Below are 72,089 nucleotides of genomic sequence, written 5' to 3'. Positions count from 1 at the left end.
TTTTAAATATCGAACCATAGGGATTGTGAGTGACTAAATTCAGTTTAAGTCTTGAGTATGAAGGTTTGTTTTATTGAAATAGGGATATGTCGATTTAGTAAAGATAAAATAAACAAAAACTCATAAAAGAACATGCTTTGGATTCTTGCTCAACTAGTCAATTCAAGCACATCATTCTAAGCACATGTTCTCATGAATCTCTCCTTGATGCTATAGCCTAATTACTCACTTATTGATTCCTCACATAAGCAATTCTCTCATACTAAAAGCTAAGCCCAATTCCTTGTGTACTTAGTCATTTATATGAGGTTTTAGATCATGCAATTTCAGGCCAACAAACCCCGACCCTTCCTCTATATCTAGTAGCCAAGATAGAAGGGGCAATCCCACATCAAGTCCCAACAATTCTATAACAAACTTTCGTTATGATTATAGAAAAGCAAAAAGCTAGCATGCATTCAAGCTTAGATTGATATTCAGAAAATATGATTCAAAGAGAGAAGAAGAACATATGGGAAAGAACTTAAGATTATAACTTAAACATGAAAACCAAAGCATAAGAAGAGAGATTCATGCTTGGCTAAGTGTCAGACCCAAGATTTTAAGCTTAGAATAAATTAGTGAAATTCCTTATTAACGAATAAGTTCGATGTATCGTGAAGGGAAACCTGAACAAGAGTTTATTGGATGAAATGAATTTATGAAGGAGAAGGTTCAGGAAAATTTCAAGGATTGTATCAAAACCGATAAGAGTTATAGCACGACTAATATTCGCCTAAGCCTAGGTCAAAGACACTAGTAAATAGCTAATTTACACTTTAGGACGCGATGGAAACTAATTCCAAAAAAAAATCTTCAGAGAAATGTTAGAATTTCTCTTATTCGTCTATAAACAAGTATTTCGATGCGAAACCCTGGAATGTACGGACGTGAAATTCCAATTCTCGGAAGTTTGCCGAAACGGAATCCCTGATAGTTCAGAAACCCTAAAATCTACGGACGATGAAGACTTTTCCTATTCGGAGCTTCAAACGAAGATTCCACACACGAACACCCATTTCTCTTGATGTTTCCAATCTTTCTTCAGAAGGAAGTTTCTGCATCCGAGATCAATATCATAAAGTGCATTTTTAATGCCGGTAAGCATTAAAAACAAGCCTCGAAAACCAAAAATCATACTGATATTTCTTTGAAGAATTAGAAGATTCAGCGGGAAGAATATCATGTCTAAAATACGTTGGAATCAGTAGGAAAAATCGGAATCGCGAAATAATCATTTTTCCGCATTTTCCAAATCCTATAAATAGGTGGAAAATGAAAAAAAAACAAAAAAATTCCCACCTTTGAGAGAAAGAGGCCGAGAGCTTGAGGAGGAGGAGAGGAGAAGAAGATTTTCGCCGTTTCTTGCCCGATCGTTTCGCCGTTCGTTGCTAATCGAAGACATCGAGGTATGGTTACTATCCCTCGCTTCTGATCGTCAGATCTGTCGACTTTTTCTACGTTTTTCTGAGCTCAAAGTTTGGAGCTTTTTGTAAAATAGTCCAAATAGCTTGATTTCTCTATCTAAACATCTTCCCTACGTGCCCAAGAGTAGTTCTGTCGGATTACATTTTTCATTCTGTCGCCGAAATTCCGCCGGAATCAATTTTTACCTCAAATACCCATTTTTGGGGCAAAGTCTCATCCTTTCTGTTTAGAACTCACGACTTAGCTTAGTGTCAGTAGGATTAGTTGTCATAAACGTCGTTAGTGACATTTCCATCCGATTAGTTTTTCAAAATTCGAATTTTTGATTTTCCGAGCTAAAAATATTGACCAAAATACCCCTGTGTTAGTTTTCGACCCGATAATTTTTCTGAGAGTTTCCCTGGCCTAGATATCGCCTAAGAATACCTAGGAATTGATTTAGATCGAAGAAAAAGTTCGAAAACCCTATTTTCCATAGTGGCCGAAACCTATTTGCTTGGGTACCGTGTCCAAAAATAATTTTTGGGTCTCTATGACCTGAGCCATTGCGTAGCTTTTTCAATTGTGGAAATTTTGGCTCCGGTTTCGTGTCATTCCGAGTTCTGTAGCTCGAGTTATGCACGTTTTAGCGGAAAAAAGTGTTTTTGTACAAAACCCGAATCGAGTCAAAACTCATCCATTCGGGGGAAGCCCTTCCATTCGTGCCTAAATGTTGTACTCTGAAGCTTCTCGAGCTTTGTCGAACATTAGTTAGGATTGTTTCGACTGTATCGACTTGTGTTGATTCATTATTGCTTTGTTTGCTCAAAGGTTCAATTGTGGAAACCTTGGGATTGACTGAACAAGCTTGTGAGGGAGACCTACACCGCGAGACTGGAACAACTCGAGGTTAGGGAAACTTACTTACTAGCTATTTGTATTGTAGGCGTCGATAACTTCGACTTGAATATTTCTTGATATTGAAGATTGCATTGAATGTTGTTTATCGCTTTGAACTGGAAAATGATTTCTGGAGGCTTCGGCCGAGTGAACTTATATGAGACGTGTGTCTCCGTTTTCTGAGAGGCTTCGGCCGTTTACTGGTTTCTGTCTTATCGCTTTCTAGTGGACATGACAGGGTTATGTTTTGCAGCACTGCATTAATGTTTCATCGCTCAATAGAGCTTGATGTATTTGTGTTTATGATTAAATTGTGCTGACTATATTCGTGCATTTAATGCGACTTTCGGAGTGTGGATTACACTTAACTTTGTCATGGCAATGACGGGTTTGTATTGGGAATGTTTGATAGGTCGAACCAAGGTTCGAGCCTTTATTGTTTTAGGAATCGAGACCTTCCCGGGGAATTATTGGGTTTATTGGGATCTTTTTACTTATAGAGTTTTGGAACAAAAGAGAAACGAAACTTGACTTCATAAATGAAATTCATAATGCATTAACTAAAGGTAGAACATATTCAAATAGTAATAACAATTTCTTGGAAAAGACTTAGGATTTGAAATGAGTTTGGAAAACGGGAAGTGTCGGCGATCCTAGTGTTTTGACTAGGGCAGTCACTGAGTGTAGATGTCACTCCTGATTTGTTAAGTGTTGGTTCGATCATCAAGAAGATGAGTCGTTGTGACGAGAAATCACTGAATGCGAGCAGCATTCTCTTTAATCGCTGATGAGTTTGTTTGGCCATCGAGATGGTGAGCCATGGTAAGTTGAAAGGTCACTGAGTGCGAGCTGCATTCTTTTGCTCGGTTAGCAGTTTGGTTGGCCATCGAGACGGTGAACCAAAGTGACTAGGAAAGTTACCAAGTGCGACTAGCACTTCCTTGTTTACCTTAGGGTATTGTAGAGACAATGTACTCTAGCTAGACACATGTACCTTGGTGAGGACGATTCGTTGTTTGGCTAACCATATTGCATTCATGTATACATTTCTTGGAAAGTGTGCTGCTTTCCGAAGGACGATCTCAGATCGGACTTCAACGGAGCTAGATGCCCCATTGGAGCTAGCTGCTTCACATAAGCGTGCTGCTTCACAGGAGTGAGATGCTTCATAAAAGCGAGATGCTTTAGCGGAGCGAGATGCTTGGCTCGTCCCATCCATCGAGATGGTGACATTTTATCCGGATCATCTTTTGAACATGACATTGCATTGGCACGCCATGCACCTAACTATGCTTGTTGATGTTATTGTGATTTGTTGTTGATAAACATCGTTATATATATCTTGATGACTTTATGTGGATAAACATGCCTTGTATCAACCTTAGGGTAGGCAATACATGACTTATATGTATATATACAACATATATATATACCCCCTTTATCACATGTTGCTTGTATTATCTATTTTATTCCGTGAGTTGACCCTAGCGCCCTGGCTTTGTTTGTATGTTTGTGTTTGGGCGGTCGGCCTGCTGCCAGGCGTCCGTCAACCGGTTCGTGATGATTCGTTGTGCGGGAAAGACCCGGAGCGAAATGACTATTACTGAAGCTGTCGACGAGGACCCGGACTTCATGCCTGATCGAGGAAGGGTCGATGAAAGTAGTGTGGGATATGGGTGGTTAGAGTCTTTGAGTTGGTTGTTAGAGTCATAGCTCTGATTCGTCATTTATACTTTTGGGACAGGGTAGTCTCCGACACGTTACTTTCGTGTGGTTCTCCGTAGTTGGGAATCCCATGGAGTAGTCGGTTGTAGAGGTCTAGAGGCGGCCATCTGGGGCTGACTATTCCTTTCTGTCACTTGTTTAATATTTCGAACTAATTATGCTTTCTGAAAACTTGTAAACCTTGCCGTCACTGGTGGACACTCGTGATTCTTTTAGTTACAGCAGGACTGTAATAGTATTGTATATTAGTCGCTGTTAATCGCGAATGGGATGAGTCTTTATTTCGACAAGTCTTTTTATTTAAACAAAACGAAAAAAAAATACCTGCTTTTCCGCTTTATTTTATTCTTGAGTTACTAAAGTGACGCCACCGAAATCGGGGTGTTACACTAAGAACCTGAATTACAAGCCTGGAAGCCTTCTCTCACTCTCCTAGATGTTCCTCTACCTCTAAACTTATGTGAAAATGGAATGGGTCTCAAGGATTACAAAAGAAAACCACTAAAAACCTATTTATAGGCAAAAGGGGAGTGTTTACTGCCATCAGGGCGCTCAAGCGCCAGACCAGGGCGCTCAAGCGCCAGCATCAGATGCTGGCAGAAAACACCTACTGTTTAGCTGGCGCTCAGGCGCCCGCCCCGTGCTCGCCCAAAAACCCCTTAAACTTCATTTTAACTCCACTTTAATGCCTTCTTCATGACTCCAAGCCTCTTGACCTTCCCTTTTCTTCAGTTTTCACCTGCATATTTTCATCAAAGCTCAAGGAAAAATATCAAGAAACTCAAAGGGTTTAGCACAAAGGCTCCAAGACAAGTGGAAATTACCTAAGACTCCCAATCTTTCCTAAAATGCAATAAAAGTCCCTAAAAGCTATGAAATTACTAAACTAATGCAAATGCACAAATAAAAGTAAAAATACATGAGAATGCATGAAACACTACATGAGACACACGAAAAGACTCAAAACTAGCAAAGAAATGACCCTAAAATCACTACTAAATCCGGGTCATCAGGAGCTCAGAAGGAAGGCTTTTGATGAAGATCTTTTCATCAATGTTAGGAACCCGGAGGGTCCGATAACCATACATGAGCTGACAACAGAGCTGCTTGAGAAGGATCTTAGTCAAGAATTGGAGAAAAATCTTAAGGAGTTCCTCTGCTTCGTGGAGGAGATTCAGGAGCTATGCAAGCTGGAGCTGAATCTGCTGGAAGAGAAGGAAGCAGTAGAGAAAGATCTGGAGACGATGGAGGAGAGTCTGGAGAGGGATGAGCTGAGCAACAGGCTCTGCAACATAGAGTACATACTCGATCGTCTGGAAAAGGAAAGAGTAGAGCAGCGTCAAGAGTGTAGAAGAATGAGGAAGGATCCTCCATTCTAGAGTAATGCAGATGAATGATGATGTAATATGTAATGTGTAATGTTGAGTTATTATAAATTTTTTTTCCAGATATATGTTGTGTTAAATGCAAGAAGAAAAGCGAGAAAAAAATAAAAACATAACCCAATAAAGAGACTTAAAACATAGAAGCAAATAACTAAAAGTTTATCAAACAAGGAAGAAAATGAGAGAGATCCTAAAACTAAGGTTTGTCAGTGCGACGAAGGAGTTCTTGAATGGCTTCATTCATGGTGAACAAGAGAGTCTCATGAGAATTAAGACCTTGTTCCAAAAGAGCAAGTCTAGAAGATCTTGGCTAAGTAGAACTGGATGGAATATCCTGTAGATTGTCTTGAGCAGAGTGAGGAGCTTGAGTGGAGTGAGAAGCATCACTTGTGAAAGGCACTGGTGCAAGAACTTGACCTCGGAGAGCATCAGTTTCAGCCTGTAGCCTTTCAGCTTCTTTCAGAGCTTCTAACCTTGCATTCTCAAGTCGTTCAGCTTCTAGACGTGCAGCCTCATCTTCTTGTTCTTTCTTCTTTCTAGCTTCCTCAATAGCATCAAGTAACTCAACCCTTAGTTGTTGTTCATGCATAGCCACTCTTCTGTTGAAACGCTGCCTAGCAGCTTCAATCCTCTGATCCCTTTCAGCTGTGAGATGACTCATCAAGATAGGAACTTGAGCAATCATCCAATCACACAGATGATCCCATTCTTCAGCAACAGAGTCAGGGTTCTCATGAAGGTCAGTGTGACCTTGAACGTTGCGAACCATTAATGATGCTTCATAATTAAACACACTGATGCACTCAAGAAGGGAGTTGGGTTTGAGATATGTATAGAGAACAATGGAGAGATTGGTTTCAGAAGAAGTGGGATGATTACTGCTATTTGCTTCAGAAGCACCTTGAGGAGAACCGACATCTAGAGTTTGGATGTTTGAAGTGTTGATCTCAAGGTTAGGCTGAGAGGTCTCAACCTCAGGGTTTGGAGATTTAACCGAGGAATGGTTTGAGACCGAGTTTTCTGGTTGGACATTTTCTGGTTGTGAGGGAAGTGCTGGTTGTACAGGTTGAGATAAAGGAGATGCTGCATTCAGAGGGACCACTGGAATACGATGATCTGGATCAACTAGACGTTTTGGTCTAGGTCCAGGATATTTCCTTGGACTAGGAATGGTCTGATAGTGGTCAGGGATAGCAGACTCTTTCTGTTTCGCAATTTGGTCAAATTGGCGAATGGACTCAGAGTTATTTGAGGGTGAGGAGTCGGCAACATTTGTGGGAAAGGATATAGAGGGACAAGGAACAATATTGTCTGTATCAGTTGTTCTGCGAGCAGGATGATCTGATGCTCTGCGGACAGATTGATCAGAGGTTCTGAGTTCATGGTGAGATTGGTCAGAAATAATGGGTTCAGAGGCTTGTGGATTATATTGAATGGTTATGGGTGAGGTAGGTTCAGAGGGTTTGGGAGTCTGAAGCATATTCCAAAGAGGTGCTTCTTCATCAGAGGGTTGAAAGAATGAAGATCTAGGTTGAAGGTATGAAAAACGGTAGAAAGGGGGGTTTGAATAGCGATTTCAGAATAAAACTTCCACCTTAAGATTTTAACAAATCTTTCGAGACACAAGTAAAGTGCTTAAGATAAGAGATGAGAAATGCACACAAGGGTTTTATCCTGGTTCATTTGATGAATCACTCAAGCTAGTCCAGTCCACCCGTGAAGGTGATTTCTTCCTTCTTAGAATGAAGGCAATTCACTAATCAGAGATTTGTTACAACTGCACTTGAAATCTACAAGTGACTAACAATACACTGAGTTAGCTCACACTAAGATCCACTCTCTTAGTCTTCTCTAGGATCCGATCAACCTTGATCTCCTAAAGGTAAACTAAACAACTGTTTAGGAAATATTGTTTACAAAGAAATTGCTTCTAAAAAGCTTGTAGTAAACACAATAAATTCAATGAAGAAAGAATGCTTAGAAGATTTGAATTTAACTTGCGCGTGTGAGTTTCTTCCAACCGCATCTTTCAGTCTTCAGCCTCTATATATACTCCAAGGATTAGGGTTTGAATGTTGCATGGGAATGCTACCGTTGGAGGGCAGATCTAGGATTTCCAGCTTCTATTGTGGATGAGTATGTTAGGTTAGGTCGTCAGGATAGTACATTTTCTTTTGTACTTTGGATAGTGACTTGACCTTTAACCTTGTAGACTTCTGATCAGAGGAATGCTTCGTGTTAGAACTTGTGAAGCTTGTTGATCAGAGTCAGAGGGAAGCATGGATCCTCTAACCGTTGTACCTTCTGATTCTGAACTCAGAGGAGAAATACTTGGTCTTCAGAGCCATTTTGCATCTGGACTTCAGAGTCTTCACTTTTCAGCTTCTGGATCTTCAAAGTCTTTTACACCATCAGAACTTCTGAGCCTTCAGAGTGTTTGGGTTATCTGAATGTCTGGATCTTCAGAACTTCAAGTGAGCTGAGTCCTTATCAGAGCTTGATTAACTTCAGATCTTCTGAAGCTTTTCTACTGTTCAGATTGAACATAAAGATTGCGAAAGCGTTGCTAGGGTCACTCTTTAAGCAAAGTGCTTCTGATTTGTGTGAGATTATATCAAGGTCAGAGCCTGTTTAGAGCACACTCAGAAAACACATTAGAGTACCATAATTGTTCATACTAAAATGTTAACTTGTAATCATCAAAACCTAGAGTTGTACTACACGATCAAAACTTGATCTTACAATCTCCCCCTTTATGATGATGACAAAACCAAGTATTTTGATGAACAATTCTTAACAATAAACTAAATTCACTCAGAGTTTTCATAATTAGAATTAGACTTATCCTGATGTGAATGGTTTATTTTGCTCATTCTGAATCCAAGTCACAGCTTGATTCTGAGCTTAGCTCCCCCTGAATCTAAGACTTAATGAAAACATTAGTGATATCTAGATTTTGAGCTAAATAATAGAAGAGTTCAGAGTGAAAACGCATGACATAGATGAGATGAAATAATCAGAGCGCTTAAGTATTCAGAGTCACGAGTAGGGTATCAGAGTCAACCAAAATCACTTCAGAATAAGTGAAATGTATTCCTTGTATTTGCCCAGTGATAAATCTATGGTCATAACAGTGGAACTCTTAAATTCTCCAATAGAAAAAAATCACACTAATCAACATATACATCAAAAACTCTGGGTTATACTCCCCCTTTTTGTCATAAGCAAAAAGCTTGGGGTGTGAAAAACTTAGTTTGAAGTACAAGGTACTCCCCCTTAAGGAAGGACTAAGTTCAAAACGATGGAGAAATAATTAATGATGAAAAAGAAATTAGCGAAATGAAAGAGAGGAATTAATGCTTATGTAGAACGTTTACCACCGGCCACGGGAGTAAAGAGAAGCTTCAGTTACCAAGGACTTATCCTCGAGAAATTGCAAGAGCAATAACTTCCGGAGAGAGAAGGATGCTTATATAAAGCTATTATGAACATAGTAAGCTTCACAACAAGATCAATTCCAAATAAAAAATGGCATCATACATCATTGTATTAGAAGAGCTCAGAAAGAAGGCCTTTGATGAAGATATGTTCATGAATGTTAGGCATCCAGATGGTTCAAGAACCATACATGAGCTTACTACAACGCTGCTGGAAAAGGATCTTAGTCCAGAGTTGGAGAAAGATCTGAAGGAGATCCTCTGCTTCGTGGAGGAGATTCAGGAGCTGTGCAAGCTGGAGCTGAATCTGCTGGAAGAAAAAGAAGCAGTGGAGAAGGATCTGGAGACAATGGAAGAGGGTCTAGAGAGGGATGAATTGAGCAAAAGGCTCGGCAACATAGAGTACGCACTCGATCGTCTGGAGAAAGAGAGAGTGGAGCAGCGCCAAGAGTGTAGGAGAATGAGGAAGGATCCTCCATTCTAGAATAATATAGATGTATGAAGATGTAATATGTAATGATTGGTTATATATATATAAAGAAAAAAAATTTCCAGATATATGTTATGTTAAATGCAAGAAGGAACATGAAATAAGTAATCACATGAAAGCAATAACGAGACATAGTATATAGAAGGAAATAGTTAAAAACAAAGAAAACAAATAACTAAAAGTTTATCAATTAAAGAAGAAAACGATAGAGATCCTAAAAACTAAGGTTTGGCAGTGAGATGACTCATCATAATAGGAACTTGAGCGATTATCCAATCACACAGATGATCCCATTCTTCAGCAACAGAGTCAGGGTTCTCATGAAGGTCAGTGTGACCTTGCACATTGCGAACCATGAATGATGCTTCATAATTAAACACACTGATGCACTCAAGAAGGGAGTTGGGTTTGAGATATGTATAGGGAACAATGGAGAGATTGGTTTCAGGAGAAGTGGGGTGATTACTGCTATTTGCTTCAGAAGCACCTTGAGGAGAACCAACATCTAGAGTTTGGACATTTGAAGTGTTGATCTCAAGGTTAGGTTGTGAGGTCTCAACCTCAGGGTTTGGAGATCTAACCGAGGAATGGTTAGAGACCGAGTTTTCTTGTTGAATAAGTTCTGGTTGTGAGGGAAGTGCTGGTTGGACAGGAAGAGATGAAGGAGATGCTGCATTCAGAGGGACTACTGGAATGGGATGATCTGGGTCAACTAGACGTTCTGGTCTAGGTCCAGGATATTTCCTTGGGCTTGGAATAGTCTGGTAGTACTCAGGAATTGTAGACTCTTTCTGTTTCGCAATTTGATCAAATTTGCGAATGGATTCAGAGTTATTTGAGGGTGAGGAATCAACAATATTTATGGGAAAGGATACAAAGGGACAAGGAGTTGTGGTGTCTGTATCATTTGTTCTGCGAACAGGATGATCAGATCTTCTGAGGATAGGGTGATCAAAGGTTCTGGGTTCATGGTGAGATTGGTCATAAACAATGGGTTCAGAAGCTTGTAGGTTGTATTGAATGGTTATAGGTGAGGTTGGTTCAGAGGGTCTAGGAGTCTAAAGCGTATTCCAAAGAGGTGCTTCTTCATGAGAGGGTTGAAAGAATGAAGATCTTGGTGGAGTGGATGGAGAGGTGTTTTGTTCAGCTGGTGGAGACTCTTGAATGGGAGAGAGTGGGGTAGCAGTGCAGTTAAGAAGTGCAGAGATTGGGAGTGCATCAAATGAGCTTAAATCATCATCAATAAATGTAACAGCAGACTTACTTGATGATCTCACTGCAGACCGAGTAACCCTGGCAGGAGCCTCAGTTCCGGTTACCTCAACAGCTGGTTCCACACGAGTTGGCTTCACCACTATTCTCACTTGCTTCTTTGACTTCTTTGGTGGAGGAGCATCATCATCATCACCATCAGATGGAGCATTTGGCTTGGAGGGTTCCTCATGCTTCCTCTTGAGCTTGTCATGCTTCTTCTTCTGATCAATACCATCAGAAGGATCAGACTCTTCAGAGGATTCCTCTATTATTATTCTTCTCTTCTTCTTCTTCTTGGGAGGAGAATCAAATTCTGGAGCTGGTGGAAGGGTTCTGAAGAACTCGTCCACATCTATTTCAAAACCTTGTTCTCTCAAGTCAGCTAGATAGTGCAAGATAGCAACTGGATCATCAGCTTGAGACCACAGAGGGTAATAAATCAGAGGGACTCTTCTCTGTCGAATTTCATCAGAGGTGTCTTCATGAGCAGGTGCAACCTTTGTCTTAATTAATCCCATCTTCTTCATGGATGTGGCAGTGAAGACATCACCAAAGACTGTCGTCAAATCCTCTGTGCAGCCAGCTTTAGTCAGATCCTCTATCAATTTGCTTTCCAGGAAAGGGTCTGAGAGCAATCTTCCAAAAGGAATGTATCTGATGGCAGACTTGTGAGACGCAGTTGTTCTGGATTTCCTGATGCACTCTTTGAGATACGAGAACAGGAAGAAGGGAAGGCAGATCTTCTAGCGGTCCTGAATGAAGAAATGCATCACTTTCTGACAGAAATTGATGTAGTCTGGAGAGCTTCCCTTTGGCCTTTGATTGATACAGTGGAGAAGAATCTTGTGCCAAATCCTCAGCTTAGGATGAAGTTTTACCACTTTGCAATCACTCTTGCCTGGCTTCCAGTTTGTGTAGAGAGCTTTGTTAACACCTTCTTTGGTCTTGGGTTTCACCTTTGATTCCGACAGTTGGAATCTGTAGCATGTACCGATGTTTTCACCTAGAAGATCAAAAGTTGATTTCTCCGTGATGATGATTCTTCTGCCAGCAATGTAGGAGACCACTTGGTTGTCATCACAGTCGGCATGTTTCCAGAATTCCTTTACCAACTTGACGTAGACTGGACCACGAAGTCTGTTGAAGTATTCTTCCCAGCCTTGAGCTTCTACTTCAGGACAAAGATCAAACCCATTTGCTGCAATGTTATCTAGATCAAATCTCCATTCAGCAAGAACCTGGAGTTCATCAGGAGAGTAGACACACATAACGGCACAACCCCTTTGTGCCAGAGGAATCATCTGCCCTGTAGTTTGAGCTTCTGGTTGATTTCTCTGAGTTGTGGAGCCCGATTGACCGGTAATCTGACCCACTACCATGACAGGAAATCTTCTTCCGTCCACAGTTACACCTCTGTTAGATTTCACCATCTCTGAAGCGGTTGAAGGTTTGGGTAAAAGGAGAGAGGATGAATGAAGAGAGAGAGATCGTGGGGATTAAGTTTTTGCAAACCGAAGAGAGAGAAAGTAAAGCAGTAAGTGATGGAGAACGTGTGTGTATAGTGGGTTTTTGAAAATAACCATTGTTGATTAAAAAGCAAAGTAAAATCAACGGTTAAAAATTAAAGACATCATAGCAAAAATTAATACACATATCACACGATGGAGAGAAGCACATCAACACTCATTACGACAGATTGTCAGCACGGGCACAAGGAACAATGTATGATAGCTACTGACACACGTTTACTGTCTCAGCTTCAGACTGAGCACCAATGGGTACTTATCCTCTGATGGAGTTACCTTCTGAACTAGACATCTTTTGATAAAGAAGCATCATAGTCAGAGGTTCTGATCAACTTCATGCTGGACAAAAGTCCATATTCAGATTTTTCAGAATGAAATTAAATTTATCCTCTACTAAGGGCTTTGTAAAAATATCTGCCCATTGATGGTCAGTATCAAAAAACTTCAGAAGAAGTACGCCCTTCTAAACATAATCTCTAATAAAATGATACTTTACCTCAATGTGTTTTGCCCTTGAGTGTAAGATAGGATTCTTACTCATTGAGATTGCAGCAGTATTATCACAATAGATTGGGATGTTGCTCTCAAGGATTTGATAATCCTCCAGCTGATGTTTCATCCAGAGCATCTGAGTGCTGCAAATTGCTATTGAGATATATTCTGCCTCTGCAGTGGATAGTGCAATGACTGATTGCCTCTTGCTTGCCCATGAGACTAGATTACTTCCCAGAAATTGACAATTTCCAGAAGTGCTTTTTCTCTCTGTTCTATCTCCAGCATAATCAGCATCACAGTAACCTGAAAGCTTATACTCTGATGTTTTCTTATACATCAAGCCAAGGTTAGTGGTACCTTTCAGATATCTCAGGATCCTCTTAACAGCAGTTAAGTGGGTTTCCCTCGGATCTGATTGGAAACGAGCACATAGATGAACACTAAACATAATATCTGGCCTAGATGCAGTTAAGTATAGAAGTGATCCTATCATACCACGATAGAGCTTCTGAAAAACTTTACCACTTGCATCTTCTTTCTCCAGAATGCATGTAGGATGCATTGGAGTCTTAGCAATTGTAGATTCGGTCATGTTGAACTTCTTCAGAAGTTCTTTAGTGTACTTGCTCTGATGGATGTAAGTTCCTTCTGGTGTTTGATCAACTTGTATACCCATAAAGTATTTGAGTTCTCCCATCATACTCATTTCAAATTCAGCCTGCACCATCTTAGAAAACTCTTTGCATAGAGATGGATTAGCAGATCCAAATATAATATCATCAACATAAATTTGCACAATTAATATATCATTGTAAGTTTTGCAAAAGAGAGTTGTATCTACTTTACCCCTTACAAACTCATTTTCCAGAAGGAATGAGCTAAGTCTCTCATACCATGCTCTGGGAGCTTGTTTCAGACCATAGAGAGATTTTTTCAATTTGAAAACATGGTCAAGGTTCTTCTCATCTTCAAAACTTGGGGGTTGATGAACATAGACTTCCTCTGAGATGTAACCATTTAGGAAGGCACTCTTAACATCCATCTGATGAAGAATTATGTTGTGATTCACTGAGAATGAGATCAGCAGTCTTATAGCTTCCAGTCTTGCTACCGGAGCAAATGTTTCAGTATAGTCTATTCTTTCCTGCTGACTATAGCCTTGAGCAACTAGCCTTGCCTTGTTTCTGACTACATCTCCTTTCTCATTCAGCTTGTTTCTGAAAACCCATTTGGTTCCAATCACATGAACGCTTCGAGGTTTCTTCACTAGGTTCCAAACATCATTCTTGGAAAATTGATTCAATTCTTCTTCCATAGCCAGAATCCAGTCCTTGTCTTGAAGATCTTCATCAATTGACTTAGGTTCAATTAAGGACACTAACCCTTTCAGACTGAGCAAGGTTTCTTCAGAGGGTCTGAAGGCTGATCTGGTTCTAACTGGTTCATCGTTGTTACCCAGAATCAATTCCTTAGGATGAGATGCAGTGATTCTTCTCTTCTTCTGAGGTTGTGAATCAGAGGGACCAGCTTCTTCTGGTTCATCTTCCTCTGGCTCAGCTTCCTCTGGAGCTTTGCCTTTGTTAGGTACATTTATGCTTAAATCTGCAAACTTCTCAACTAGCTTTGACTGATCAGAGTCAAGCTTATCATCAAATATCACATGAATAGATTCTTCAATAGTTTTAGGATCAGTATTATAAAATCTGAAACCTTTAGATCGATCAAAGTAACCAAGTAATATACATTTAGAAGATTTAGCATCAAACTTATGCAATATATCCTTAGTGTTTAGAACATAGCAGATACAACCAAAAGGATGAAAATAAGAAATGTTGGGTTTTATACTCTTCCACAATTCATAAGGAGTCTTATTCAGAATTGGTCTCACAGAGATTCTGTTCTGAATGTAACATGCTGTGTTTACTGCCTCTGCCCAAAAGTGCTTTGCCATGCCAGTTTCTTGGAGCATGGTTCTAGCCATCTCCTGAAGAATTCTGTTCTTCCTCTCAACAACTCCATTGTGTTGTGGAGTTCTAGGACAAGATAAATCATGTGCAATTCCATAGGAATCAAACAGACTCTCAAACTTGTCATTCTCAAACTCTCCACCATGGTCACTTCTGACACGCACAATCCTACAAGCCTTCTCGTTTTGCACTTGGGCTATGAAGGTAGAGAACACAAAATGAGACTCATCCTTGCGGGATAGAAATTTTACCCATGTCCAACGGCTATAGTTGTCAACGATGACCATCCCATATCTTTTGCCACCTATAGACTCAGTTTTCATTGGTCCAAACAGGTCGATATGTAGAAGTTCCAACGACCTTGAGGTAGAGACAACATTTTTTGCCTTGAAAGAGACTTTTGTGAATTTGCCTTTCTGACATACTTCACAAAGAGCATCTGAAGAGAACTTCCCAGCGGGTAAGCCCCTGACAAGGTTGAGCTTACTCAGCGGAGAAATCTTTCTCATACTGACATGCCCTAACCGTCTATGCCATACCCATTGCTCCTCATTAACAGAAAGAAGGCACTTCACATTCTGAGATTCCAAATCAGATAATCTGATCTTATAAATGTTGTTCTTCCTCTTGCTGTTAAACAAAACAGAGCCATCGATCTGACTTACAGCCCTGGAAGACTTTTGATTGAAAATAACATCATAACCCTTGTCAGCTAATTGACTTATAGACAATAAGTTGTGAGTTAAGCCGTCTACCAATAAAACATTATCAATGCATGTATTACTATCAACACAAATAGTACCAGTACCAACAATTTTACCCTTCTCGTTGCCACCAAAGCCAACTTCGCCTCCAAGCTTAAGTTTTAGCTCTTGGAACATACGCCTTTCTCCCATCATGTGACGCGAGCATCTACTGTCCAGATACCATAATTGGTGTTTCAGTGGAGCGATCAAGGATATCTGCAACATAGATAATCTTATCCTTTGGTACCGACTTTCTGAGTCCTCTCTTGTTAGTTACCTCAGAGGTTCTGATCACCTTGGGTTTCTCAACATGATAATGTAACAGAATTTTTGCATGATATTTAGACATGGAGAAAGTTCCCTTTTTGAGAGGGGGGTTAACAATTTTAACAGGTAATGGTTCAGGCAGTATAGTACCTGATGACCCTAGTTTAGTAGTGTTTTAAGGGTCATTTCTTTGTTTGTTTTAAGTCTTTTTGTTGAGTCTCATGTAGTGTTTCATGCATTCTCATGCATTTTTATCTTTCTTTGAGTCTTTACTTTGTTTTGGTAATTTTATAGTTTTATAGGGTCTTTTCTTGCATTTTAAGTAAGTTTAGGACTTGCATGACTTTCTTATGTTATTTAAGGGTCCTCTTTGCTAATGAGCTCTTTGAGCTTCTGGATATTTTCCTTGGCTTGTTGGTTTTGTTTTCAGATCAGAAACTGAAGGAGAAGGAAGGCCAAGAAGCATGGAATTGAAGGAGGGGTTAAAGAGGCTTGAAGAGGAGTTACAAAGAAGCTAAAAAGTCTTTCCAGCGAGCTTGGAGCGCCTAGGCGCTGGGAATTGGCGCCTAAGCGCTAGTTATATTTTTTGAGCCTTCTGGAATTGGCGCCTAGGCGCTGGGAACCTTCCAGAGAGCATGTTTTCAGCTGGAATTGGCGCTCAGGCGCTCTGAATTGGCGCCTGAGCGCCCAGGCTCGACTGTTTTGCCTATAAATTGGGTTTTAGACATTTCTCTTGGAACCTTTTGTCATTTTATCATATTTTCATAAGTTAGAAGAGAGGGTTTGAGTTATGGAGCTTAAGGAGCTTTCTCTAAGCCCTATGTTTTAGGTTTCATCTTTATATTCTTGTATGGATTTTATAGCCATGCTTGGCTAAATCCCTTTTGCTTTGGGTTCTTTGTAAGACTTATGATGTTTTAATCTTAATTCCTATTTCTATTCATGAATCCTCTGAGTAAACCCTTGAATTCCATATCCATGCTTTATGTTTCAAGTTAGAACATGTGCTGCTTTATGCTTTTCTATAATAGAACGGAAGTTTGTTATAGATTAGGGACTTGTTGTGGGATTACCTCTTCTATACTTGCTACTAGGAATAGAGGAAGGGTTGGGGTTTGTTGGCCTGAATTGCATGCTTAATGCCTTTAGCAAATGTTTAGGTTATCAAGGAATTGTGCCTATCTTTTGGCTTGAGAGGATTGTCTATGCGAGGCATCGATAGATGATTGATTAGGCTAGAACATCAAGGAGAGACTCAGAGTTTTGTGGATAGAATAGGTTGATTAGAACTGAATTATTCAAGCAAGAACCCAAGGCATTTTCACCATTGATTATCACGCACTTATCTTTGTTAGCTTTCTAATTAAGTATCACAACAATCAATCAACCTTTAAAACTGAATTATACTCGCTTTCCTACCATGAACTCGAGACTTAAACTGAATTGCCACATCAATTCCCTGTGGTTCGATAAATTTAAAACCGGGTAGATTCTGTGCACTTGCAGATTGACCAACAGTACCAGAGGGTACAAAAAATTCATACAAGGATTTATCCTTAGGCATAGGAGGCTCATTTCTACTGGGTCTAGAATAACCAATGCCATACATCCCATTTCTGCTTACGCCATAGATCATTGAAGCCATTAAGCTTCTGTCTACGCTTTTAGCCAGGAATTTTTGAAAGGATTTTTCATATTTAGATTCATTCTTACTATCAGAGGCATCACAAGCAACCACTTCTTCTAGCTTAGCAATCTGGTTCTTAAGCACAGAGTTGGAATTCACTAAAACATGATTATTATTTTTCAATTCATAAATAATTTTCTCATGTTCAGAAGAAGTCTTAGAAGCAGTAGAGAAATCCTTTTTCAACTTTTTATGCTTAGTCAATAAAGAGTTCTACTTATCCATAATATCAGACAAAGCATGTTTTAGTTCAGAGGTTGAGAAAGAAGCGAATACCTCATTTTCATCGTCTGAGTTAGGATCTTCTTCTGATGCTGAGTCAGAGTTAGTTGCATCTTTTGACTCTGCTTCTTTGTTTTTGACAATAGCCATGAGTCCTTGAACTTCACCATCAGAGTCAACATCCTCTGACTCTGATTCATCAAAAGTCACCATCAGACTTTTCTTTGTTTTGAAGTGCTTCTTTGGCTTCTTGTCCTTTTTCAGCTTTGGACAGTCACTCTTGTAGTGCCCTGATTCTTTGCATTCGAAACATGTGACTTCCTTGACTGAGGACTTCTTCTGGCCTGATGAGGATTCAAACTTTCCTTTGGCCTTTCCAGAGCCTCCGTACTTGCTCTGCATGTGCTTCCAGATGCGGTTGAGCCTTTTTGAGATCACAGTCAGCTCATCTTCATCAGAATCTTCTGATGCTTCTTCAGATTCTTCTGCTTCAGCTTGGAGAGCTTTTGACTTCTCAGATTTAGACTTCTCAGATTTGGATTTCAAAGCTATAGACTTCTTCCTCAGATCCTGCATCTCTGAGCGCTTCAGTTCATGACATTTCAGTATGCTGATGAGTTCTTCTAAACTCATGCGCTCAACATCTCTTGTAAGCTCTATTGAAGTCACTAAAGGCATCCAGCTTTCAGGAAGACTTGTAATAACCTTTATGACATGATCTTTTGTAGTGTAGCTTTTGTTGAGAGGTCTTATTCCAGCTACAAGCAACTGAAATCTGGAAAACATATCCTCAATGGACTCGTTAGGTTCCAGGATGAAGGATTCACACTTCTGAATCAAGGACAACACCTTTGATTCCTTCACTTTCTTGTTTCCTTCATGGGACATTTTCAGGGATTCAAAGATACCCTTAGCAAACTCACGATTTGTAATCTTCTGGTACTCTTCATAGGAAATAGCACTAAGAAGAATAGCTCTAGCTTTATGGTACTGTGAGTAAAGCTTCTTTTGCTCAGCAGTCATCTCTGATCCGGAGATCTTCTTGCCATCAGCATCAACTGGACGCTCGTAGCCATCCACAATGATATCCCAGAGATCTGCGTCGAAGCCCAGAAAGTCTGGGCTTCGAACATAGGAGGCTTTGCATTGTAACCATCTTTTTGCGTTTCACTGGTGGTAGCCATTTGTTTTTCACACCGGCCCGGATCACTGAACACTGTTAGGTGTGGTAATCAGAACTTGCGCTCTGATACCAATTAAAGGTATGGAAAACGATAGAAAGGGGGGGGGGGTTTGAATAGCGTTTTCAGAATAAAAACTTCCCACTTAAGATTTTAACAAATCTTTCGAAACACAAGTAAAGTGCTTAAGATAAGAGATGAGAAAAGCACACAAGGATTTTATCCTGGTTCACTTGATGAATCACTCAAGCTAGTCCATTCCACCCGTGAAGGTGATTTCTTCCTTCTTTGAATGAAGGCAATTCACTAATCAGAGATTTGTTACAGCTGCACTTGAAACCTACAAGTGAATAACAATACACTGACTTAGCTCACACTAAGATTCACTCTCTTTGTATTCTCTAGGATCCGATCAACCTTGATCTCCTAAAGGTAAACTAAACAACTGTTTAAAGAATATTGTTTACAAAGAAATTGCTTCTGAAAAGCTTGTAGTAAACACAATGAATTCGATGAAGAAAGATTGCTTAGAAGATTTGAATATTTCTTGCGGGTATAAGTTTCTTCCAACTGCATCTTTCAGTCTTCATCCTCTATATATACTCCAAGGATTAGGGTTTGAACATTGCATGGGAATGCTACCGTTGGAGGGCAGATCTGGGATTTCCAGCTTCTGCTGTGGCTGAGAATGTTAGGTTAGGTCGTCAGGATAGTACATTTGCTTTTGTACTTTGGATAGTGACGTGACCTTTAACCTTGTTGACTTCTGATCAGAGGAATGCTTCGTGTTGGAACTTGTGAAGCTTGTTGATCAGAGTCAGAGGGAAGCATGGATCCTCTGACCGTTGTACCTTCTGATTCTGAACTCAGAGGAGAAGTACTTGGTCTTCAGAGCCAGTTTGCTTCTGGACTTCAGAGTCTCCACTTTTTAGTTTATGGATATTCAGAGTCTTCTACACCATCAGAGCTTCTGAACCTTCAGAGTGTTGGGTTATCAGAACGTCTGAATCTTCAGAGCTTGAAGTGAGCTGAGTCCATATCAGAGCTTGATTAACTTCAGATCTTCTGAAGCTTTTCTACTATTCAGATTGAACATAGGGATTGCGAAAGCGTTGCTAGGGTTACCCTTTAATCAAAGTGCTTCTGATTTGTGTCAGATTATGTCAAGGTCAGAGCCTGTTAAGAGCACACTCAGAAAACACGTTAGAGTACCATAATTGTTCATACTAAAACGTTAACTTGTAATCATCAAAACATTGAGTTGTACTACACGATCAAAACTTGATCTTACATTCTGTTTAGTGTACATTTATGTTCTCGATTCCAATCAGATCCTAGAGAAACCCACTTAACTGTTGTTAAGAGAATTCTCAGATATCTGAAAGGTACCACTAACCTTGGCTTGATGTATAAGAAAACATCAGAGTATAAGCTTTCAGGTTACTGTGATGCAGATTATGCTGAAGATAGAACTGAAAGGAAGAGTACTTCTGGAAATTGTCAATTTCTGGGAAGTAACTTAGTCTCACTGGCAAGCAAGAGGCAGTCTACTATTGCACTATCCACTGCAGAGGCAGAATATATCTCAGCAGCTATTTTCAGCACTCAGATGCTCTGGATGAAACATCAGCTAGAGGATTATCAAATCTTTGAGAGCAACATTCCAATTTATTGTGATAATACTGCTGCAATCTCACTCAGTAAGAATCCAATCTTACACTCAAGGGCAAAACACATTGAGGTAAAGTATCACTTTATTAGAGATTATGTTTAGAAGGGCGTACTTCTTCTGAAGTTTATTGATACTGACCATCAATGGACATATATCTTTACAAGACCCTTAGCAGAGGATAGGTTTAATTTTATACTGAAAAATCTGAATATGGACTTTTGTCCAGTATGAAGATGGATCAGAACCTCTGACTATGATGCTTCCTCATTAGAAGTTGTCTAGTTCAGAAGGTAACTTAGTCAGATGTTGAGTACCCATTGGTGCTTACTCTGAGACAAGACAGTAAACGTGTGTCAGTTCATTCTGATGCCTCGTTCCTTGTGCCCTCCGGATAATCTGTTGTAATGAGTGTAGATGTGCTTATTCTCCACCGTGTGTTTTGTGTATTAACTGTTCATAATAATATCTTTAATTTTTAGCCGTTGATTTTACTTTTGTTTTACAATCAACAACAGTTACTTTCTAAAAACCACTACGCACACACGTTCTCCATCACTCGTGTTTTTTGCTTCTCTCTCCTGTTTGCAAAAACCCTTATCTTCTTCAACTCTCTCTCTCTCTCGTTCATCCCTCTTCTACCCAAGCCTCGAACCTTCAACTATGGTGAAATCTGAAAGAGCTGATTCCGATGAAAGGGCTGATTCCGCCGATGGAAGAGTGTTCCCAAGGATGGTAGTGGGTCTTCCAACAAGGCAAGTAGATCCTGTTCTTCGTCCCAGATCGAGAGAGGGTGCTCAAGCACAAATCCAAGATGCTGAGGATGTTGTTCCTTTGTCCCAAAGGAGTTGTGCAGTTACATGCGTCTTCCCTCCAAAAGAACTTCAAGTTCTTGTTGAATGGCGTTTCAACCTAGACAACATTGCTTCTAATGGGGTCGATCTTCGTCCTGAAGTACAGGCTCAAGGCTGGGAAGGATATTTCAATAGATTACATGGTCCAGTCTATGATAAACTGGTGAAGGAAATCTGGAAGCATGCTGATTGCAACGAGTATCAGGTTGTGTCCTTTGTTCTGGGAAAAAGGATCATCATCTTAGAGAAGTCTTTTGCAAGACTTCTGGGTGCAGATACAAGTCGTGGCTACAGATTTCAGATGCAAGAGTCAAAAGTCAAGACATGTACCAAGGAGAAGCTCAACAAGGCCTTATACTCTACATGGAGACCGGGCAAAACTGATTGCAAGACAAATGACCTTCATCCTGACCTAAGAATCTGGCACAAGATCCTCCTGAACTGCATAAATCAAAGACCAAAGGGAAGCTCTCCTAATTACATCAATTTCACTCAGAAGGTGATGTTTTTCTTCATCAAGGAGCACACCAAAGTTTGTCTGCCTTACTTTCGATTCTCCTATCTGAAGGAGTGCATCACAAAGTCAAGGACCACTGCTTCACCAAAGTCTGCCATCAAGTACATACCTTTTGGCAGATTACTATCTGACTTCTTCATTGAGAGCAAACTGATATCTGCTTTGACCAAAGCTGGATGCACAGAAGACCTAACAACAATTGTTGGTGATGTCTTCACTCCTACATCTTTGAAGAGAATGGGATTGGTAGAAATAAAAGTGGAGGTTAACCTTGCTACTGCAAAGACAAAAGAATGAATCCCTCTGAAGGACTACCCTCTCTGGTCAAAGGTTGATGATCTAGAGCCTATCAGGTTCTATCTTTATGATCTGAAGCAGCAAGGCTTTGTGATTAATGTGGACGAGTTCTTCGGAAATCTTCCAGAACCTCCGGACTTTGAGTCTCCCAGGAAGAAGAAGACCAAGAGAAAGCAAGTGGAACCCTCTGAGACACAGGATCCCTCTGATGGTGATGATAATGATGATGATGAACCACCACCTCAGAAGAAGGCGAAGAAGGTCAAAATTGCAACGCAAGTCATTCATCTGGAACCTGCAATCTCTACCAGAGTTACCAGATCTGCAGTCAGAGCTTCAAGTAAGTTTATTGCTCTTTCTGATGATGATGATTTAAATCTGCTTGATGCAATTCCTGTTGCTTCCAACCCTGAACCCACACAAATTGATCAACCCACTTCACACAATTCCCCACCTAGGGCTTCATTCTTTCAACCCTCCATTGAGGAAGAACCCCTCTAGAAAATGCTTCAAACCCCTAAGTCCACTACACCAACCTCACCCATTATCCTTCCATACACTCCACAAACCTCGGAACCACAGGCTTCTGGGCTCTAGAGATTCCAACCACTGAAAAATCTAACTCTGAGCCTCAACCCTTTGATCACTCACATCATGAACCCTCTGATAGAGAAATTCTCTCTCCTACTCCCTCTGATTCTTTTCCAACAAATTTTCCATTTTCCTCTCCTTCAAATAAATCTGAAGCCTCTCGCCAATTCTTTCAAATTGCCAGAGAAAGATTTTAGAACTTCCTGGACATTTCTTAAATGTTCCAAGTCCAAACCGCTACTCTGGACCAAGGCCAGAACCTATAGATGCTCCTGATTTTCCAATCCATGCAGTCTCTATGTCTTCAGTACCACCGCCTCGTCCTCTTTCTCCTCCACCTCAAAATGAAAACTCTGTCTCTGACCAATCTCTAAATTCTGAGACTGAAGTTTCTCATCCAAACCCTGAGACCAATACCTCTGAAACCCAAACTGTGCAAATTGGTTCTCCTCATGGTATCTCTGAAGCTACAAGTAGCAATCATCCTTCTTCACCTGAAACCTATCTCTCCATTGTTCCCTATACCCAACTCAGACCAAACACCCTGCTTGATTGCATCAACTTATTTAATCATGAAGCATTTTTAAGAGTTCGCAATGTGCATGGTCGCACTGACCTCAGTGAGAAACCAGACTTGGTTGCTGAAGACTAGGATCGTCTTTGCACTTGGATGCTTGACCAAGAGGCAGTGATGCTGGGTTTCCTTACTACTGAAAGAGATCAAAGAGTTGAAGCTGCTAGTTAGCGTTTCAGAAGAAGAGAAGCACTGAATGAACAAAAGTTGAGAAATTAACTTCATGCTGCTATTGAAGAAGCTAGAAAGAAGAAAGAACAAGAAGAAGAAGCTGCAAGGTTTGAAGCAGAACAGTGTGAAGTTGTAAGGTTGCAAGCTCTGGAACAAGCAGCTTGACTACAAGCTGAAGCTGAGGCTCTTAGAAATCAGGCACCTGGAATTTTTCCATTTACTGATGTTGCCTCCACATCTGCTCAAGTTCCTCACTCTGATCAAGATGTTCCGTCTGCTCAAGCTCAGTCAGACTCAAGACTTGATCTCATTGAACAAAGACTTGATTCTCATGAAGCTCTTCTTCAGAGTCTTAAAAAGATGTGCACAGAACTTCTGAAGAGGACACCCAAGCCTTAGTCTTTAGGAACTCTCTTTTATTCTGTTTTTCTACAATGTTACTACGTTTGCGTGTTTAACTCTGGTCCTTCTATTAAATTATCGTTTTTCTTTCCTATATGCTTGCATAATTTCCTGTTCATCATTACTTAGTTTTCATATATACGCATTAATCAACAAACAAGTTTTTTATTAATAACATAATTCATACATTGCATTAATATATTTAAAACGGAGGATTTTTCCTCAATGCGCTACATTGCCTACGCATCGCTGCTTTCTCAAGCTCTAGACGATGCTGCCTATGCTCTAAGTGGACCAAGCTCCGGCGCAGCTCCTACCTCTCAGGACCCTCCGCCATAGTCTCCAGAGCCGCCTTTGCTACTCTGATAACTTCATAAAGGTCTTCTGGAAGAATTCTTGCATTTCCTCCACGAATCTGAGGAAGCCTCTGAGGATATTGTCAATTTCTGGACTTAGGCTCATGCCTAGTAGCTGGTTTGTCAGACTATATACACTCGGCTCCTCTGGATGGCGCACATTGATGAAGAGATCTTCATCAAAGGCCTTCTTCCTCAATTGCTCGATGCATGCTATGAAGGATGGCATTGCAATATTGATTTCAAGTGAAAACGAGATGTGAAGACTGTTATTCTTTAACCGCTATTTATAAGCTCAGTTCAGTCTCCAAAAGTTAATGCTGAAGCAGTTTCACGAGGATTGTTAATTGGTAAGAGACACTTACCTTTAACTCCTTGGCCGGTGGTAAACGTTCCACTCTCTCATCTAATCTTCTTCATATGCATTGATTAAAAACGTTTTCTTTAATTTTTTATTCTTTTCTCCATCTTTTTAAACTTAGACCTTTTCTAAGGGGGAGTACCTTGTACTTTAAGCTCAGTTTTTCACACCCCATGCTTTTTGCTTATGACAAAAAGGGGGAGTATACAACCAGTTTTTGATGTGTATTGTGTTAGTGTGATTTCTTTTGGAGAATTTAAGAGTTCCACTCTTTATGACCATAGATCTGTCCGTGGGCATTTGCAAGGAATACATTTTCACTTCTTCTGAAGTGATCATATGCTAAATTAGTTGACTCTGATACTTTTACCTTGCTCTTGACTCTGAGTATTTATGCGCTCTGATATTCACATATTATCTATGTCATAAATTCTCACTCTGAACTCTTTTATTATTTAGCTCAGAATCTAGATATTACTAATGTTTTCATTAAGTCATAGATTCAGGGGGAGCTAAGCTCAGAATCAAGCTGTGACTTGGATTCAGAATGAGCAACATAAACCATTCACCTCAGGATAAGTTTACTTCTATTCTCTAAACTCTGAGTGAATTCAGTTTATTGTTTAAGAATTGTTCATCAAAATACTTGGTTTTGTCATCATCAAAAAGGGGGAGATTGTAAGATCAAGTTTTGATCTAGTAGTACAACTCTATGTTTTGATGATTACATGTTAACTATTATGTATGAACAATTATGGTACTCTAACGTTGTTTTCTGAGTGTTCTAATGACAGGCTATGACTCTGGTCTTATTTCACATAATTCAGAAGCACTTTGCTAAAAGAGTAACCTCTGCAACGCTTTCGCACTTACTATGTTCAATCTGAACAGTAGATTAAGCTTCAGGAGATCTGAAGATTATAAAGCTCTGATATGGATTCAGCTCACTAGAAGCTCTGAAGGATCAGAAGCTCTGAAGGTCCAAAAGCTTTGAAGGTCTAGAAGCTTTGAAGGTCCAGAAGCTGAGTAGTGAAGATTCTGAAGTCCAAGAGTAAGCTGGCTCTGAAGACCAAGTACTTCTTCTCTGAGTCCAGAAGCAGAAGGTACAAAGGTCAGATGATTCAAGGTTCCTTCTGACTCTGATCACCAAGCTTCACAAGTTCCAATAAGAAGCATCACTCTGATCAGAAGTCAGCTAGGATAAAGGTCATGTCACTATCCAAAGTACAAAAACAATTGTACCATTCCTGACGATCTTACCTAACTTATTCAGCCACAACAGAACCTGGAAAACCCAGATCTGCCCTCCAACGGTAGCATTCCATGCAAACTTCCAAACCTAATTTCTTGGAGTATATAAAGAGGCTGAAGATGAAAGATGTCGCCTGAAAATACTTTGTAAAAGCTCACGCGAAATTCAAATATTCTCTCAAGCAATCTTTCTTCACATTGTACTAATTGTGTTTACTATTAGCTTTCTAAGAAGCATTTCTTTGTAAACCCAAACTTTCAAACAGTTGTTTGATTTTCGTTAAGGAGACCAAGGTTGGTCGGATTCTTGAGAAGACTAAGAGTGAATCTTAGTGGTAGCTAAGTCAGTGTATTGTTAGTCACTTTGCAGGTAGCAAGTGCAGTTGTAACAAACTCTGAGTAGTGGATTGCCTTCATTCTAAGAAGGGAGAAATCACCTTAACGGGTGGACTGGATTAGCTTGAGGGATTTATCAAGTAAACCAGGATAAAATCATTGTGTGCTTTCTTCAACTCTTATCTTAGCACTTTTATCTTTGGTGTTTGAAGAGATTTGCTATAATCTCAAGTAAGAAAGGTTTTAGATTGAAAACGCTATTCAAACCCCCCTTTCTATCGTTTTTCATACATTCATCCATGTCTTCCCTCAACTTGGCAATCTCCTTCAGCACCATTGCATCCATGTCTTCCCTCAACCTAGTAATCTTCTTGTCCGTCATGTCACTCATGTCTTCCCTCATCTTCAATCCTTCATTCAGTTAAGAAGATCCCTCCATATCATCTTTAACTTGCCCTTTATCCCACTTGAAGAAACCACAAGTCCCATTTCCCTAAAACACATGGAAATCAAACATTATAGGGGAAATTAGAGAATGAAATTACTGTATTAGCTCCAAATTAAAATCAGGGTATCTCCAAAAAATCTTTCCTAATTGATGTCCACAACAACCAAATCTGATGCAATTACTTCATAATTGAACATTGCATTCATTACATAGGTATGAATTCAACAACATTTGCATTACATTCATAACATACGAAAGATCATTACACTCTATCACTAACCCAAACAGATCAAGAAAAATTGCATTTCTTAGGCACTATTTCTAGAAGTAATTTTTCAATGGGCTTAATTCCACTTTGGGCCCCTGATCTTTTAAAAATGAGAGATCGGGGCCCCCCGTGTTTAAACGTAGCGGTCAGGCACCCAAACGTTTCAAAAAAGTGCGATTGGTGCCCTTCTGCTAAGTTCCGTTAGTTTGACCAAACAGAGCAGTGATGTGGATTTTCTTTTTCATTTTATTTTTTTGGAAAAGAAAAATTATTATTAATAAAAAACTAAGCATGAGATAAAATTTCTCATTGCAAACAAGTACAAGAGACTACACCATCCCATGACCAGAACCAATACAACATGCCCACCCAATTATCAACATCGACCTCTTCAAAGCAACAAACAATATGTCCCCAGCAACTTGGAAAAACCATATCAGTAAAAATAAGCCATCCTCCCAACCTGTCATGCTCACGACCCAAAGCCCTCCTACAACCAAACATACCAAAATCAAACCAAACGCACCACCACTGTACTATCGCTCTCCACCATGATTTGACTGAAATTGAACTCCCTGCAAAACTGTAACGCCAGTAAGATTGCATTCACCTCAGCCTCATACACGCTTCCCACCAATGTTTTACCCTAATTTCACCCTAATTTAGCAAGAGAAAGAGAAGAGGAGAAGAGGGCGAGTCGCCGGAAATCGCCTTCGGCGGCGGCGCACGGCGGAGGTCATCGGAATCGGAAATTTCTTTGTGGGTTTTGTTGCGGACGAGGAGAGGAGCACAACGGTGGTGTTGGTTTGTCGAGATCGTGAGCAGTTCGCCGTAGATCGGACTTTGAAGGCGGCGGTCCTAGGTTTTCATGGTGGTAAAGGCTTCCACGTGGTGGCCATGGTGGCTGCCCTTTAGGTTCGCGCGAGGATGATGAGGAGGTGATGGTGTGACCGGCGGTGGCTCTCATGGAAGAAGAAGAAGAAGAAGAAAAAGCGCAGTGATGATGGTGTGGCCAGCGGCGGTGGCTCTCATGGAAGAAGAAGAAGAAGAAGAAGAAGAAGGAGGCGCAATGATGGTGGTGTGGCCAGCGGCGAGCTCGCGTGAGGAAGCTCGCGGTGGTGGTGGCTTGGCCGAAGAGCAGTGGCGGCGACCATGAAGAAGAAGATGATGTTGTGTGGTTTTAGGGTTTTCAGAGAAAAATGGAAAAGAAAGTGAGAAAGGGAGAGATGTCGAGATTGAGAGAGAATTTGGAGGGGGGGGGATTTTTGGGTAAAAAAATAATATTAAAATGAAAAAGAAAATCCACGTCACTAGTTCCGTTAGTCAAACTAACGACACTTAACAGAAGGGTTTGAAACGCACGTTTTTGAAATGTTGGGGTGCCTGACCGCTACATTTAAACACGGGGGGCCCCGATCGCTCAATTTTGAAAGATCAGGGGCCCAAAGTGGAATTAAGCCTTTTCAAAGCTAAAACTCAACTTAACCCAAAAAAGAACCACATTACATTGATCTTCAATCCTTCATTTTTCATCTTTAACTGGGAAATCTTCTTATCCTTCATCTCATCCATGTTTTCCCTCAACTTAAAAATCACTTTCTGCGCCCTTTCATCCATGTCTTCTCTCAACTTAGTAATATTATTGTCCATCATGTCATTCATGTCTTCCCTCAACTTCAGTCCTTCATTCAGTTAAGAAGATCCCTCCATATCATCTTTAACTTGCCCTTTATCCCACGTGAAGAAACCAAAAGTCCCATTTCCCTAAAACAAACGGAAATCAAACATTACAAGCGAAATTAGAAAATGAAATTATTGTATTTGCTCCAAATTACAATTTGGGCATCTCCAAAAAAGCTTTCGTGGGTTTTTCTTGGAATTGGATTTGTATAGAACAACTTATTTCCCACATCCACAAGTTTTCAATGCAAATGGAGTGCAGGAGGTGGATGAACGAGCACTGAATCTAGACTTCATGGACGAATCGTGATTCCAGGTGTTCTTCTGCACCTCCGTCACCTATGACCACCGTCCCGTCTTTTTTGCCGTTGAGGTTTCTTCTACCTTCCCATCACCTCTTCTTCGTCAGCGTTCTTTGTTGGTTCTTCTGCAAGTGCACAAAATCTACCCGGTTTTAAATTATCGAACCTTAGGGAATTAGATTGCAAATCCAGTTTAAGAGTCAAGTTCAAGGTTGAAAAGCAAGTAAAATTCAGTTTTAAAGGTTGTTTGTTTCTTAAGTTTGTAAAAAGACAAGTGCTCAAGTAATAAAGCGATTGAAAAAACAGAGATGAAATTGCCTTGGGTTCTTGCTCAACAAATTCAGTTTTAGCAAACCTTCCTATTCAATTAATCCTGAGTCTCTCCTTGATGTTCTAGCCTAGATAGTCATCTATCGATGCCTCGTAAAGAAAACCCTTTCTAATCAAAAGATAGATTCAATTCCTTGATAACCTAAACATTTGTTAGAAGCACTAAGCATGCAATTCAGGCCAACAAACCCCAACCCTTCCTCTATTCCTAGCAGCAAATATAGAAGAGGTAATCTCACAACAAGTCCCAATTCTATAACAAACTATCGTTATGATTACAGAAAAGTAGAAAGCTAGCATGCATACAAGCTTGAAAGATAAAGCATAGGAGTGAGATTCAAGGGTTTACTCAGAACATCATGAATAGAAAATGGTGAAAAGCTAAAACATTCAAAGTCTTACAAAGAACCCAAAGCAAAAAGGGTTTTTAGCCAAACATGGCTATGAAATCCATGCTAGAAAATAAAGATAAAACCTGGAACATAAGGCCTAGGGAAAGATCCCAAAGCTCCAGAACTCAAGCTCTCTCTTCTAACTTATGAAAAAATGAAAAAATGACAAAAGGTCCAAGAGAAATGTTTAAAAACCAATTTATAGGCAAAACAGTCGAGTCTGGGCGCTCAGGCGCCAATTCAGAGCGCCTGAGCGCCAATTCCAGCTAAAAACATGCTCTCTGGAAGGTAATTGGCGCCTAGGCGCCAATTCCAGCAGCCTGACAAAACAAAACTAGCGCCAATTCACAGCGCCTAGGCGCTTAAGCTCGCTGGAAAAGACTTTTTAGCTTCTTGTAACTCCTCTTCCAAGCCTCTTTAAGTCCTCCTTCAATTCCAAGCTTCTTGGCCTTCTTTCACCTTCAGTTCCTGATCTGCAAACTTAACCAACAAGCCAAGGAAAATTCCAGAAGCTCAAAGAGCTTATTAGCACAAGAGATCCTTCAATTAACACAATAAAACCATGCAAGTCCTAAACTTACTTAAAATGCAAGAAAACTCCCTATAAAACCAAAAAATTACCAAAACGAAGTAAAGACTCAAAGAAAGATAAAAATGCATGAGAATGCATGAAACACTACATGAAACTTAACAAAAAGACTCAAAACAAACTAAGAAATGACCCTAAAAACACTACTAAACTAGGGTCATCATTCTTCTTCTTCCTTCTCCTCACCTCTTCTCCTTCTTCGAATTTCTTCTTCTTCCTCTAGGGTTGGGAAATCTTACATTAAACTTAGGGTTAGATTTAATCAAAGTTAGAATTAAAAAATTATTTAAACATTATCTGACATGGAATATAAACCACGTGGAAATAATGACAACGAAAAAACTGGGCCACATAAGATTGAAACATACTTTGGATCGAATTTGATTAAAAAAAATTTCTAGGGATGACATTTCAAAGAAATTTTTTCTAGGAACCCAATTTGATTCCCTTTACAATTTCAAGGATCTAAATCATATTTAAGCCTTACTTTTTCATTGAGTTGTTTTCGTCGTCCAATCGTGGCGCTGGTTGCGACAGAGTGAAAAGTAGGTAACATTTTTAATATACAACACAAAAAATATGAACCCTTGGATGAAATACAAGATCAATGGTGAGAAAACCTTTAACATAGAATTAAATATGATTGAAAGTTGTGAATAGTCAAAAGTTGGTTCAATTTTTTCTATTATTACTTATGTTTTTTAATATATTATATTATATTATTTATATTATATTATGCCATGTTATATTGTATTATATTACATTATGTTATACTTCCTTCGTTCTTATTTATCTGTCCAGGAAAAAAAGGATCACGCAAATTAAAGAAATAAATTAATTATGTTGATTTTCATAAAAGTATTATTTGTTTTCCTATATCACCCTTTAAAATGTATTTTATCTTTCTTCATTTATTGTTTCTATAAGGGTATTTCTTGGAAAAACATCAATTAATGCTCTCTTGAAACTGTATGGGGACAAATATATAGGAACAAATTTTTTTCTTCAAAGTGAACAGTTAATAAGGAACGAAGGAAATATTATATTACTATATTCATTATATTATATTTTATATTATATTATACTATATCACATTATATTATATTATATTATATTTTATATTATATTATATTATATTATATTATATTATATTATATTATATTATATTATATTATATTATATTATATTATATTATATTATATTATATTATATTATATTATATTTCTAACTTTTTCTCTTACTTATTGCTTAATCTCTCTAGGGTTAAGATGGAAATTACATCAATGGTAAATAACTTTTTGTTTTCTATAAAAACAACATTGGGATTTTGTATTCAGAAAAAAGCATTGATACCAAACACAATGGCTACATCAAACACCTCAAAGCTTCACATAGCCATGCTTCCATGGTTTGCGACCGGTCACATGACCCCATTCCTCCAGCTCTCAAACGAGTTAGCCAAACGAGGTCACAAAGTCTCTTTTTTCCTATCCCCAAAAGCACAACTTGAACTACAACACATGAATTATTACCCAAAAATTATCACCTTCCACACCCTCACTGTTCCACACATTGATGGTCTTCCTCTTGGCACTGAGACTGCCTCAGAGATTCCCATTGGTATCAACAATCTGCTTCAAATAGCAATGGACAAGACCTCTGACCAAGTGGAGCTTGCACTGAGCAAAATCAAACCTGATTTTTTGTTCTTTGATCATGCACACTGGATACCTGAAATAGCAAACAAGTATGGCATCAAAACCATTTTCTACCATGTAATGTGTGCAGCCAGCATTGCTATAAAGTTCGTGCCTGCTAAGAACGTTCCCAGGGACAGGCTCATGACATTGGAGGAGTTAGGCCAACTACCGGATGGGTACCCTTCTTCAAAAGTTGTGCTTCTTGGCCCTGAAGCCATACCTATGGATTACATACAAATATCATTCGGAGAAGGTAACTAATTATTCCGAACATTGTTGGGTTTAGTACATGAATAGTTATATTTCTAACACAGTTATTACTCAAGATCCCACTTGGAATTAAAGCGTGAAAAATTCACATGCCCACTCACCATCTCGAGCGTTTCCATAATTTTTTAGATAGGCATCTTCCTTCCATGTGCTTGATCATTTGGTAATAGAGCTTTAATACCAGATTATGAACTAGTTATCTCAAAAGCTTATGTTTTATTACAGGTAACATGACCTTTCATGACCGCCTCACAATGGCCTTGAAACAAAGTGATGTCATAGCCATCAGAACGACTAGGGAGATCAAAGAAGGCAGCTTCTGTGACTACATTGCTGCACAGTATCAAAAGCCGGTGCTTTTGACTGGGCCTGTGTTGCCTGAGGAGGCTTATAAGGGAGAGTTAGAAGCACATTGGGCTAAGTGGCTTGATGGGTTTGAGCCTGCGTCTGTCGTGTTCTGTGCATTTGGGTCCCAAGTAAACTTGAAAAAAGAACAATTCCAAGAGTTATTACTAGGATTTGAGCTTTCAGGATTTCCTTTTTTCATCGCCTTGAAGACCCCATTAGGTTGTGCATCTGTGGATGAGGCATTACCGGAGGGTTTTGAAGAGAGGGTGAAGGGAAGAGGAGTTGTTGCTAGGGATTGGGTTCAACAACCATTGATTTTGAAGCACCCGTCAGTCGGGTGCTTTGTGAGTCACTGCGGATTTGGTTCTATGTGGGAGTCTTTGATGAGTGATAAAAAAATAGTGCTAGTTCCTTTCCTTGCGGACCAAGCATTGAATGCCAAGCTACTTGTTGAGGAGTTGGAAGTAGCAGTTTCTGTGGAAAGAGGAAAACATTGGAGGGATTTAATCACAAAAGAAAGCTTTTGTAAAGCTATCAAGTCTGTGATGGATGAAGAAAGCGACTTAGCTGCTAGGCTGAAGAACAACCATGCCAAATTTAAGGAATTGTTGGGGAATCCAGCACTGATGAATGGCTATATTGATAGCTTTATCCAGGATCTTCAACAGCTTCTAGTTTATGTTATGGTGTTAGTTATGTGTTTTGTTTTATAATAAAGGGGGCCAAAGCTCCACCATGTTATTTATGTTTTCATTAGCTTTTGTTAATTTGAATATACTCAACAGGTGTTCTAGTATTGATCTTGAGCATTGTGTATTGTTATGATTCTATCATCTAAGTTCTTTGTGTTTAGTTAAGTTTATTGTTTAGCTATTATTTGATTCGTTAGTTTTTCATAGTGTTAGTTATAAGTTTGTGAAGCTTGTGTTAGAACTAGAAGTTACTCACCTGATGCTCCATTGATCTTGTACATTTATGAGTGGATAAAAAAGTCAACATTTCTCTTGCATTGATTTTTTATAAATTAAATTGGTTGAAAGGACACTTCATTAACTTAATTAATTCAAATTTCCAATGCATGCTTGGACTTATGTATTTACCTGATTTGCAGAAGGGTAAATTTTTAATAGAAAATAACATGTTTTACGTTGGTTTTCATAAACCTAACATAACATTCCTCATTTATTCGGGCTTAGGACAGGCTCTGCATCCGCATAGACGAAGTTTAATGAATTTGCAATTGCATAAAAAAAAATTTACTTTTAGGTTGGGATGAGTATATTATGATTGATTATGAGTTTGTTTTGGTCCAAAAATAACTTCCAATACTCAACATATATGATTCCCATAATCCCAAAATATACATTTTTTTGCCAAAAATAATAAGTTCTATAGATTTTGTCTTTCATCTCACTAATGTTGAACTTTCTAGTCCTAGTTACACTAGTCAAGTTAAACTTGCTTGACCCGAGCTTATACTCGAACAAAATCTCAATAATCGCATATTGAGCTTATTGTGAGTATGGTGTGGTAAAAAAATATTTTAAGATATATTTGACTTCCAACACTCCATGTATATTTAAATTAAATTTCGACCCCAACAAAACTTTGTGTGGAACCCTTAAAGAGTTAAGGAGGAATAAAAGGTGAATTCTACTTTTTATAAATAAAAAAAATAGTTAGGAGACTTATGTATTTAAATCTACAAGACCAGAAATCATGTATTATGTTTGCTTAATTAGCAGAAACATGGAGAATCCAACTGAAGTTCATCTCTAGTAGCAAAGAGATTCTTTTGTTGCACGAGAGATTTTGGTGTCTTGTGTAAAACAGATGTAAAATCAAATCTAATTTGTTTTTCAGATAATGATTATGTTGAATGTAAGACCATATTTTTATGATATTATTATTTATTTTAAATAAATAATAAGTGTGAATTCTTAGTGATTAATTAATTTCTTGAGTGATATGCGTGTGGAAATTGCATGAAATGTGTGAAAATATTATTATTTTTGAAAATAATAATATTTGGGTGGATTAAAATAATTTATTTTGTGAAAATCTCCACCATATCTCTTTCATTGAATTTTCGGCCACCACTCTACCTTGGCACCAAAAATTCGCCCAACATCTAGGTTTAAATGTGAGGATTGATTTTTAATGATAAAAAGGGAGTTACATTTTGATATTTATGATATATATTCAGTTTTTTTTTTTTTAAAGATGAAGCATTTATTTTTATTTCAAACATTAGTGATAGAATTTTTACAAAACCCTAGCGTGGGTTGTGAGTGGCTGTCGGCTTCATTAGGAGTATAAGGGGGATATTTTCTTTTCTTCCTCAAGTATTTAGAACTAAAATAGAAGGCGAAAACACATCCTCATTCACATAAGTTTTCATCAGAGAAAAGAAAAAAGGTTTTCTTGAGAGAGAAATAGAGGGAGGCGCGCGCGAGAGAGAGAGAAGCAAGGGAGAAGAAGGAGATTCGTGAGAAGAGCAAGGAGAGGAGACCGTGATCGTCTTCTTCAACCATTCATCTTTCTTCTTTAATCTCTAGACAAAGGTGGGGGCTTTTCCGGTCTTGGGTAGAGGCTAGGCTATGTGCTACATGAATCTTGCTCTATGTGTGCAAAACCTTGTCTGATTAATGATTTGTTGTCTCTTTAACATGTAAAACCTTTGTGTGATGAGTGGAGCTTTTCTTGAACATGTTTTAGGACCAAAGTTTCTGTTTTTGCTTTCTCTAAAGGGTTGATTTCATGATCTATGAAATTGTTTAGGCGAAATCGTGCCAAACTTGATGATTATTCTTGGATCTATGTTGATAGTCTTTACCATGCGTTTTGAGTGTATAGATGATGATGAACATGATTTAAAGCTTGTTGGATTTTGTATGAGAAGTATGATGAAGCATGATAACAAGTTTTTGATACTCTATTTATGGCATGGTTGAACCCTATTTTGCTTAGGGTCAGGCGTGTTAAATCTTCTTGTCTATGGATATATGTGTTGATGGTAGTTGCTGAATTTTGTACTTGATGTGTGAAGAAGCATGTTGCCATGATTACTTAATGAATTGATGATGTTTTGGCCGAACCCTAATGCTCTCTAGGGTTAGGCGTATGACTCTGTTTACATGATGAGAGTTTGCTTGATAATTTTCTGCTTTTGTGAGGAATGGCACAAAACCCTAACCCTCTTGTTGATTATGCTATGCATGATGACTTATTAATTTACCTCTAGGTTATGATATTAGTAGCTATACCTAGAGATGCGAACTTCGCTTGCAATTAGTGAATGATATGGTTATAGTGCTAGGGTATAGGCTATGGACCACGAGAACGATGGTGTCGTTAGAGACAAACAGTGACTTGCACGTGAGGGAGTTTTGTGGATTGACTGTGTGGTCTCCACGTGTGTTCCATCATGAACATTGAGATGAGGTATAGTACCTAAGGTGTCAGGAACGTGATGTGAGATTCCTAGAGAGAATGAGAGTGTAACTGAAGGTATGAAAAACGATAGAAAGGGGGGTTTGAATAGCGTTTTAAAACTAAAACTCGACCCACTTGAGATTTAAATAAATCTGTTCAACCACCAAAGATAAAAATGCTAAGATAAGAGTTAAAGGAAAGCACACAAATGATTTTATCCTGGTTCACTTGATAAATCCCTCAAGCTATTCCAGTCCACCCGTTAAGGTGATTTCTTCCTTCTTAGAATGAAGACAATCCACTAATCAGAGTTTGTTACAACTGCACTTGCTACCTGCAAAGTGACTAACAATACACTGACTTAGCTATCACTAAGATTCACTCTCTTAGTCTTCTCTAGGATCCGACCAACCTTGGTCTCCTAAAGGAAAATCAAACAACTTATTTGAAGGTTTGGGTTTACAAAGAAATGCTTCTTGGAAAGCTAATAGTAAACACAATTAATACAATGTGAAGAAAGAATGCTTTGAGAGAATATTTGATTTTCATGTGAGCTTCTACAAAGTTTCTTAAAAACAACATCTTTCATCTTCAGCCTCTTTATATACTCCAAGGAATTAGGTTTGAAAGTTTTCATGGAATGCTACCGTTGGAGGGCAGATCTGGGTTTTCCAGGTTCTGCTGTGGCTGAATCAGTTAGGTAAGGTCGTCAGGAATGGTACAATTGCTTTTGTACTTTGGATAGTGACATGACCTTTATCCTTGTTGACTTCTGATCAGAGTGATGCTTTATATTGGAACTTGTGAAGCTTGGTGATCAGAGTCAGAAGGAAGCTTGGATCCTCTGACCTTCGTACATTCTGCTTCTGGACTCAATGGAGAAGTACTTGGTCTTCAGAGCCAGCTTATTCTTGGACTTCAGAATCTTCACTACTCAGCTTCTGGACCTTCAGAGCTTCTGGACCTTCAGAGCTTCTGATCCTTCAGAGCTTCTAATCCTTCAGAGTGTCTGATACTTCAGAGCATCTGATCCTTCAGAGCTTCTAGTGAACTGAATCCATATCAGAGCTTTATAATCTTCAGATCTTCTGAAGCTTGATCTACTGTTCAGATTGAACATAGTACGTGCTAAAGCGTTGCAAAGGTTACTCTTTTAGCAAAGTGCTTCTGAATTATGTGAAATAAGACCAGAGTCATGGCCTATCATTAGAACACTCAGAAAACAACGTTAGAGTACCATAATTGTTCATACATAATAGTTAACATGTAATCATCAAAACATAGAGTTGTACTACTAGATCAAAACTTGATCTTACAGTAACCACTTTGAGAGAGAGTGTAACTGAATTTCAAGTTTGTTATTTCTCAAATGAGCCAAGAGTCCTTTACATTTGGTATCCCTCCCCTATTTATAGTTGGGGGAGTTGGGCTTAGTGCCTCTAAATCATTCTAATGGGCCAGTTGGGCCTCCGGGATGACGGCCCAAGTCCCTGGTCAACTCCTCGCCTTAGGCCAGCGCTCCTGGGCGAGGGACCCTGGGGTCTTGCCCAGTCCACAAGACACCGAGGTCGAAGCAAGAGAGCTAAGTGTGTCTTTAAACAAAAAGAAACAAGGCGATGGCCATAAGAAGCTAACTAGTGCTAAAAAATAAGGTCTGAAAACAAAGAACAATTGCCAACATGGCTTGGTGATTTAAAGCTTAAAAATCTACGAATGCCTCGTCACGCTCCCTCGGCGACTTGAGTCCACAAGGAAGCTTGTGGCGATGATGCTGGATCTGCTTGCCCTGCCATAGTTACGCACGTGCCTTGAATCATGACTTTTGACATGTATCGAGCCTGCGCCACGCGTTGCGCCCCGAGGTGGTGCAAAGGTTAGCAAATCCGTGGAATCTCAACAACTGCCTTTGAAACGTCCCTTCGAATCATAGTAAAGCCTGACAATTTGAATTCAAACCAATATGCTCCAACCATTGTAACTTTTCATTTAATGCGCTGCTTTCGTGTCCCGAAATCCGCGCCTCACTACTTTGAGTGATCATTCCACCCTTGCCATGATGAGGCACGATTTCCCAACCACTGCGTATCCAACCTTTTAAAATCTCCTTCCCTCACTCATTCACCACTTCTGAAATTCCCACAATCTGTTGAAATTGACAAACTAGCACCCTCTTCCTTTCCCTTCCTTATCCTTCCTCCTAGCAAAAAATGACTCCCCAACGCCGCACCAAAGGTTCCTCTCGATCCCGCAGCGCCGCTCCCGTATCTCCTTCTCCGGTTAACCCTCCCCCCTCCGGGGGATTTCCTCTTATTGAAAATGAAAAGAACGCCTTCTAGCACCAAATCTTCGCCACCTTACCCCAGTCCATAACTCAAGACCCCACTCAGGAGGCCATCTGCCAACCTTCTGAGCAGTCTACTAACAAGTCCATTGCCGAGACAACCCGCCAGGCTGGCGGGCTTTGCCACGAGAAGACCCCCAAGATGTCCTCATCACCGGTCGAGGCTTGGAAATCCGCCGTCTCTGGCAGCACCGCATGATCGAACAAGGCGTGAAGCAATCCCACTTCTTTTATGTTTACGAGTACCTCTTCCTCGACCTGGGGATCAAACTACCCTTCTCATCTTTCCTCTGCCAGGTTATGAGGGACATCAATGTAGCCCTAAGCCAACTTTATTTGAACGCTTGGGCCTTCATTCGGTGCTTTGAGATTCTCTGCGATGTCGTCGGTCTTGAAGCAAAAACCTCCCATTTTTTCTATTTCTACGGCATGGAGCCAAAATCCTTGAAGACCCCAACTCCTGGGTGGGTCTTTCTGAAATCTCGTACGGGTCTACAGCGCCTCTGCCCTTACAAGAGCAACATCAAGAAGGGACCCGGGCGCAGGTACTTCCGCATACTCGTACATCTGATCTACCCTGAAGCTTTCACCCGCCGGGACGGGACCGCTCTGTTCCCTTTCTACTGGATGGAGATTCCTCGCGATGTCCCGCAACCGACTGATACATCACTTAGTGATGAAGATAAATCCATCCTTGGCTTCTTCGCTGGGCTCCCCATCCTTGAGTGCTCACAGCTGCTTGAAGCCGCTCGCAAAAACACCCTCCGCTCATTTCTAGGAGGAATGAACTTCATCGAAGTCGCGCTCAAGCGCGCCCTAGCCGCTGACTCTCTTGAGTTTCCTCCCATTTTTAATACTAATGGGGTTAAGAGGAAACGTGCTGTCGCAGATGCTGATCCCGAGGTCGCCACCTCCCCTCAAAAGAAACGGACCAGAAGATCCGGTGCTGCCCCTTCTGAAATGGCCGTGACGGCCCCAAACGTCATTGCCCCGGGGTCTGGTGATTCAATACCAGACCTCATCCTTCCACTGGAGATTGACAAGCCGGCTCCGATGTCCACCGGCGATGCTGTCCAACCTTCCCCAACTAGAAAATTCCAAAAATCCAAAAGGATCGCCCCTAGCACAAATGAAAAATTGAGGGTCGCGACCCCCTCGCCTCAAAAGTCAAAAAAGAAGAAGAAGAAAACCAAGAGACTCAGGGCTGGCGAAACATCTGCCCCTCACCAAGACCTGGTGGGCCGGGGAAAAGCAAGACCCCATGGGCAATGTGGGGTACTCGCCCTTTCCTGAAGAAGTCATCGCCAATCAACATGCTTGTGAAGACGTTCCCTCTGGTGCTCCCCAAACGACCCTCTCTCCTGACCGTTCATGTTGCCAAGCTGAGGCAAGCCCACCTAAGATCTCCCCCATTCCCACCATGAGTGACGCCAGTGAAGACCAAACTCCCACTGCTTCGCTTCCGCTTCGCCATTCTTCCCCCGCCGCTAGCCATCCGATTGTTGATGATTTGACATGCTTTGTTTCAAATCAGCAGCTCTCCCCTGTTGACTTTGTGCTAAATGACCCTTTTCTTGGCGGTATGAGAGGAATTGAGACTCCTGACCTTGATGGGGTGGTGCGAGAAGCCATCTCGTGCCTTTTGCGTGCGGGATGTCTCTTGGCCAAGTTGTCGCAGGATTCAACCACAGCCGCTGAAGTTGAAGAGCTCCGCCAGAGGGCTGAGGGTTACCGCCACGCCATACTCGAAGCGCATGGCGAGCGTGACAAGTTGCTGACCCAGGTTGCGGCCCAAATGACTAAACTGAACAATTTGGGTATCGAGATGAACTGTCGCGAGGAGGACTTGTCCGCTTGTGAAAGGAGAACGGAGGAGATGGAGGGCGAGCGAGACGATTTGCAGCAGGAATTGAAGGCCAAGGCTGAGGCGATTGCCGCGGGCAGGGCTGCCTGCCTCGTCAAAGACAAAGAGATCGTGTTCCTTCAAAGTGAGTTGGGGTCGAGAACGAATCTCTCGCCGAGGTAAGATCTGAATTAGAAACAAAGGCCAAAGCTGTTGCGGACGCGGACTACTGTGCGGATTCTGACGTCAAAACTCTCCCGGCAAGGCTGGCGGCCAGAGCTGCTGCTGAGGCCGTGGAAGAGCGTGGTCGCAGTTTCTTCCTCGCCAAAGCTCAAGTTCAATATCTTTATGAGGGGATTGACCTCAGCGGGACGGGAGCTTTCAAGAAGGTCACCCCCTAGGGATTGGTCGGCCCAGACGACCCCCCGGGCTTCAATGCTGCATATTTTGTGGCTGCTGAAAACGCAGGAGAAGCAGAAGACGTTAATGTAATGTGAATATTTTGTATTGATTTTTCTTACCTTTTTATTTGTAATTAATATCACCCCACGTTATTTAATGAAAATTTGCTGCGATTTCGTTTGTCCATTTCTCTCCTCGTTTGCGCCCTGGTGCCCTTCGGGCTTTGCATTTTGTGCTCGTGTAGCGATTTTGAATGTGTGCTAGAGAAACTAGGACTTTAGCTCGGCCTTCACACCAATATTTTCCGTAAGAGCAGGTGCGGCCTCACCGGTTTTGTCCCGGCGAGGGTTTACAGTGCTAGGGACCCAATGACCATATAGGTTTACCCAGACTTATGCCTAGTTTTTGCTCTCGCCCATATTTCGGGGAGGTCTCGCTTGCCCATATTTTGGGGAGACTTTTGGGATAAACTGCTTGCCCTTGGACAAGGAGCTTACCCGCACACATCGCCAATGAGAGGTCAGCGATTCGCGCCAGACTTTCCGGAGCAATCCCAGACATCAAGGTCGTGATGGGATTGCCACCTTCAGGGAATTTTTCCCACCGGGCAAACGTGACATGTTAGTTGAGTTGCTATCTGGGTAGCAGCGGTTCGCGTTAGACTTTCCTGGAGCGATCCCCAGACATCAAGGTCGTGTTGGGATCGCCACCTTCAGGGAATTTTTCCCACCGAACGACCGTCGTATTGTAGTCCAGCTAGGAGTATTACTTGAGAATATCCTTTTGTATTTGATTTGTAAAAATTTTACATGGGAGGGATGCCTCATTAAAAAACTCCTGTGGCGGAGAAAAAGAGTGCATCTTTATTTTTGGTCCTAATTTTGGTTTTGCTGTTGTGTCCTCGTTCCTGCTTCGTTTGCTGCGTCCTCGTCCCTGCTTTCCACACGCTCCCGCTTTCAGCCTCTCGGGTCAAAGTATCATCCCCATCACCACATCTTTCGAGCCCGACGTGCTCGCTATCCACTCATCGTTATTTTTGGGCTGGCTTCCTTTCATGCCCGCCTCGTGACAATGAAGAACTTCTCCTATCTTGCCCTTCTGCTTGTCATGCTTGGACGTTCCTGGCTTGAAAACTACCGAACTCACAGGCTTCCAATATTTTGACTCTTTTTTTGCTTTACCCGGGCGGCGACTCGCAGGGCTCATTTCCCTCGCCTTCCTCTTGTTCTTAAACCGCTCGCGCGCCCTGTTATTTCTTTTCTCGCCGCTGTCCTGCTGGACGATTCTCTGACCCATTCCTTGAATCGTGATTCCTTTTCCCTTTTAATCATCTCGCCCTGAATTCGAGAGATTCGGTTTCCTGAACATTGGCAGTTCTCAGAGTTCTGGGTCCTTTGAGCTCCAGCTGAAGAGATCAAAATTGTCCTCTACCAGCTTCTCTAAGTGTCTCTCTTGACTAACCGTGAGCTTGGGCTCGATCGCCAACACCCCCCTGCTGAATTTATACGCCTCTAAATCTGCGATCACACTCGCCCAACGCTCCTCTGCATGAGCGCCCGTAAACTGTCCATCTATCCTGACTTGTCCTTGGTTGCACCCTGATCTTGCTATCTTCCTGTCAACCCCCTGCTTCGATCCCCCTTGCCTGCCTTGATTACCTTGGACGACCTCAACCTCATGACACCTGTGTCCCTCGCCAGCTCCTTTCTTTCCATACAGGCTGAGACAGTTATTGTAACATTCTCTCGCCCTCCTTTGATCAACTACAATCTTTCCCACTTTTCCACTCATCAGCGGATATTTCACTGCCAGGTGTGCCATTGAAATTACTGCACAGAGGCGATTTAGTGTGTTCCGTCCAATGATGACGTTGTAGGATGCCACAACCTGCAACACAAGATACCTTACACGGAGTAGCTTGGCGTTATCGTCGATACCAAAGACTGTGTCCAGATCTACATATCCACGTACCCAAACTTGCTCGCCCGAGAAGCCTACCAATGTTCCTGTATAGGGCATCAAATCTTTGTTCGTCAATTCTAATTGATCAAAAGTATCGCCGTAGATGATATCAGCGCAGCTTCCTTGATCCAAAAGAACCCGCCACACATTGAAACTGTTAATCCTTATCATTACAACCACGGGTTCGTCTTTGTGTGTCCTGATCCCTTCGAAATCTGTCTACGATATCACAATATCTGGATGCTGGAAACCGAATGGAGTTTCATACTGTTGCACTGATGTCACTGCTCTCACGTGCCTTCGCCTTGCCGACGTTTTGTCTCCGCCCTCGCCGAAGCCACCCGCGATTGTTTTTATTGTCCCAACTGGCGGCTCAAGGTCTTTATTAAAGGTTTCTTCCGCCCCCTTCTTCCTTGTTGCTAGTGTTTCCTTTTTGTCAGCGGTTGGCATACGTCGGCGGTCGTCTCGCCTGCGGTCATGCTACTGACGACCTCCTTTATATCAGTTCCCTTGCTGTCATTCTCCATTCCACCGATCGCCACGGTCGTTCATCTGCGATCGTCCCGCTCGAATGAGCCTCTCAATCTTGTTCTTCAGGTTAAAGCAATCTCCTGTGTCATGGCCCGCCGAGCGGTGATATTCGCACCACTTCGTTTTATCCAACGTCGCTCGAGGCGGGTCGGCCCCTTTCTCACCTTCCTCAACTGCGTGGGTTGCCTTGACCTCTCGAAGCAACTCCGTCAAATGTGCATTTAGACTCCTCCCTGACTCTTCTCGTCGACGAGGGTCAGCTTGATGCCACGGTCTGCAGCGTTCAAAATTTTCTCTCTTGGGGTACAATGGCTCCTTCACAGCCTTCTCTCCGGTCCTCACCTTCTTGTCTCGCTTTTTGCTGCCCTCTCCTCTCTCCTTACTCTGTTTCTCTTCTGGCGAAGCGTCCTCCTATTCGCCATCTTTCTCCTTTTCCGCGCGCCTTCGCTTGAAAGCATCAACTTCCTCGTCCAGAATGTAGGTGTTTCCTCGCGTCCGGATCTCCGCCATGGACCGAGCCGGCTTGCGGCTCCACTTGCTATTCAGCTTCCCCGGCTACAACCCGTTCTTGAAGGCACGCGCACAGGCGTGCGGCTCTGACTCCTCAATTTTTACTGATGCCGCACTGAATCGTTTTACGTACTGCTTAGAGTCTCGCCCTCGGATTGGCGGACGTTGTAGAGATCCTCGACTGTCACTTGCTTGGTTTTACAGGCGGAAAACTGGACAAGGAATTTTGATGAAAAGTCACGAAAATTAGTGATGGACCCTCGGGGTAGCGTGATAAACCACGCCATGGCAGTGCCTTTGAACGTAGCTGGAAACATCTTGCATTTCACAGCGTCGGAAGCGGCACTGATCACCATCTTTGTATTGAAATATAACAGGTGCTCCTTGGGATCAGCTTTCCCGCTATAGGTTTCAAGGACAATATTCTTCATGTTATCTGGTATAGCGACCTCTCTCACTGCCGTTGACAACGACTCGAATTCAACTACGGCCTCCGCTTCGCGCTCCCCTTCATCTTGCTGCTCGGAACGATAATATTCTAGCTGTTCTTGTAAATAATCGTTTAGTTGTCGTATATCGTCAACACTACGGATCAAGAGCCTCCAATCTTGGTCGGAGATCGGTGCTTGAGGTGTCGGAGTCTCCTCCCCCGAAGCTCCGAGTGAGTGCGCTGGTGATCTCTGCTGCTCTGGTGAAGTTGGCGGTGAAGGTAACGAAGGCGTTGGAGAAGGAGGTGGAGGTGGTGGTGGAGGAGGAGTTAACTGATCGGTTTCTTCACGGCGAACTTGCTCGCGTCGCGGTCTGCCTCTCACGCGACGTGGAGGCGAACCGCGCCGCCGCTCCTGATCTTCGTCGCGTCGTCCACGACGTGTCTCCATTGATCTTGGTTAGTGAACCGGAGAACTTCAAGCGAAAAACTGAAAACTGAAGAAAATTCACACAAAGAATCGAACTTCTCTAAATCTAATTGTGATCCACGTATCCGGGAATCGAAATCTACTGTTCCCCACAAACGGCGCCAAATGTTCCATCATGAACATTGAGATGAGGTATAGTACCTAAGGTGTAAGGAACGTGATGTAAGATCCCTAGAGAGAATGAGAGCGTAACCACTTAGAGAGAGAGAGTGTAACTGAATTTCAAGTTTGTCATTTCTCAAATGAGCCAAGAGTCCTTTACATTTGGTATCCCTCCCCTAGTTATAGTTGGGGGAGTTGGGCTTAGTGCCTCTAAATCATTCTAATGGGCCAGTTGGGCCTCCGGGATGAAAGCCCAATTCCCTGGTCCGCTCCTCGCCTTAGGCCAACGCTCTTGGGCGAGGGACCCTGGGGTCTCGCCCAGTCCAACGTGAAAACTTGTGGATTGACTGTGTGGTCTCCTTGAGAACTTGTGGATTGAATGTGAGGTCTCCACGTGACTTGGGTCGACTGTGTGGTCCCCTTGTGTTGTTCATCTATGGATGATCGAGATTGGATCCAAGGTGTTGAGGTGGTTGTGTGTTGGTGAACACGTTAGTCTAATTGAACTTTAGGGTTGCTAACTCTAGATATGAGAATATGAAACCGATATTTCATCGTATGATTATTATGAATTGTATTTAGCTGTGACTTAAGCATGGTAACTGACCCTCTATTATCTGTTATTTGTTTGTTCTGGGGGGGGGGGCAGATGACTTTGACGAAGCGTGCGGTGCATTCTTGGGAACTGACACTCCGTGACGAGCACAAGGATGAGGCTTGGGTGACCGACGCGCACCAGGTCCGCCTGATCTACGTCGGCAGTGCTACTCTTCGGTGCACCAACAAAAAGGGAGAATGTATTGAATCTCAACTGCACAATGGAAGGGTGGAACTACCGTTCGCACTCTATCGTTTCCAAACACCTACAGACTTGGAATTAGAACAATCTTCCAACCTAGAGGTTGAGTCGGAGTTGGAACCGTCTGAGGAGATGTCGGTAGAGAAGGGACAACCATCAGTGGAACCCGAGGACCTGCCGAAGACTGAGGTGAAAGAGGAGGAGCTTCTACCGCTGCAAGGGGAGCCTTGGATCTTGGAGAACCCAAGTGAAGACGAGCTGAAGGCCCAGAGCTTCTTTAGATTGGTAGTCAATAAGTACTTCCAGCAGAAGGGCGAAATTTATCGAGGTCTGAGGAACTGTTTGCTAAGAAAGTTCACCGACAAGCCATTACCAGATGACGACTACATTTCTAAGGAAGAGGAAGAAGAGGAAGGGGTCAAGGAATAGGGTTTGGGTTGAGAGTAATTTATTTTCTGTTCGGGTTGAGAGTACCGGGGTTGGAGAGCATTGAACAATTTAATTGCTTTAGTTTGGATAATTAAATTTGATGTAATTCACTTTGGTTTCAGACGTATGTTTCATGTTTATTCAGATGATTATTTAAAAGGTTTTGCGATGTTGATTACTTCTGCGTATTTTGAAATGGTTAAGTTTCAAGAGTTTTCGTAATAATGAACGTTTGACATTAATTCAAGATTAATTTATTAACCGACGAAAATTCTTTATGAAACTTATGACGTTTGGTTACTGTGTGACACTCGAGAAATTTGGCGTTACATTTAAGACCTTGATGATATGAAGAATACATCTGGTTCTGTGTTTGTAATGAGTTCTAGGCTTTGTTGTTGCATCATCAAGCTATTTGGCTAAGAAGGTTTGCTTGAAGTTCTAAACAACTTACAGCAAGGCTCTTGATAGCTCCTTTGCAAGTGTACAAAGTTGCCCGTAGTAATAAATTATCGATCCCTCGAGGATTGTGATTCAATACTAATTATATTAACTTCTAGTATTTAGATTATGAAAATAAAACCAATTTTAAGGATTTTGAAGATTGTAACAATCACTAATAAAAAGTAAAAGCGAAAATCAAATAGTTTATGAAATCAGATGAGAAAGATAGTACTTGGGTCATGTTTCACCTATTCGGCTTATGCCTTCATTCAAACAATGTTCGTATGAATTTAATTAACTTCTCTACGACGATTTAGCCTATGTTCTAAGATGTTGATAACTCACACGCCCTAGATTTTCAATTCAATTACTAAGTCTGTTTTACGAGCACCTAGACCAGGGGATTGAAGATTAAGTTCTATTTAAACTAGCCAACGCAATTAGGTTCTACTCTTGAATCAAGCAGTAGGGAACGCCTAATCTAATTGTTTCCTTATTTCTCTAATTCCTAATCAACTTCCGTTCTCATAAGAATCAGTAAATTACTCGCATGCATTCAAGTATAATTAAGATAAATTAAAACAACTACGTGGATTAATAAACAAAATTCATATGAAGCAAAGGTTCGAATCAAAACATAATCATAAAAAGGATTCGCATCCCAAATACTAAAAGAGATTTAGCCTAGCATGACCATAAAAATTACAACGAAGTAGAAGAAGAACTTAGAGAATTATTGAAGAACCAGAGTTTTCCTTCTTCTAGCCGCTGCAACGTTCTCCTCCTTTTTTTCATTCCAATTCCGTAAAGAAACCTAATATATTACTCTTTTCTTCCATCACGTGCTGCTGCTACATTTTCAAATAAGATAAAAATTGTATCTAATATGGAGCCACGTGTAGCCTCGTGATTAGTCGAAACTTAAAGTGTGAAATCCAGTGTTATGCAACCCACAGCCTTATAGTGGGCCTTGGTCATGATTGTGCCACGTGGACGAAAGAGAAACAGGAACCATTGATCTCATGCATGTGCATGGGAGCTCCCTGGACCAGCAGCACCGGATCGGCTCTCTTATTCTGATTTTCTCTTTTCTCTTTATTCCGAAAATCCTAAATAAAATTAAAATAAAATCTTAGAAAGATAATAAAAAAAAATAAACAACCTAAATCCTAACTAAATCTATCATTTAAAAAGTACTAATTAATGATAGATAAAAATTACTAAAATCTACCAAATCATAATAAAAACTCCTAAAATCCTAAGTTAATTAAAAATACGTAAATTAAATAAAAATACCATAAAAACGAATTAAAACTCATAAAATAAATTAAAAATAAAATAAAAGACCCACAAAAATACCCTTATATCCCCGGGTCAACAGCTCTACTTTAATCTATTACGATAATACTTATGGAATAAACCTCTCTAAAACTCATATCCTACATGGGAGAAGTAAACACATTAATGTGAGATTTCACTCCTTACGTGACTTGTGTAAAAAATTTGTGATTGAGTTACTATTTTATCAGAGTGAAAATCAAGTTACAGATAATATGACCAAGCCTATAATGTCGGTTGCATTTTTCAAGTTTAGAAGTATGCTAGGAGTTGGTTAGTTAGTGAAGGCAACATAAATAAAGAAGTTGGTGCTTGGGGCTTAATGTTCTTGCATGGTGTTCCTAAACTAACTAAGATTTTTATTTTAACTGTTTTAAAACTTTTTTTGTTTAAGATATATTTTTATTGTTTTAAAACTATTTATGTTTTTTTCGAAATTAATGCCAGTGGCAAAAACCTGATATTTAGAAAATGAGAGTGTCATATTTTAGTTGTTTAGCTAATAGCTAGTTTTTAGGGATTTTTATAAATAGTGTTTATTGTGTCTACTCTTATGTCTATTTAAAAGGCACGTAGTTTTGAAGAATGATTATTCTATTTTAGATTTCAATTTGATGTACGCAGAGCGTGACATGAACAGTGATAACATCAAATTTTGGATCATACCCACCACAGGCTTATCAAGTTCGATCTCCATACAAACCTGGCATACTTACCCCACTATAACTCCAACGTACTAGTGTCGATCTTAAGGTGTCCCAACTCTGCCAGACAAGGTTCATAGGATACTTGTATCATAGAATTGAAATTGTAGCCCTGGGATATAGATCTAAACCAACATTTTGTCAATTTTCCGCCGGCTGCCACGAAGTCTGGTATCTATTGCCGAACAACCAAATAATGATCATAGATGAGCCATGGCGCTCCCATCACGACCTTCGTTTTGTCAGAGTCGTTGTCAAGCTTAACAAGGAAATACTCATGGTGAATATCCCGTATTTCATAATCTACATCCAACATTATCAGTAACTTACAAGAAAAAAGACTTGGTTATTTTCATTCTCATATCAACTACAAACTTAAAATTCCCAATGAATAATAATTTCATGCCATACACCAAGCTAACAAGAAGAACATGACATGACCTTTACCGGTCTGTACACGGAACATAAGGATAACCACAAAATCTTAGAGAAGGTGTTTATTCTCGTCGTAACTTTGGCTCACATTGTATACAATCATCTTGTTTTTTATGATATATCGTCCTTCAATTTAACATCTCTCTCTATCTCCCACCAAAATAGAGATAAAATCCTTGTCCCAAAGAAAGCTTCTCCATTTAATTTCCAGCTACAACTGAATAGAATCCTAAACCAACCGTCATCGAATACATGGGCATGATTGGAAATCCATTAAGGTTGCTACTTTTAGAGGTTTCAGCTGCAGCTGCAGGGTACATAGGACATGTTAACTTGATGCTGGATCAGCTCTCCCTCCATTGGGGTTGCAAAGACCTGAAATAGAAAATTTAAGTTCGTTAACAATTACTGATGTTGCAGTTATACCCTTCAGGTATAACATTCAAGGTGAGTTGTTAAGCCTTTATTGATCATTGATATTTCTATATATGTTTTTAAAACCATTAACTATAAGTGACAGTCAATAAAATACTTGATAATTCCTCTTACCCTTAGGTTCCAAATCCTGGAAACAAAACTTTAAGTACTAGAGTTATACTCATGATGTATTTTCCAATCCTCAAATTTTAGAAACAAATACTGAACCCAAGTTATTCTATTCATTTAGTGTGAAACTCCTACATTGACTTGAGATGCGACCTATATAAATATAGTCATTATAAAGGGTAACTTAATCCTCATCTAATGGATAGCTTTTGGGATAGATTTAAGTTTAACCCAAATTCAAAGGTAGTATCAGAGTCTATCATTAACCCATTTATCGGAGACCATTTATATATGAGTCGCCTGCAGATGTTTAGTCCTGCAAATTCCATGCTAAAGATGTTCAACTTTGAGCGTGGTGGTGTTAAAGCTCACATTAGCTAGAGATATGGGTAATATAGTTTTTATAAAGGGTAGTGAAATTCTCACCTCAAAACAAGCTTTTCGGGTAGAATTAGGTCTAACCCAAATTCTAAGATTAATAAAGTTGAATTTCTCTTCAATTACCAAATGAATTTAATTAAGAAATAGGTGATCCTAACTTGTCATTCATCTAATCCATGTCTTCCCTCAACTTGGCAATTGCCTTCTGCACCATGCATCCAAGTTTTCCCTCGACTTAGTAATCTTCTTTTCCTTCATGTCACTCATGTCTTCCCTCTTCTTCGATCCTTCATTAAGTTAAGAAGATCCCCCCATATCTTCTTTAACTTTCCCTTTATCCCACTTAAAGAAACCACAAGTCTCACTTCCCTAAAACAAATGAAAATCAATCATTACAGGGGAAATTAGGGAATGAAATTACGGTATTAGCTCCAAATTACAATGGTGCTTGTTATGATACCTTAATCCAGATCAAGGCGTGGTACCTAAACTGATATAGAGCAATAGAAAACATACAATTCAAACTTAGAGGAAGAGGATGGAGGAAGGTTTGGAGGTTTAATATGGGTGGAGCATGAAGAAAGAAGATCCTGACATGAAAGGAATTTAGATGATCTCTCAGAATCGCAAGCTTAGCTAAAAACCGTAATTTTCATATTGTATATTATATAACATAAACAAACTTAAAAAATCTATGTTATTAATTCATTAAGTCGATTATCAATCTTTTTAAAATTGCAATAATAAATCATTTTGTCTTTTTTCAACAAAATTATAACTTAAAATATCACATGGGGTACCACACCCAAAAAAAATTCTGGGTACCACAGAATTTACCAATTACAATTAGGGCATCTCCAAAAAAGCTTTCCTAATTGATGTTCACAACAACCAAATCTGATGCAATTACTTCAAAATTGAACATTGCATTCATTTTATAGGTAAGGATTCAACAACATTTGCATTACATTCATAACATACGAAAGATCAATACACTCCATCACTAACTCAAACACTATTTCTTGAAGTAATTTACCAAAGCTACAACTCAACTTAACCCTAACAAGAACCACATTACATTGATCTTCAATCCTTTATTTTTCAGTTTCATATTTAACTTGGAAATCTTCTTGTTCTTTCTCTCATCCATGTTTTCCCTCAACTTGACAATCACTTTCTGCACCATTTCATCCATGTCTTCTCTTAACTTAGTAATCTTCTTGGCCATCATGACATTCATGTCTTCCCTAAACTTCAGTCTGTCATTCAGTTAAGAAGATCCCTCCATATCATCTTTAACTTGCCCTTTATCCCACGTGAAGAAACCACAAGTCCCATTTCCCTTAAACACACGAAAATCAAACATTACAGGGGAAATTAGAGAATGAAAGTATTGCATTTGCTCCAAATTACAATCAGGGCATCTCCAAAAAAACTTTCCTGGGTTTTTCTTGGAATTGGATTTGTATAGAACAACTTATTTCCCACATCCACAAGTTTTCGATGAAAATGGAGTGCAGGAGGTGGATGAACGAGCACTGAACCTAGACTTCATGGACAAATTGTAATTCCGGGTGTTCTTTTGCGCCTCCGTCACCTATGACCACCTATCCCTCTTCTCCACCGTCGAGGTTTATTCTACCTTCCCCTGACCTCTTCTTCGTCAGCATTCTTCTTCTTCCTTCTCCTCACCTCTTCTCCTTCTTCGAATTTCTTCTTCCTCTAGGGTTGGGAAATCCTACACTAAATTGTGGATTAGATTTAATCTAAGTTAGAATTAAAAAAATTGTTTAATCATTATCTGACATGGAATAAAAACCACGTGGAAAAAATGACAACGAAAAAATTGGGTCACATAAGATTAAAACATACTTTGAACCAAATTTGATTAAAAAAATTTTCTAGGGATAACATTACAAAGAAATTTTTTCTAGGAACCCAATTAGATTCCCTTTACAATTTCAAGGACCTAAATCATATTTAAGACCTATTTTTTCGTTGAGTTGTTTTCGCCGTTCAATCGTGACGCTGATTGCGACAAAGTGAAAAGTAGGTAAAAAATTTAAAATACAACACAAAACAATATGAACCCTTGGATGAAATACATGATCAATGGTGAGAAAACCTTTGACATCGAATTAAACATTATTGAAAGTTGTGAATAGTCAAAAGATGGTTCAAATTATTTTTATTGTACTTAAATTTTTTGTATATATTATATTATGCCATGTTATATTATATTATATTATATTATATTATATTATATTATATTATATTATATTATATTATATTATATTATATTATATTATATTATATTATATTATATTATATTATATTATATTATATTATATTATATTATACTATATTACATTACATTACATTATATTATATTATATTATATTATATTATATTATATTATATTATATTTCTAACTTTTTCTCTTATTTATTGCTTAATCTCTCTAGGGTTAAGATGGAAATTACATCAATGGTAAATAACTTTTTTTTCTATAAAAACCAACCTTGGGATATTGTATTCACAAAAAAAGCATTGGTACCAAACACAATGGCTACATCAAACACCTCAAAGCTTCACATAGCCATGTTTCCATGGTTTGCGACTGGTCACATGACCCCATTCCTCCAGCTCTCAAACGAGTTAGCCAAACGGGGTCACAGAGTCTCTTTTTTTCTACCCCCAAAAGCAAACCTTGAACTACAACACATGAATTATTACCCAGACCTTATCACCTTCCACACCCTCAATGTTCCACACGTTGATGGCCTTCCTCTTGGCACCGAGACTGCCTCAGAGATTCCCATTGGTATCAACAATCTGCTTCAAATAGCAATGGACAAGACCTCTGACCAAGTGGAGCTTGCACTGAGCAAAATCAAACCTGATTTTTTGTTCTTTGATCATGCACACTGGATACCTGAAATAGCAAACAAGTATGGCATCAAAACCATTTTCTACCATGTAATGTGTGCAGCCAGCATTGCTATAAAGTTCGTGCCTGCTAAGAACGTTCCCAGGGACAGGCTCATGACATTGGAGGAGTTAGGCAAACTACCGGATGGGTATCCTTCTTCAAAAGTTGTACTTCTTGGCCCTGAAGCCATACCTATGGATTACATACAAATATCATTCGGAGAAGGTAACTAATTATTTCGAACATTGTTGGGTTTAGTACATGAATAGTTATATTTCTAACACAGTCATTACTCAAGATCCCACTTGGACTTAAAGCGTGAACAATTCACATGCCCACTTACCATCCCGAGCGTTTCCATAATTTTTTAGATAGGCATCTTCCTTCCATGTGCTTGATCATTTGGTAATAGAGCTTTAATACCAGATTATGAACTAGTTATCTCAAAAGCTTATGTTTTATTACAGGTAACATGACCTTTCATGACCGCCTCACAATGGCCTTGAAACAAAGTGATGCCATAGCCATCAGAACGACTAGGGAGATCAAAGAAGGCAGCTTCTGTGACTACATTGCTGCACAGTATCAAAAGCCGGTGCTTTTGACTGGGCCTGTGTTGCCTGAGGAGGCTTATAAGGGAGAGTTAGAAGCACATTGGGCTAAGTGGCTTGATGGGTTTGAGCCTGCGTCTGTCGTGTTCTGTGCATTTGGGTCCCAAGTAAACTTGAAAAAAGAACAATTCCAAGAGTTATTACTAGGATTTGAGCTTTCAGGATTTCCTTTTTTCATCGCCTTGAAGACCCCATTAGGTTGTGCATCTGTGGATGAGGCATTACCGGAGGGTTTTGAAGAGAGGGTGAAGGGAAGAGGAGTTGTTGCTAGGGATTGGGTTCAACAACCATTGATTTTGAAGCACCCGTCAGTCGGGTGCTTTGTGAGTCACTGTGGATTTGGTTCTATGTGGGAGTCTTTGATGAGTGATAAAAAAATAGTGCTAGTTCCTTTCCTTGCGGACCAAGCATTGAATGCCAAGCTACTTGTTGAGGAGTTGGAAGTAGCAGTTTCTGTGGAAAGAGGAAAACATTGGAGGGATTTAATCACAAAAGAAAGCTTTTGTAAAGCTATCAAGTCTGTGATGGATGAAGAAAGCGACTTAGCTGCTAGGCTGAAGAACAACCATGCCAAATTTAAGGAATTGTTGGGGAATCCAGAACTGATGAATGGCTATATTGATAGCTTTATCCAGGATCTTCAACAACTTCTAAAGTGAGAGATACAATGTTTAACTTTAAGTTTATGTGTTAGTTTATGTTATGGTGTTAGTTATGTGTTTTGTTTTATAATAAAGGGGGCCAAAGCTCCACCATGTTATTTATGTTTTCATTAGCTTTTGTTAATTTGAATTTACTCAACTGGTGTTCAAGTATTGATCTTGAGCATTGTGTATTGTTATGATTCTATCATCTAAATTCTTTGCGTTTAGTTAAGTTTATTGTTTAGCTATTATTTGATTCGTTAGTTTTTCATAGTGTTAGTTATAAGTTTCTGAAGCTTGTGTTAGAATTAGAAGTTACTCACCTGATGCTCCATTGATCTTGTACATTTATGAGTGGATAAAAAAGTCAACATTTCTCATGCATTGATTTTTTATAAATTAAATTGGTTGAAAGGACACATAATTAACTTAATTAATTCAAATTTCCAATACATGCTTGGACTTATGTATTTACCTGATTTGCAGAAGGGTAAATTTTTAATAGAAAATAACATGTTTTACGTTGGTTGTCATCAACCTAACATAACATTCCTCATTTCTTCGGGCTTTGGACAGGCTCTACATCCGCATATACGAAGTTTAATGAATTTGCAGTTGCATAAACAAAATTTACTTTTAGGTTGGGATGAGTATATTATGATTGATTATGAGTTTGTTTTGGTCCAAAAATAAATTCCAATACTCAACATATATGATTCCCATAATCCAAAAATATACACTTTTTTGCCAAAAATAATAAGTTCTATATATTTTGTCTTACACCTCACTAATGTGGAACTTTCTAGTCTTAGTTACACTAGTCAAGTTAAACTTGCTTGACCCGATCATATACTCGAACAAAATCTCAATAATCGCATATTGTGCTTATTGTGAGTATGGTGTGGTAAAAAAATATTTTAAGATATTTTAGACTTCCAACACTCCATGTATATTTAAATTAAATTTCAACCCTAGCAAAACTTTGTTTGGAACCCTTAAAGAGTTAAGGAGGAATAAAAGGTGAATTCTACTTTTTATAAATATAAAAAATATTTAGGATGCTTATGTATTTAAATCTACAAGACCAGAAATCAAGTATTATGTTTTCTTAATTAGTAGAAACATAGAGAATCCAACTGAATTTCATCTCTAGTTGCAAAGAGATTCTTTTGTTGTACGAGAGATTTTGGTTTCTTGTGTAAAACTGATGTAAAATCAAATCTGATTTGTTTTTCAGATAAGGATTATGTTGAAGACCTTGATGATATGAAGAATACATCCGGTTTTATTTTTGTAATGAGTTCTAGGCTTTGTTGTTGCAGCACTAGCTATTTGGCTCACAAGGTTTGCTTGAAATTCTAAACAACTTACAACAAAGCTCTACTTTAATCTATTACGATAATACTTCTGGAATAAACCTCTCTAAAATTCATATCCTACATGGGAGAAGTAAACACATTAATGTGAGATTTCACTCCTTACGTGACTTGTGTAAATAATTTGTGATTGAGTTACTATTTTATCAGAGTGAAAATCAAGTTGCAGATATTATGACCAAGCCTATAATGTCGGTTGCATTTTTCAAGTTTCGAAGTATGCTAGGAGTTGGTTAGTTAGTGAAGGCAATATAAATAAAGAAGTTGGTGCTTGTGGCTTAATGTTCTTGCATGGTGTTCCTAAACTAACTAAGATTTTTATTTTAACTGTTTTAAAACTATTTTTGTTTAACATATATTTTTATTGTTTGAAAACTATATATGTTTTTTTCAAAATTAATGCAAGTGGCAAAGATCTGATCTTTAGAAAATGAGAGTGCCATATTTTAGTTGTTTAGCTAATAGCTAGTTTTTAGGGATTTTTATACATAGTGGTTATTGTGTTACGTACTCTTATGTCTATTTAAAAGGCACGTACTTTTGAAGAATGACTATTCTTCTTTCAATTTCAATTTGATGTACGCAGAGCGTGACATGAACAGTGATAACATCAAATTGTGGATGATGCCCACCACGGGCTTATCAAGTTCATTTTCATACAAACCTGGCATACTTACCCCACTATAATTTCAACGTACTATTGTCGATCTTAAGGTGTCCAAACTCTGCTAGACAAGGTTCATAGGATACTTGTATCATAGAATTGAAATTGTAGCTCTGGGATATAGATCCAAACCAAAATTTTGTCAATTTTTTGTCGGCTGCCACGAAGTCTGGTATCCATTACCGAACAACCAAATAATGATCATAGATGCGTGATGGTGCTCCCATCACGACCTTCGTCTTGTCAGAGTCGTTGCCAAGCTTAACAAGGAAATACTCATGGTAAATATCTCGTATTTCATAATCCACATCCAACATTATCAATAAGTCACAAGAAAAAAAGACTTGTTTATTTTCAGTCACGTATCAACTACTAACTTAAAATTCCCAAGAAAAAATAATTTCATGTCATACACTAAGCTAACAAGAAGAACATGATATGACCTTTACAGGTCTGTACACGGAACATAAGGATCATATTTTGTCACCTATTACAGCGGAAAACTAAGTTGGAAAGCTAGAGTGAAGTAAAGTCACGGTGGACAACCACAAAATCTAAGAGAATGTGTTTATTGCCATCGTAGTTTTGGCTCACATTGTATCCAATCATCTTGTTTTCTATATTATATCATCCTTAAATTTAACATCTCTCTCTATCTCCCACCCAAATAGAGATTTAAAGACAAACATGCTAGCTTTCTTGTTCCATTCTGCTCTAAAAATCCTTGTCCCAAAGAAAGCTTCTCCATTTAATTTCCAGCTAGAACTGAATTGAATCCTGAACCAACCGTCATCGAATACATGGGCATGAATGGAAATCCATTAAGGTTTCTACTTTTAGAGGTTTCATCTGTAGCTGCAGGGTACATAGGACATGTTATCTTGATGCTGGATCAACTCTCCCTCCATTGGGGTTGCAGGGACCTGAAATAGAAAATTTAAGTTCGTTAACAATTATTGATGTTGCAGTGATACCCTTCAGGTATAACATTCAAGGTGAGTTGTTAAGCCTTTATTGATCATTGATATTTCTATAAATGTTTTAAAAACCATTAACTATAAGTGGCAGTCAATAAAATACTTGATAATTCCTCTTACCCTTGGGTACCAAATCCTGGAAACAAAACTTTAAGTACTAGAGTTATACTCATGATGTATTCTCCAATCCTCAAATTTTAGAAACAAATACTGAACCCAAGTTATTCTATAGTCATTATAAAGGGTTGCTTAATCCTCACCTACTGGATAGCTTTTGGGCTAGATTTAAGTTTAACCCAAATTCAAAGGTAGTATTAGAGTCTATCATAAACTCATTTATCGAAGACCATTCATATAAGAGTCACCTGCAGATGTTTGGTCTTGCAAATTCCATGCTCAGGATGTTCAACTTTGAGCGTGGGGGTGTGTTAAAGGTCACATTAACTAGAGATATGTGTAATATAGTTTGTATAAAGGGTAGTGAAATCCTCACCTCAAAACAAGTTTTTTCGAGTAGAATTACGTCTAACCCAAATTCTAAGATTAATAAAGTGGAATTTCTCTTCAATTACAATTTTATTAAGAAATAGGTGATCCTAATCTTTTCAGAGACACCAAGCTTGTATGACCCGATTATTTAATAAATATCTTTAATAAATATCATTATTTATTTTCATTATCATTATGATAATGTGTGTGAAATCTTGTGAATCTTGAATTTAATATTGTTATAGTAATTTTTCAGAGTATGTTTTATGAAAAGATCCTCATATAGTATTTGTGACGTGGCAAGATTTTGTGGACCACACCCAGGAGGGGAGTAGGGGACGCAAGTCATTCATTAGGGGAGAAAGAATATTTTTTTGATTTATTTGTGATGATATGTGGAATTAAAATAATTATTTCATTTTACATAGATAAGGTGATAAGGGGATATAAATTTGAGATAGAGAGATTTAATTTGGTGGAAACTTGGATGAAGAGAGATTGATGTTTGATTTGTTTATCTTTTTATTTTAAGAGATAATTTTTAGGATTTGGTTTTATTTGGTGATTTGATTGGAGATTAATAGGATTATCTCTCTTTTTAATTAAGAGATAAGATAGTGATAGATGTTTTTCATTAAAATAAATTTAATTATGGAATTCAATATAAATATTATTAAATCAAAATGTTATTATTTATTTTAATAAATAATCTAGAATTATTTGAATTAATTTTGGAGATGTCAGTTTTTTATCTCAGAAATGAGTCAAAATATGATTTTGAATTACTTGATATTACTCCCTCCGTTCCACAAAGTTTGTTGTTTTTGACCATCTTTCAATATCCCAAAATGTTTGTTGCTTTAGAAAATCAATGCAATTTTTTCCTACTATACCCTCATTTAATAAATATTCTCTCACTTATCACCTCTCATATCAACAACCAACTACAACTCTTCTCTATTAACTACATTCTTCTCTATCCAAGTATAATTTAATTGTTGCACTTAGCACTAGTAAAATTAAATAAGGGTACTATAGTAACATTATCCTATCAATAATTGTCATCTTAGTCTTTGTGCCACAACCTTAAACAACAAACTTTGTGGAATGGAGAGAGTAATAAAAAACAGTTTGAGATCAAGAAGATAAATTTTCTCCTCAATTGTGAGGTTTGGTCGACTATCACAAGAATAGGAATGTAATTTTATTTTTTTCTCACTCATCTATATAAATAGAGCCTCCTAGGGATCAGAATATAGCTCAGAAACTCCTTTCTAAAATGTTTCTCTTGGTTGGAAGAAGATAATCCTTTTCTTCTTCTTTCTTGCTTTAAAGCTCAAGTTAGGGTAAAATGCTTGTTTCTTTTAGAGGTCTTTCATGGTTCCCTTCATCCCTTTTGCTTATGTTTTCTCTGTCTATTGAAAAACTATTTGGAAAAGGGATGTTTGTGTTAAAAAATGAGTACTTCTAGAAGTTGGGGTTTTGGGAACCTTTTATGCCTTGTTCCTTCGTTTTCAATTGAAAAGAGTTTTTTTTTTCGAGAGCAAAAAGGAGAGTATTCATTACTAATCAAAAGAAGGTCCAACCTAGCGGGAAAGGAAAAGCAAAAAGCACAAAAACAACCCAAAGACCAAAAACACACAACTGAGAGAGGAAGCGCAAAAAACCTAACACATAGAAGGAAAATTTTCTTTAAGTTCCGCTGCCAACCCCCGAATTGTATCTTCATCACTACCCGAAAAGACATGCCTGCGGACTCTTCCATAAACCAAGCCTTCGTTGCACGCGTGAAATACGGGCCAGAAGGAGTGGGGGGACTAAACGACTGTGGCGCAACATTTTTGGGGGTTGGGGGTTCATGCAACATTTTTGAAAAATAAGGATTTACCACATAAGAGGGGCATGAGGCTGTGGTCTATAGGAGTGCTTTGGGAGAGTGGTTTTTTCTTTTGAAACTTGTTTAGGTTGAATTCAAAGTTTTGGAAAGTTTGAGGGCTATTTTACAAATATTTTGAAGTAAGGGACTAGTTTGAAAATAATGAGTTTTGAAGGAACCTTTTTGCAAATATAGTTTTTGAGGGACTTAACTCTCATTAATCAAAGTTAACGGGTTGGGTTGCAAAGTTTATTCCTTTCTTAGCCTATGTCCACAACCAATAACCCTAAGGTTGCAAATCTTGATGATGGGTAATTTGCAAGTGCACAGAATCCGCCTGGTTTTAAATATCGAATCCACAGGGATTGTGAGTGATAGACCTTGGTTTAAGTCTAAAGTTTGCAAAGTTTAAAAAACAAATAAAATTCAGTTTTTGAGTTGTTTGTTTGTGACAAAAAGATGTCGTAATAGCAATGGTAAAAACGTGCAAACTAACAATGATAAAGACGCCTTGGGTTTCATTCATCTAATCTGTTTTAGTCACCCTATCCTATATGTAAGACCCGGTTTTAGGGCATATTATTTTAATAATAATATTAAATAATATTCTGTGAATTGCTTGTGCTATATGTGATATTATACCTTTTAAAAAGGTGATTAATTGTTCGAAGCAATATTAAGTCCTAAAAACCTCTAGACGTTGATGATAGCGACGATATGAGCACTTTGACAGTAATATTTCTGGGGTTCTGCGACGGCGACTTTTAGGTCGAAATCGGCCCGACCAGGGCGATAAGTTGGCGAATCGAGTCGACAAGGACGATTTCGTGGGCCACACCTTATGGGGAGGTGCTGGGCATGATTTAAGAATATTCTAGGAGAGAATATTCCTTGGTTTTATTTTTGAAGGTTTTATTTAAATAAAATGGGGTTTTATTTAAATAAAATGCATTTAAATAATTTTAACCTATGGTTTAATATCAAAATTAATTCTGAAAATATTTTTGAGGCATCATGGAGCTAGAGCACGAATTTTTGGAGCCAAAAATTATTGATGAGGATTTTTGATTTTAAAATTGAAGTTTTGATGCATTTAGGAGGGAAATGGTACATTTAATGCATTAATTATTTTGGGGTTTTTATTTAAATTATTATTTTAAAAATTTTTGGTGAAAATCTGAGCAAGGAGAGGGTGTGGTCGGCCAAGACTTGTGGAGGAAGAAAAAAGAAGAATTTTGCAAAAATTTCCTTTTCTAGCTAGGTTTATGATGGAGAAAAATTAGGGATGTGATTCTTTGATTTTCTATTTGATGGGGGATTGATTTCTAAAGTTTTAAAACTTCCAAGGATCCCTCCAAATCTGATTTAAAACTCTTGTGACTCAGATTTTATTTCTTCAAATAATTAGGGATTTAAATGATAATTTTTATGGGGTTTAATTTAGGAAATAAACCTAAATTTGAGGGCTAAAAGTGGGGAGTTTTGGAAAGTTCTAGAAAAACTAGAATGGGCTGAAGGAGGGGCGGTTTTGGGCCTCACTTGGGGAGGAAGTAAAGCAATTAATGCCTTGCTCTCACCTCTCACTATAAATAGTGTAACACCCCGATTTCGGTGGCAACACTTTAGTAACCAAAAAGAAAGTTTAAGCGGAAAAACGTGAATTATATTTTTTTTTTTGATAATAGAACCAAAGACTGAAAGAAATAAACTCCCAACAAAAGATAACAGAACTAATGTATAATATAAATACAACCCCCGCTGTAAGTAGCAAACCACGTCACGAGTAAACCTCCAGTGACGGAAAGTAGTTGAAAGTAACGCCCGTAGGCAAATGTAAAATCCAAAAGGAAGGTCAAGTGTTCGCAACACTATCCCTCAAAAATGAGAATAAGTTAGCCCAAACGGTCTGAAAGAATACCTCCTAAGTCCAACCAACTTTCTGTGATTCCCGTAAAGAAACCACACAAAAAGCTATAGGCGGGAAACTACCCTGTCCCCAAAGAAAATGATGACGGTCAGAGCTAAGACTCTACTCCTACACTAATCCTATCTCGAGGAGCTCACACCAGCACTCAAACCTACGTGCTAGCATGATCGCCGTCCGAATCTGAATCCAGAACGACCAAGTCTATGTACACCATCCGTCCTCCTCTCGCTACCGCGATGCGCTCCTATCCCGGCATCTCGAACCTAGTTCCCCCCGAAGGGTGAACCATCGTGAATCAGTCCGCCATAGACATCTGACAAAGGGCGTTTGTCCGCCAAAGCACACACAGAAGACGCGAGGGTCAACTCCAAAGAATTATGTAAATAATACCACCAATAGATATAGATAAGAGAATAGCCACTTAGGCTTATAGCTAGGGATAACATCCTAGGGTTGTATATTTCACAATGAATATAAAAGACGAAACAATTAGCATGCATCAGATAAGATTAACAATTATCAATCACACTCAGCGATTCAATAAGTTATATCTAGAAAACTCGATAAGCAATATATCAACGAATATAGTTAAAGTGCATGATATGTCAATGCAACGTCAAATTCTACGGTTCCGGAAGAAGTAGGCTGGGCACGATCGAGTCGGTCCTAACACTGGCATTGTGTCGACCATAACCCTCGAGTGTCACTTACAACCTTGACATAGCCGGATCAGTCCTAACCCTGCGGGTCGACTTTTCCCTCCGCCATGCCCGACAATCAACAGGTCGATCCTAACCTCACGGTCGATCATATCCCCCGTCGATGTCCGAATTACCCGAAGGTATAAACTGTACCCGAAGGCATAAACTGTACCCGAAGGCATAACTGTACCCGAAGGCATAAACTGTACCCGAAGGCATAAACTGTACCCGAAGGTATATACTGTACCCGAAGGCATAAACTGTACCCGAAGGCATATAGATATACTGTACCCGAAGGTATATACTGTACCCGAAGGCATATAGATATACTGTACCCGAAGGTATATACTGTACCCGAAGGCATATAGATATACTGTACCCGAAGGTATATACTGTACCCGAAGGCATATAGATATACTGTACCCGAAGGTATATACTGTACCCGAAGGCATAAACTGTACCCGAAGGCATATAGATATACTGTACCCGAAGGTATATACTGTACCCGAAGGCATATAGATATACTGTACCCGAAGGTATATACTGTACCCGAAGGCATATAGATATACTGTACCCGAAGGCATATAGATATACTGTACCCGAAGGTATATACTGTACCGAAGGCATAAACTGTACCCGAAGGCATATAGATATACTGTACCCGAAGGTATATACTGTACCCGAAGGCATATAGATATACTGTACCCGAAGGTATATACTGTACCCGAAGGCATATAGATATACTGTACCCGAAGGCATATAGATATACTGTAACTCATGATGATCTCCAAATCATCCGACTCATCTCAATCCGATGGTCAAAACTGCTCCTCGAGCAAAGAGTATCAACATACTCGGAAACTATCAATTTCCCGGCTTATCCCTCGGATAGCCCAACAAACCCCGCTGCTCCAACAGCACAAGAGTATCAACATACTCAAAACTTCTCAACTTCCTCAACACTTGGATCCGACGACACTTCTCGTTTTCCAAAAACTAAGATTTGCATCCAAAGCTTCCTTTCGAGCTTATTATCTTTATTTAAAGATTTAGAGGTTGTTTAATATCTTATGAATTTTCCTTGTAAAAATAGTTTCCTTTTAGTCTTATCGTATTTCCTACGAGTTTCAAAGATCCCATAATCCCAAGTAAATCCCAGAGAATGTCTCGATCCACTAAAACAATAACAAGGCCCGAACTCCGTTCGTCCCGTCAAACTTTCTCAAACTCTCAAAATAAAATCGGCATGACCTGCCCCTTATTCTCACTCCTCAGTATCACAAGTATTAGTGTAATAGCATAGTTAAATTAGCACAATCCAACAATCATATCTCATATATCAACACAACCTAAGTTAACCACATAACACTTAGCATATAGGGCAGATATCACACATCCTAGATTAACCATTTAACACATAGCATGTGATTCAAACTCAAAAGCAATTCAAGCGATAAATGATTATCAATTGTCAGCCGTAGCCTCAGAAAACATTTCTCAGTCAAACACAAATAAGTGCATAAACAATAAATCAAGTCGAATTCGTCGACACCTAAAGCATTAGCTAGTATTCAGTGAGAAGCCCTCACCTTAGCCAATTTCCATACTAAGGTGCAACTCCGATCCGATTACATCTTTATTTGCATATATTGGCTCGATTCCTCCCATTGTGTAGCGTCGATGCAAGGTGCTTCCGTTCATTGTACGAAAATCAAGTTTCTGAAACTTGTCGGCGAAGAGTCACCAGAGAAAGTTGCGGCTCACAGGGTTGACGGAGGAACTGTCGCCAGAGACATAAAGGAAGGTTGTTCCTTCATCCTTTCGCGGCCAGAAACTCAACGGTGCTGTCCGTTTCCCCAAAGAGTCGACGGTTTGCCCAGAAAGTTCAGCCGAAGGTCGACGGTGGTTGTCGGGGTCGTCGAATAAAATGACCCAAATACGAAATTGAAGATAGGGTTTTGCTCTCCTCACGGCAAGGATCGTAGCAGTATCCTCTGTTTTTCCATCGGTCGTCGGAGTTGACCGGAAAGAGCTCCCGAAGGCGGCATCGGCGGCGGTCGACGACGACGGAACGACGATCCGGAATATGGGTTTTGTTGTGGACACCGCAAGGGTTCCAACGGTACTAACCTCGCTGTGAACGGAGGTCCGAGCACACCGGAATCGAAGGTTGAAGTTTTGCGATGTCGACGGCGTCGTTGGTTCTGTTTCACGTTGTCTTCGTTGCTTCCATGGAGATGGTTGTGGTGCTTTTGGCCATGGAGAAAGAAGCTTGTGGTGATGGCTGGTGTTTTGTTTTGGGTGGAGAAAAATGATCCATGGTGGTGGTTCCTTGGAGAAAATAAGAAGAAGCTTTGTGATGGCTTCTTTGTGGCTTGTGCGTGAAGGAGAAGGAGGGACGGTGGAGGCTGGATTCCTCATGGTTGTTACGGTCATGAGGAGGAGGAGTGGTGGTCTCGTGGTGGTTGTGGCACTCGGCCATGAGAAAAGAGGAGTGGCCGTGGAGGTGGTTGGCTTCCATGGTTGTTTCATGGTGGAAGATAAGAAGCTTGGTGATGGGGATGGAGTTGTGTAGCTGCTGCAAGTGAATGGAGAAGAAGATGATGGTTGGGGTGTTGCCATGGTGGTTCGTCCATGGTGAGAGGAAGAAGAAATGGTGATGGTGGCCAGCGGTGGCATCTCGTGGAGAGGGAGAAGGGGACGTGAGTGAGAGGTACCATGGTGGTGTGGGGGCTTCACAAGGAGGAAGAAAGAAGGAATGGGCGCTGGTGGGTGCACGTTGGAAAAAGAAAAGAATGGAGATAAAATTGATATATGTTGGTGGTGGTGTTTGCTGCAGCTTTTGGAAAATAAGCAGAAGAAGAAGTAGAAAGGAAAGGAGAAGGGACATAATATATATAGAAGAAGAAGTAGGAAATGGGTCAAGGAAGAAAAATGAAGAAAAAGTGTAATGAGAGAGAGAGATGTCGACAGAATGAGGATAGGATGGATAGATATTTAGTAAAGATATTTTCAAAAGATATTTTGTAAACCGGTACAGATTTGTTTAGATATCGGAGGATTTAGCTCATAGAGTTAAGATAAAAATTTGAGAGTGATTTCCGATTCATCCTACTGATTCCAATGTATTCTAGACACGATATTCTCCCCGCTGAATCTTCTAATACTTCAAAGAAATATCGGTATGATTTTTGGTTTTCGAGGCTTGTTTTTAATGCTATATATAGAGGTTGGCAAAACGCGGGAAAATGAAAGTTTCGCGAATCTGATTTTTCCGGCTTCATTCTCCATGAATTCTAAGATAGGTTTTGGCGACATAATACCAAAACTCAACAGAGGTTTCCTTGTATTTTAGGTGGCTAACGCAAAGTCGGTGTAAAAACTATTTTACCCGATAAGTTACTTTTTGCATCGAATGTCGGAATAGAAAACTTCCTTCTGAAGAAAGATTGAAATCATCAAGAGAAATGGGTGTATGCGTGTGGAATCTTCATTTGAAGCTCTGAATAGAAAAAGTCTTCATCGTCGGGTGATTCTAGGGTTTTGAAATACCAGGGTTTCGGTTTCGGCAAACTTCCGATGATTGGAATCGGACGTTCGTAGATTCTAGAGTTTCGCCTCGAAACGATTGTGATATATGGAAAAAGAGAAGTTCTAACATTTCTCTGGAGATTTTTGGACTAAATTCCTACAGTGTTCCAAGGGTGGAACACAGTTTGATTTCCTAAGGTTCTTGTCCTAGGTTTTAAAACGAATATTAGTCGTGCTATAACTTAAATCGACTTTGATACAATCCTTTGACTTTTCCTGAACTTTCTCCTTCATAAATTTATTCCATTCGATAAACTCTTGTTCAGGTTTTCCCTTCACGATACGTCAAACCTAATCGTAAATGGAAATCTCTTCCACTTATTCTAAGCTTAAAACTTGGGTCTTACAAATAGAGCCTTTCCCCCTCTCATTTCTTCACACCAAGAGCTCTCCTCTCCTCTGCATTTGTGTGAGCTCTCTCTCCCTCTCTTGTCTTTATTTTATTTTTCTTTTTCTTAGGTTAGTTTAGTTTCTAAGCCTTGAGCAAGGTCATTCTCAATATGCTCTGTGGTTGCAGCTTAAGCTGATCTGCCAAATCCAGAAGAGAATGATTTTAATCAAGTTGCTTAGAAATGTTTATCTATTTGAGGGTTTTCTTAAAGAAGTTCTTGATGTTCTCATTTTGTTCTTATGATCTTCAAAGAAAGGATTTTATAAGGGAGGTTTTGATCTTGGGAGGATTGAATCTATGCGAAAATTATGTTTTTCTTCGAAAGTTCTTCAAGTGTTCTTATGATCTTCAAGCAAAATGTTTTAGAAAAGAATGTTTGATCTTATGAAAGAAATGATTTTGGATTTTCAAGGTTTTTGGGGGGGGGGGGGATTTCGTGATCAACAAGGGGATGGGCTTATGATCGATTCGATTGTCCGATTAGTAACGTTACTCTGTCCGTTCGTTGGTAGGAAATTTCCAAGTGTAGACCTAGCTTCAAGGAGCAACCCGAGACTTCTAGGAAAGCGTACCTTTGAGGTAAGGGCACTTCGGCTATGACTGATTGTGATTGTTAGAAAGCATGATACTAGGACTATCGATGATATATGTGCTAGATATGTTATATGATGATGATGCAATAAATGTTAGCTAGTGTTATTATGAACATGCCTATATGCCTAGGATGTTAGCTACTTTTATTGATATGCATGCAAGTTACTATGTTACGATATTTTGTTCATGTGAGATGAACGTGATGGGCTTAGGGCCTAGTGATGATGACTGACTTGCATGGCATGAATTTGTGGGCCAAGTGACCTGGACTGGGCTTGGTTGGCCACGGCTGGTGACCTGGACTGGGCTAGTCAGTGGTGACGTTCAGGGGATGGACCTGAACAAAGGACGAACGTGAAACGGCAGTGCGTTGGAGAGGTCCAACCCCGATCGTCAAGCTGTTGGGCAGCGGTGTGTTGGAGGTGTCCAACCCCGATCGTGGAGTCGTGTTCGTCCTGCCTTTCCATGAGGGATTGGCTTATGGATATCCAAAGCGTCTGCATGCATATGCACAAGCATTGACTGACAATAACTTAGAATTATGAGATAGTTTCCCCATACTTGTGCAACTTAGAGCTTGATATGAAGGTATGAAAAACGGTAGAAAGGGGGGGGGTTGAATAACGTTTTCAGTATAAAGCTTCCACCTTAAAGATTTTGACAAATCTTTCGAGAACTTAAGTGCTAAAGATAAGAGATAGAAAAGCACACAAGGATTTTATCCTGGTTCACTTGATAAATCACTCAAGCTACTCCCGTCCACCCGTTAAGGTGATTTCTTCCTTCTTAGAATGAAGGCAATCCACTAATCAGGTAAGAGTTACAACTGCACTTGAAACCTACAAGTGACTAACAATTACACTGACTTAGCTCACACTAAGATTCACTCTCTTAGTCTTCTCTAGGATCCGATCAACCTTGATCTCCTAAAGGAACTAAATAAACTGTTTATCAAAGAATTGTTTACAAGAGATTTGCTTCTAAAAAGCTAATAGTAAACTCAATGAATTTCAGATGAAAGAAAGCTTAGAAGAATTTGAATTTTTCTTGCGCGTATGTGAATGCTTCTGGCCGCTTCTTTCAGTCTTCAGCCTCTTTATATACTCCAAGGATTAGGGTTGAGCGTTGCATGGAAAATGCTACCGTTGGAGGGCAGTTCTGGAAAATCCAGCTTCTGCTATGTCTGAGACTGTTAGGTAGGTCGTCAGCGAGGTACAATTGCTTTTGTACTTGGATAGCGACTTGACCTTTAAACCTAGGAGACTTCTGATCAGGGGAATGCTTCATATTGGAACTTGTGAAGCCGGTTGATCAGAGTCAGAGGGAAAGCCCAGATCCTCTGACCATTGTTTCTTCTGATTCTGAACTCAGAGGGAAGTACATGGTCTTCAGAGTATCTTGCTTCTGGACATCAGAACTTCACTAATCAGCTTCTGGATCTTCAGAGTCTTCTACACCATCAGAATATCTGAGCCTTCAGTGTTTCTTGGTTATCAGACATTCTGGATCTTCAGAACTTCTAGTGACTGAGTCCACATCAGAGTTTGTATAACTTCAGAACTTCTGAAGCTTTTCCAGTGTTCATACTGAACATGGTGAATGCGAAAGCGTTGCTTGGGTCGCTCTTTAACAAAGTGCTTCTGATTTGTGTGAGATTGAGTTGAGGTCAGAGCCTGTAAATAGCACACTCAGAAAAACACGTTAGAGTACCACAATTGTTCATATCAAAAGGTTAACTTGTAATCATCAAAACATAGAGTTGTACTACTAGATCAAAACTTGATCTTACAATCTCCCCCTTTTTGATGATGACAAAACTAAGATTTTTGATGAACAATTCTTAAACATTAAACTAAATTCACTCAGAGTTTAGAGATATAGAATAAGACTTATCCTGATGTGAATAGTTTATCTTGCTCATTCTGAATTCCAGTCACTGCTTGATTCTGAGCTTAGCTCCCCCTGAATCTAATACTTGATGAAAACATTAGTAAAGTCTAGATTCTGAGCTAGATGATATAAGAGTTCAGAGTGAAAAACTTATGACATAGATGAAAATAGAGTAATCAGAGCGCATAAGTAATCAGAGTCACGGACAAGGTATCAGAGTCTTGGGTATCAGAGTCAAATTAGAATCACTTCAGAAGAAGTGAAATGTATTCCTTGTATTTGCCCAGTGACACATCTATGGTCATAAAGGTGGAACTCTTAAATTCTCCAAAAGAAAAATAAATCACACTAACACATCTTACACATCAAAAACTGGGTTTACTCCCCCTTTTTGTCATAAGCAAAAAGCTTGGGGTGTGAAAAACTTAGCTTGAAGTACAAGGTACTCCCCCTTAGAGAAGGTCTAAGTTTAAAGAAAATGAAAACGACGCAAGAATCAGAGTTAGGTGAAATAAATAGAAGAGTTAATGCAAGATAAGAACGTTTACCACCGGCCAAGGGAGTAAAGAGGAGGGTCAGTTACCAAGAACTTAACCTCGAGAAACTGTAGGAGCATTAACTTTCAGAGAGAAAGTGAAGCCTATATAAAGCGTTGGAGAAAGAGGTAAGCTTCACAACTCGAGCAATTTTCAGTAAAAAAAAATGGCATCATACATCGTAGCACTAGAAGAGCTGAGAAAGAAGGCCTTTGAGGAGGACTTGTTCCTGAACATCAGGCATCCAGAGGGTACAAAGACCATCTCGGAGCTAACACGGACACTGCTGGAGGAGGACCTACGTCCAGAGTTGAAGAGAGACCTGAGGGAATTTCTTGCCTTCGTGGAGGAGGTGCAAGAACTCAGCCAGCTTGAACTCAAGCTGCTGGAAGAAAAAGAGATTTTTGAAGAGAAGCTCAAGACTGCAGAAGAGATTATGGAGAGGGATGAGCTAAAAGACAGGCTCAACAACATCCAGTATGCACTGGAGCGTCTGGAGAAGGAGAGGGCAGAGCAGCGCCAGGAGTGCAGAAGAATGAGGAAGGATCCTCCATTCTAGACTTTAGGAAAAGAATGTATGATGTAAACATAAAGAGATTATGAATAAAAAGATTTTTGCAAGCATATGTGACAAAAATATATATAGATATGCATAGATAATCACAAACGAACAAAGTAGAATAAATAAAGGAAAAGAAACAGAAGTTAACAAAATAAAACAAAGTTAAAGAAGAAGAAAAGCGAAGAGATCCTAAAACTAGGGTTTATCAGATCGACGCAGAAGTTCCATCATCATGTGCTTCATTTCAAGTAGCATGGATTCATGAGTGTCAAGACGCTGTTCCATGATGTCGAGTCTGGACGAGCTTGACTGAGTAGAACTGGAAGGAACATTCTGAGCAGCTTGAGGAGCTGGAATGGAAGCAGAAGCAGCAGGAGTAAACACTACTGGTGCAAGTGCTTGGCATCTAAGGGCTTCAGCCTCAGCTTCAAGTCGTTCTGCCTCTAATCTGGCTTGTTCAGCTTGAGCTGCTGCTTGACGTGCAGCTTCTTCTGCTTGTTCTTTCTTTCTTTTGGCTTCTTCAATAGCTTCAAGTAGCTTATGTCTCTGTTCTTGTTCATGAAGAGCCACCCTTCTAGCAAACCGTTGCTTTGCAGCCTCGATCCTCTGACTTCCCTCTGCATGCAAGAGCTGCATCATAACTGGAACTTGAGCCACTAACCAAGTGCCCAGATTGTTCCACTCTTCAGCCACATGTTCAGCATTCTCGCTTAGGTCAGTCTGACCTTGCACATTGCGTAGCATCAAAGAGGCTTCATGATAGAAAATATTGATGCACTCAGAGAGAGATGTGGGTCGGAGGTGAGTGTAAGGAATTATGGAGAGGTTGGTTTCAGGAGAGGCTGGGTGATTGCTGCTGTGAGCTTCAGAGGCACCTTGTGGAGAGCCAATGTTAAACATTTGAGCATTTGGTTCAGAGGTTCCAAGGTGAGGTTCTGAAGTTTCAACCAGAGGATGGGGTGATCTAACTGAGGATTGGTTAGACACAGATTGTTCTGGTTCAGGTTCTGGTTGAATAGGCTCTTGTTGGTCAGGGGCAAGGTGAGCTTGTTGAGCCAAAGGGTCTGCCTCATGTAAAGGATTGGCCAAGATAGGTTCATCTGGGTCAACTAGACGTTCAGGTCTAGGGCCAGCATATCTCCTAGGGCTTGGACAAGTGAGATAATATTCTTCTAAGGTAGACACCTTTTCTTTTCTAACTTCCATGAATTTTCGAAGGGATTCAGAGTTGTTGGAAGGAGAAGAATCAGCAACATTTGTTGGGAAGGATACGGGTGTAAGGGCGGTGGAAGAGTCTGTATCCGTGGTTCTGAGAGCCAGACGTTCTGATGCTCTTGGGACAGAGTGATCAGAGGTTCTGGGTCCAGGTTCTGTTTGGGTAGGCTCTGGTTGCTCATGAATGATGGGTTCAGAAGTTAATGGGTTGTACGGGATGGTAATGGGAGAGGTTGGTTCATCTGGCCTAGAGGGTTGGTTCTGGAGCAAATTCTTGAGCCCTTAGGTCTTCAACATAGCACCTAATGGCTTCAGGATTGTCTGCCTGTGTCCACAGAGGGTAGTCATTCAGAGGCACCCTTCTACTTCTGATTTCAGAAGATGTGTCTTCATGGGCAGGAGCAATCTTCTTCTTGACTAGGCCCATTTTCTTTAGAGAATTTGCAGTGAAGACATCACTGACAATGGTGGTCAGATCCTCTGTGCATCCAGCATTTACCAGATCTTGAATGAGGCCACTCTCAATGAAGAGATCAGACAACAGTCTCCCGAAGGGAATATACTTGATTGCTGACTTGATGGAGGTAGTGGTACGAGACTTCCGGATACACTCCTTCAAGTAGGAGAACAGGAAGTAGGGAAGACAGATCTTCTTCTTGTCTTGGATGAAGAACAACATCGCCTTCTGGTTGAAGTTGATGTAGTCTGGGGAACTGCCCTTTGGTCTCTAGTTTATGCAGTGGAGCAAAATCTTGTGCCAGATCCTGAGCTTGGGATGAAGGTCCATCACTTTGTAATTCGTCTTGCCCGGTTTGTAATTGGTGTACAGGGCCTTGTTGGTCTCATCCTTCGTCTTGGGTTTCAGCTTCGATTCAGTGAATTGGAAACGATACCCAAAAGCAGTTTCTGCACCCAGCAGGTTCACGAAAGACTTCTCTGTGATGATGATCTTTCTTCCAAGAATGTGAGATACCACCTGAGTATCATCGCAGTCGGCGTGCTTCCAGAATTCCTTGATCAGTTTATCATACACCGGTCCTCGAAGCCTGTTGAAGTAATTTCCCCAACCTTGAACTTGGACTTCAGGACGAAGATCATACCCATTTGTAGCAAGGTTGTCGAGGTCGAATCTCCATTCTGCCAGAACTTGAAGTTCCTCAGGAGCATATACGCAGTGAACGGCACAGCCCCGTTCTGCAATCGGAATAATCTTCTCTTGAGCTTGACCTTGATCTTGAGTCGGATTCTCAGGGCCCCTTTGACCCGTTGCTAGACCAACTACCATATGAGGGAACTGGGTTGCATCTGCAGTAGCTCTTCTGGTTTGACTCACCATTTTTGGAGCGGTTGAAGGTTTAGGTAGAAGATGAAGGTTGAAAGATGAAGAGAGATCGAGAGAGAAATCGAGGATAAGCGGTTTTGAAGTAGCAAGAGAGAGAGAGTAAAAACCGAAAGTGAAGGAGATCATGTGTGTATAGTGGGTTTTGACAAATAACCGTTGTTGATTCAAAAAGAAATTTAAGATCAACGGTTGAAAATTAAAGATAGATATTAACGGTA

General features: G+C 39.8%; 2 protein-coding genes across 2 annotated transcripts; both read left to right on the top strand.

Moving 5' to 3' along the window:
* Positions 1-31,477: 31,477 nt before the first annotated feature.
* On the top strand, positions 31,478-33,259 carry LOC130734268 (UDP-glycosyltransferase 79B3-like). The gene is made up of 3 exons (XM_057586620.1): positions 31,478-32,069; positions 32,312-33,122; positions 33,220-33,259. The coding sequence occupies exons 1-3, from the start codon at positions 31,478-31,480 to the stop codon at positions 33,257-33,259; spliced, it is 1,443 nt and encodes a 480-aa protein (XP_057442603.1).
* Positions 33,260-52,118: 18,859 nt separating this feature from the next.
* Positions 52,119-53,832, top strand: LOC130731823 (UDP-glycosyltransferase 79B3-like). The gene is made up of 2 exons (XM_057584033.1): positions 52,119-52,710; positions 52,953-53,832. The coding sequence occupies exons 1-2, from the start codon at positions 52,119-52,121 to the stop codon at positions 53,753-53,755; spliced, it is 1,395 nt and encodes a 464-aa protein (XP_057440016.1). The 3' UTR covers positions 53,756-53,832.
* The last annotated feature ends 18,257 nt before the right edge of the window (positions 53,833-72,089 follow it).

Source organism: Lotus japonicus, chromosome 1 (assembly GCF_012489685.1).
Source record: "Lotus japonicus ecotype B-129 chromosome 1, LjGifu_v1.2".
Taxonomy (NCBI): Eukaryota; Viridiplantae; Streptophyta; class Magnoliopsida; order Fabales; family Fabaceae; genus Lotus; species Lotus japonicus.
The sequence above is the reverse complement of the archived record's forward strand: the minus strand, read 5'-3'. Positions and strand labels throughout refer to the sequence as shown.

Excerpts from the sequence above, each read along its gene's own strand:
- LOC130734268 (XM_057586620.1), top strand. The coding sequence starts at position 31,478 with ATGGCTACATCAAACACCTCAAAGCTTCACATAGCCATGCTTCCATGG. Across the intron at positions 32,070-32,311 it reads ACAAATATCATTCGGAGAAG|GTAACATGACCTTTCATGAC; the intron begins GTAACTAATTAT and ends GTTTTATTACAG. Across the intron at positions 33,123-33,219 it reads CTTCTAGTTTATGTTATGGT|GTGTTCTAGTATTGATCTTG; the intron begins GTTAGTTATGTG and ends TATACTCAACAG.
- LOC130731823 (XM_057584033.1), top strand. The coding sequence starts at position 52,119 with ATGGCTACATCAAACACCTCAAAGCTTCACATAGCCATGTTTCCATGG. Across the intron at positions 52,711-52,952 it reads ACAAATATCATTCGGAGAAG|GTAACATGACCTTTCATGAC; the intron begins GTAACTAATTAT and ends GTTTTATTACAG.